General features: G+C 34.9%; 3 protein-coding genes and 1 long non-coding RNA gene across 12 annotated transcripts; 2 read left to right on the plus strand and 2 right to left on the minus strand.

The window, feature by feature from the left end:
- Positions 1–3,016: 3,016 nt before the first annotated feature.
- LOC126823828 (uncharacterized) lies at positions 3,017–15,981 on the plus strand. Its single transcript, XR_007681332.2, has 4 exons — positions 3,017–3,115; positions 12,014–12,223; positions 14,336–14,503; positions 15,553–15,981. It is a non-coding gene; the product is annotated as an uncharacterized LOC126823828 (long non-coding RNA).
- Positions 15,982–20,324: 4,343 nt separating this feature from the next.
- LOC126823548 (macrophage migration inhibitory factor) lies at positions 20,325–24,846 on the minus strand. The gene is made up of 3 exons (XM_050552447.1): positions 24,681–24,846; positions 21,558–21,730; positions 20,325–20,493 (listed from the first exon to the last, which is right to left on the minus strand). Exons 1-3 carry the CDS (start codon positions 24,786–24,788, stop codon positions 20,409–20,411), a joined length of 366 nt encoding a protein of 121 aa, XP_050408404.1. The 5' UTR covers positions 24,789–24,846; the 3' UTR covers positions 20,325–20,408.
- Positions 24,847–24,905: 59 nt separating this feature from the next.
- On the plus strand, positions 24,906–31,617 carry LOC126823569 (transmembrane protein 134). 2 transcript variants are annotated; one of them, XM_050552478.2, is made up of 7 exons: positions 24,906–25,140; positions 26,379–26,434; positions 26,754–26,861; positions 27,702–27,778; positions 28,427–28,471; positions 29,139–29,192; positions 30,241–31,617. In XM_050552478.2, the coding sequence occupies exons 1-7, from the start codon at positions 24,943–24,945 to the stop codon at positions 30,318–30,320; spliced, it is 618 nt and encodes a 205-aa protein (XP_050408435.1). In that variant the 5' UTR covers positions 24,906–24,942; the 3' UTR covers positions 30,321–31,617. The 2 variants fall into 2 exon arrangements, with proteins under 2 accessions (XP_050408435.1, XP_050408436.1); XM_050552479.2 differs by having other exon boundaries at positions 26,757–26,861.
- A 7,632-nt stretch (positions 31,618–39,249) lies between these two features.
- Positions 39,250–59,766, minus strand: LOC126823885 (TRAF-type zinc finger domain-containing protein 1). 8 transcript variants are annotated; one of them, XM_050552937.2, is made up of 12 exons: positions 59,700–59,766; positions 58,488–58,581; positions 53,160–53,352; positions 52,428–52,860; positions 50,753–50,935; positions 48,359–48,426; positions 46,659–46,816; positions 45,575–45,731; positions 44,706–45,168; positions 44,280–44,385; positions 42,815–42,956; positions 39,250–40,963 (listed from the first exon to the last, which is right to left on the minus strand). In XM_050552937.2, exons 2-12 carry the CDS (start codon positions 58,517–58,519, stop codon positions 40,937–40,939), a joined length of 1,962 nt encoding a protein of 653 aa, XP_050408894.1. In that variant the 5' UTR covers positions 58,520–58,581; positions 59,700–59,766; the 3' UTR covers positions 39,250–40,936. The 8 variants fall into 8 exon arrangements, with proteins under 8 accessions (XP_050408894.1, XP_050408893.1, XP_050408895.1 ...); XM_050552936.1 differs by having other exon boundaries at positions 59,704–59,752; XM_050552938.2 differs by having other exon boundaries at positions 59,696–59,714.
- Between the last annotated feature and the right edge of the window lie 6,300 nt (positions 59,767–66,066).

Consider the following 66,066-nt stretch of genomic DNA (forward strand, 5'->3'; position numbering starts at 1 on the left):
AAACTAATATCTAAACATGTCTCTGATTTACTGTGTTTTTTATGTACATTTCCAGATCTCTTAAAAAGTACCTTTATAATTCAATATATTGAATGACCAAATAGGTACTGAACAAAAAAGCTAACGAGAAACTACTTTTAAACCTTTAAGGTCAATTTTGAACCAAATGATTTCTGTACACAAAAACACACTTTGCCCCCCCCCCCCAACCTCCTCGGGCACCCACCCTGGCCCCTATCCCTACACAATGGGAATCTTATAAACATAGTTAGAGATGTTTCATCAAGCTTTAAGAAAATCATCATTTATATCGACGTGAACTCATTTCCTGCCAATTTACCCCCCCCCCCCCCGCCACACACGCAAATCTGTAACCACCCACCCCACCTCGCCACAAATCAAAACAGTTGTCCAATGGCATCATAAACACTTATTTAGAGATAGACAGTACTAGAAATTTATGTTTTATCAATATATAACATGGTCATCATTTATGTCAACATAATCACATTTTTCCCCCAATTGTAGACATTGGACCCTCCATATCTGGAAAACGCCCCCTCAAACGCCTGATCACCACCCAGATTCGGAATCTATGCAAACAAAAAGGGCTAGAAAAACTTGGTCTCATAAATTCACAGCTCGGGTGGCGATTCGCCCCTCCCCCCCTTCAGCCACCGGACTAGTTCGGATACGTTTCGATACGATCAACATGTTTGCTACCCTCAATATAAGATATGATAGGATCAACACAACTACTCCACGATTAAAACCACGATTCCAATCGTAGCACGAATCGTGATAGTGGGGGCCTAGCTTTAGCAACGACCACGGCAATCTGACAATCAATAAGGTTTCGGCGACCGTTATTATTTATTGAATTAAACATTGATTTGTGTGCCGGTTGTCCATAAATTAGCTGCCATGGCAGAAATAAGTTCCAAAGTTTATGTTACACGGTTTCGCTGCAGACTTGACACACCTGGAATTAAATTACCCAAGGACAACCGCGTATACTCGATTTGTCAAACGTCGATTTGTTAGTTTAGTTAAGTATTTTGCATTTGATATTTATTTTTTTAATAGATTTTGTATAGTTGTTTTGGGTTATGGACGTGGAATATCACGGAACAACAATTTGACTTTTTACAGTTGCAATGGGCGAATGAACATTACTAATATGTAATTTATACAAATGTTGAACTGACAAATGTATTTTTCAAGCATTCGATAGATAGTGTTCCATATCCTCCTCCATACAAACACTGCGAACATATTATCATCTATTGACGTCTACTGTGAATTCAAGAAATTCATAGAAGATGATTTTCTTCTATAGCAATGACATATGAGACTCCTCTTTTGTTAGTATGACAAAAAACAATCAGAACGTGAATATCAATGGGACTAATATACATGTACAGGTTTCTAATAAATAATGCAGTAATAACTGCTCAACGGAAGCAAAGGAAAAGTACAAAAAACTGATTCAAAATAGATTCCTAAGGGCAATGCACCTTCAATTGATAATTTTACTGAACAACCGCGTTCCACTTTGTTATCAGCTTTAAAACTTGAAGTGTACAGTCATAGCTTAATATATCTAGGCTATGTTTGACTGAAGTAACCTTCTTAATAATTATTATATAATCGATATATATTCTAATTGCCCATCTACTCAGGGGCGGATCCAGAGGGGGGTTTGTGGGGTCGACCCCCCCCCCCCCCTAAGCTACATAAATTTTTTTGTAAATCAACACTTTTTATGAGAAAAGTTTCTCGGCCGTGTGCTTTATCCTTTATCGTCAGATGTTGAACAGGATGGGCACGCAAAGGCACGAGATAATGATATAGACATCATGAAATATCACAATTCATGATTTGCATCCATGAAATTGAATCACAATGTCATTGTATTAATTCATAATAAAAAATTGACGTCAAACGATGTGTTGAATTTCTCTGTTTAAAAAGCTCAATGTGTATGTATATACGCCAAAATGACGATAGAGACCATGCGGGGGGGGGGGGGGGGTATACATTGTCTCAGGAACCTGGCAAACCCCCACCTGCAAAAATTCCTGGATCCGCAACTGCTACTCTTAGCTTGTATATACGGAAATTAATATGCTGAGGAAAACATACGGTGTTATTTTGATTTTAAACGTTTTACTAGAATATTTAATTACCGTATTATCCTAAACGTTGATATGGTAATCTTTCCCTTTCATAAATCTTTTAAATTTGTCTTAGAGCATAGGAGGAGGTTAAACCCGATTTCATTTGTCTTAGAGCAAACATAAAATATTTTAATGCGTTTATTGATTACGTTGGATCATTGCTAAATATGAACTGGTTATAAGTATTGAAATGACCATAGATTTGAATTTTACATATTTACAGACTTTCGACTAATATTCGTCTGCTTCTTAATTACCATATTGCATTTTATGTATTTCGTGTTAAATCATTTAAACTGGGTCATTTCAGGCCTAACATGATTCAATTTTATTTTAATAATTCGCTTACTCGTAGGGGTCTTTTGAAGTGGGAGGAAACTGGGGAACCCGGAGAAAACTCACGAGGTTGGACAGACGACCCTTATACTCAGCGACACACCTTATGATTTAAAATGCACGCGTTAGACCATTCGACTATCCAACCTTCGAGCGCACATTGGTGTAATATGTGTATTTCATTTCGATATAAAAAAAAAATATGGGAATTAATTTTATCATGTATTGAGCCCCGCCATTAGTAAAATAGCCCATACGCTCGACCGGCACTAGAATATAATGGGAACGACCCCTTTAGCATTGAAAAATATTTGTGAAGGGTCCCCATTGCCATCGATCCATTAATAAAGACAGACCGAACTCTTAAATTAGTTGTGTAATTAATAAACCATGTGTTGATATAACTTGGCAACGTCGGTAAGATGTCCATAACATTGATTCGAGACTAAGCCGTGCAGAGTTCTTATCAACGCTTCGTATAACCAGCATGTGGTATGAAGCATAACATCAATTTTATACAGGGTGCTATAACTCTATTTGAACCATATCAACGATGAAATTGTTTAATTGGATTTGTTTATTTCATGCAATTATTTCAGGTAGGAATCAAACATATTTTACTCATCGATTGATCAAGAAGTATGCTAAAAATATCTAAAACCCTTATAAAAAAAAGTAGCCTAAATGTACTTATATTATGATATGAATATCATATTTCCGATATCTGAATGAACAGCTAGGAAAAAGATAGGTTGCCAGGCAACAAAACATACGCCCACAGCAGCTAAATCGTCCGAGCGGTCGTCAAGGGTTGTCGCATATTTATTCCTTTGTAGGTAATTTGGGGGCCTTTACAAGACAGTTCCATACAGATCAGATTATAAATTTTGTCGTTTGAGGGTTTACAAGGTTCTACAAACTGAAACAAGGGTCTCAACTCTGGAAGTAATCTACAGAAATTGTTGAAATTTGACAGGCTTTTTCGTTTTACTAATTTAAATAATGCATATAAATTTCATACAGATCACATTTGTCATTCAAACGTTCGCAATCGCCATAACTCTAGAAATTATTGACGGAAATTGCTGAAATTCAATAGATGCAAATAAATTTCATACATATCGGATGATAACTATTATCAACCGAGCATTAACAAGGTTTAACAAAGTGAAACAAGAGCAATAACTCTAGAAGTAATTATTGTAAATTGCTGAAATTCAATAGGCTTTTTCGTTTCACTAAATTAAATAATGCATATAAATTTCAGAAAGATCGGATGATAACTTTTGACGTTAGAGCGTTCACAAGGATCAATAACGTGAAACAAGGGCCATAACTCTAGAATTATAAACGGAAATTGCTGAAATTCAATAGGCTTCTTCGTTTCAGCAATCTAAATAATGCATATAAATTTCAGAAAGATCGGATGATAACTTTTGACGTGAAAGCGTTCACAAGGATCAATAAAGTGAAACAAGGGCCATAACTCTAGACGTAATAAACGGAAATAGCCGAAATTCAATAGGCTTCTTCGTTTCACTAATTTAAATAATGCATGTAAATTTCAGAAAGATCGGATGATAACTTTTGGCGTTAGAGCGTTCACAAGAAATTGTGGACGACGGACGGACGGACGGACAGACGGACGGACGGGGGCGACGGCAATATACGTCCACTGACAAACATTGCCATCAATCTAACTGAAAATTACTTTTGCTATTCTTAAAGCTAAAGAAATAATTTGTTACCTCTTTAGAGAACAATTATCAGTTATCATCCCAGAAGTAAACAAATATCACCATAAGCTCGTGAGGTTCATGAGCTTATGATGATGTTCGTTTACTTCTATCAGTTCGAAGATTCTCGCTATATTCTGTGATGTGCGTCAACAGAACTGTCAAATACGTGTACTGTATGTATATTATAATTTGCATTATTTTCATCACGGAGAATAAAAGGTTTTTGTTTTTGACATTGAAGAGAATTCTCAAATTCATCTAATGATAGTGCTCTTAGGTCATTCTGTTATCTAATTGTATCAGGAAATCAAAAATTTGCCTTCATCTGCTTTGGTCTGAAATGCTAGGAAAATGGGTTTGCGGTTGTCAATTTTTAAAATTTTCCTGGGGGGAGAACCCCCCCCCCCCGACCCCCTCGGACGCTCGCGCGAATTCGGCGCCCTCGTGACGTGCCTTCGGCACGTACTTGTGTGGGCCTTGATCAATGACCTGACAGGTGGGCCCTCGGCCCACCAGTCCGGCACTGTACTGAATTCACAACATACCATAATAAAATTGTAATAAATTCCCTAATATTCCAGAATACAAGTTGATAGTACTGAATTCACAACATGTCAGAATAAAAGTTGATATAAATATAAATATAAAGTATGATTAAGTAAATGAAATTGTTTTCTGCACCTGCAGTCGCGCTAATATAAAGATGGGAATACACAGTGTGATGTAAGTGGATTTCTTCCAGGTCAACGTCGTATTCCAACTGCCATACATTATTGTATCATTATTGTTATGATACAATAACAAGCTGAATGATTAAATTTACTTTTAAAGGAGAATATTGCTGCCAGTCATTATCACATATGTGATAGAACTAATTAAACACGTTCCAAATATAATTTTAACTCAGAGATCATTGCTACGATAGCTGAGTTATACAGGATTCCTGAATCGGAAGTGACGAACGCCAAAGGAAAACACGAGACATACCTCTATATAACTGGCTGAAGTGCCGACTGATAACAGATACATGGGCGAATTTCTGCTCACTAATAATTCCTTCGAAGACTAAAAGTTGTTGTATGAGACTGTGAGAGGATATCTAACAATTTATAAAAATAATTGACTGCCAGTAGATAAGAGAACACGAAAGAAAAACAGAAAAAAAGTCCGTGCATTACCATGTTTTTATAAGGTAGGGGAAAGCGGGGTTAGTCCGACCCCATTCATATCTCGCGCCCACTCGGCCAAACCTCAGCAGATTCCAGTACCCTACATCTAGCCTCGGCTGTATGACGAAGTCTGCCATTGGAACTACTTTCAAGTTCCTGATTACCAACGCCGTTGCCCATGACGACGCATTTAAAGAATGTTTTACCATACAAAGATTTCAAAGTCTGAAGCTGTTTTTCTTTTAAGTTTATCCTATTTCCTTTAGACACGGACCAGTTTGAACTGAAAAGTCTACATACGCTTCGAACGACGCAGTTTTGAGAACTTCTTTCTAAAAGCGGCAAGTTTTCCTAATAATACCCCCGTCAGACCGGGGTAGCGTCCTTACTTCGCTGCTACGGCGATGGGAAATAGTTTTAGAGCGCGTTAAGATCGCCATAAGCGTAGTGGAAACGCCAGCTATCGTGCTGTAGTCACCATGGTCGCCAATGACCGCCGAGTCACCGCGTTTATTTTGAGCATGTTCAAAGCAAACGCCAAGGTTCTGTGATCTGAACTGTAAAACTATGAGAATACGACTTTTCTTTCAAGTTTGTAGTTTTTGGGGACATTTTCGCGCGTTGTGTTCACGTTTGCCGGCGACCTTGCGCATTTTCTGGTCGCCGTACGGTCGCAGCAGCGCAGTAAGGACGCCACCCCGGTCTGACGGGGGCATAAGTAAACCGGTGCTGTATCGCAATTGTAAAGGCGTAGGTACATATCACTTACTGTCATACAGCCGAGGCTTGATGTTCGCCCATTCGGACATGGTGACTTTGAGATAAAATTACTTGGATACGCCTGTCAATAAAACTATTTAATGTATGCCGTAAATTAGCCAACTCCACTGTCTGTAATCTAGTATGGTCTGCGGCAGTGGTTCTCAAACTTTTTGTGCCAACGGCACACCTTGCAACACATGAAAAAACAGCGACACACCTGACTTAATATATATGAAAAATATTTGATTTTTTTGCAAAATAAAAAACATGGCAAATCATAGACGACATACAACTGTAGCCACAGACTAGTCATAGACACATAGTATGGCTCAAACTAAACGGCACACATAGGAAGATCTCACGGCACACCTGTGTGCCGCGGCACACTGGTTGGGAATCACTGGTCTACGGTAACGTAGCTTCAAAAGTTATCGAGATATGTTGGTTTCATTACAAATGGTGCGAACTAGCCCCACACTCCCCTGTAGAATGAATATAAACAAGGGAATGTACGGACTATTTCTATTTTTCTCGTGTTCTCTTATCTAATGACATTCAATTACTGTATTGAAATGTCAGCTATCCTCTTACAGTCCCATATAACAACTTTTGGTCTTCGAAGGAATTATTAGTGAGTAGAAATTCGCCCATGATCTGTTATCAGTCAGCACTTCAGCCAGTTATATAGAGGTATGTCCCGTGTTTTCCTTTGGCGTTCGTCACTTCCGATTCGCGAATCCTGTATTACTCAGCTATCGTAGCAGTGATCTCTCTGTTAAAATTATATTTGGAATGTATTTAACCAGTTCTATCACATATGTGATAATGACTGGCACCAATATTGTCCTTTAAATCAAATAACTGCTTTGGTTAATGAAGACGCCATACTGTATTATTTAAAAATGTATTGCTCGTGTTTTTCAACGGATTTAAAGACGATTGGCGGTTAATGATTTAATTAAAAAATGGATAATCGAGACTTCGTTTACTATCGTAACAACGGTAGCACTGACAATCGAGATCCCGCTGTTCTCCAACAGTCGTAACGTCGCTCAGAATAAAGTATTTTGACTGAAATTTTCAAGATATTCCCTTTTCATTATCTAGTTTTTATCTATTATAGCGAGATCTGATAGTTTTTATATCTAAATTTTAAATAATGCATTTTTAACTTTCTACTTTTCTGCACTGATGGGTAAATGAAGACACGGCATATCATTTAAAATTGTAAAGGTATATGGGCAGATTTCTAGCTAGAAAACACAGGGTTATTATTATTATTATTTTTTTTTTTTTTTACAGAAGTGCGTCATGATAGTTAATTTAAAGTATCGAGGGCTCCGAACCAGAAGTGAATATCTCCAAAAATATGATTTAGAATTTTGTTTCTTTGTTTGTTATGGACTTATACTTTGATATCATAATAAAATTGGAATATTTCGGCCATAAAAGTGTAAAATATTCAAATTAAATGAAGTATATTCAATTCTGGCAAGAAAAGTATTGAATGTTCTTGGTTGATATCCAGTTGGTGAATATTGGTTTGTAAATCAATTGAATGGTTTTATTTATGTAACAAAGCTCTATTCACAAAATCAGCTGAAACAACGTGATATCATTATGTTCAAGTATCAACTTTTGTTAGGCATGTCCAGCCAGAAGTGAGTATCTGCCATATAACCATTTCTGACATGAGTATTTTAGTGCTAGAAGTGACCATGTGCCAGGTATCCACTTCTGATCGACACGGTGTAATGATGGTGAGCGTTAATCAAAAACAGAGAGTGAATTTTATTTATTTTGATTAACTGTATAGGGCATAAACACTTTTGTCTCGAAAGATAACTCAAAAGAAATCGAAAGTAAACAAAACCTCAAAATTAGAAAAATGGTTACGAACACTCGATATAATCCAGAATCTATATTATATTGTTCTTTTATGCATTGATAGTTATAGAAAAAGGAGCATTGTTTTCAGTATTTTTTGACACTAGTCTAATATGTATAATTTATTAGGTACAATATAAAGGATATCTATATAAAGGAGCATTGTTTTCAGTATTTTTTGACACTTGTCTAATATGTATAATTTATTAGGTACAATATAAAGGATATCTACGGTGGCCCATATACGACTTTTAAATATTTTTTAGTTTTGGGTTTAATTGTTTTTTAGTTTTAGGTTTGTTTTTTTTTTTAGTTCTCACCTAGGTGATCAGTTATCACCTAGGTGAAAAGGTTATCACCAAGGTGGAAACGTTTTCACTTGGGGGGGAACTCACGTGTTACTAATAGGTCTCGTTTTCATGTCTACAAACAGGACGGTTCCAAAGAAGAGCGCAAATTAACTACACGGAAAGTGACCACGAGTATGGGAGAGAGAGAAATGTGGTTTAACGTACACATGACACAAACTAGGTCATTTCGGGACTAACATATGGATTATTTTTTTTATTTCAGTAATTCGCTTGCGCGTAGGGGTCTTTAGCAGTGGGAGGAAACCAGAGGACCCGGAGAAAACCCACGAGGTTGCACAGGCGACCCTACTCCTTGTCACGTACAACCCGGGAATCGAAACCCCGCCAGTTGACTAAATGACAGACCGTATGATACAGCGTGCGCGTGCTAACCATTAGGCCCCCCCCCCCCCACACGGGTATGACTACATTCTGAAAAACAAGAAAAGTATGTCATTCAGCAAAAGTGACGGATCCTGCTCGAAAACAAAAGACATTTGAAATAAAGAAATACATAAAACATTTTAATTGATTAATGTTTTATTACGCAATGTTTTATTCGCCTAGGTGAGAACTAAAAAAACAAACCTAAAACTAAAAAACAAAATATTTAAAAAGTCGTATATGGGCCACCGTAGATATCATATTTTAGTCAATTTTACTCCAGACTACTACTATGAAAAATTGAGAGTTGTTTTTTTTCCTTTTTTAAAGGCACAAAGAAAGTAGATGGGATGTAACGGTCACGTCGAATAGATACAGTAGATTTGTAGTATTATTAATTTAGTTTAATAAAGGTGGAATCGAAGACGAAAATAAAGTTATATAGTGGCTCCGTAGAATCGTGCACTTAGGGGGCTCCATATTTCTCTATTCTGCGTAACCCTTTCGGCCATCTAGTTATTACAGGGTAATGTGCGCTGTCACTCGGCATAAACGCCGTTTATGGATCGAAAAATTAAAAAAACTGGACGGCTTTTGCATTTTTTCGGACAACTATCAATATCGCTAAACTTACTAAAATTGTTTATTTCAACATACATATGCAAGAGCTAAATCTGCCTATTGCAGGTCTTTATTTAGGCCTGAAATGTAAACTCAATTATTAATTAGATAATTATTTAACTTATCCAGACCATAATCAACTCTCAGCAAATTCCCTTTACATTATCTAGTTTTAACTATTATAGTGAGAACTGCCAGCTCTTTATCTAATCTCCCATAATATATCATTAACATTTGATATAACAAAATAAAACTGTGAATAGTGGAAAACATCGTGGCTTGGATTCGATAAAGAGTCCCATCAAAAGATAGTCGGCATTGGTTTGATGCTATTGTCTGCAAGGGGTGTCGGAGGCAAAGGACATTTTCAATAAATCATACTTCTGTAAACACTGTAAAAGCATTCTTGGACTGGCATTTCTTTCAGAGATTCGACTTTCGCGACATAGAAAAGATTTGTTATCATTAAGGGGATATTGCCAGACTATAGATGTGTTTGATGGTGCAATTTACCATGGAGATAATAACTGACCTTGTCAGATTTAAATGATTCAAATATATCACGGTACATATTATTATTAGGTTAATTCTTGAACTAGGTATATTTTTATACGCCCACATTTTCATGTGGACGTATTATGCCGTCGCCCCTGTCCGTCCGCACGTCCGTCCGTCCACAATTTGTTTGTGGACACTCTACAGGTCACAATTCTTATCCGATTTTGACGAAACTTGAAATATAGGTTTATCTCCAAAAGATCTCGGTTCCTTTCGATATTGGCATGTATCGGATCGAAACTTCATGGATTATGGCCCCTGTTTGTACGAAAAATCACGTTTTTAGCTTGTGGACACTATAGAGGTCACAATTTTCATCCGATTTTGTTGAAACTTGAAATCTAAGTTGATAATCCAAAGATCTCGGTTCCTTTCGATATTCGCGCATATCGGACCGTAACTTCCTGAATTATGGCCCCTGATTGTACCAAAAATCGTGTTTTTAGCTTGTGGACCCTATAGAGGTCATAATTTTTATCCGATTTAAAAAACCGTTCAATTATATCACCGTTACACCCAAAGGTTGGCTGAGTTCGAATTTCGTGAAAATCGGCCCGAAATTGACAGATAAAATGGCCGCCGTTCGTTCTCAAATAGCGTAAAAATATGGTATATCAATGTTGTGGACACTATAGAGGTCACAATTTTTATCCGATTTTGTTGAAACTTTAAATCTAAGTTGATAATCCAAAGATCTCGGTTCCTTTCGATATTAGCGCATATCGGACCGTAACTTCCTGAATTATGGCCCCTGATTGTACGAAAAATCGCGTTTTTAGCTTGTGGACCCTATAGAGGTTATAATTTTTATCAGATTTAAAAAACGTTTTATTATATCACCGTTACACCCTAAGGACGACTGAGTTCGAATTTCGTGAAAATCGGCCCAAAAATGACAGACAAAATGGCTGCCGTTCTTTCTCAAATAGCGTAAAAATATGGTATATCAAGGTTGTGGACCCTATAGAGGTCACAATTTTTATCCGATTTTGTTGAAACTTGAAATGTAAGTTTATAACCCAAAGATCTCGGTTCCTTTCGATATTCACGCATATCGAATTGTAATTTCCTGAATTATGGCCCTTGATTGTAGGAAAAATCACTTTCTTGTTAGCTTGTTCTCTATCCATCTCTCGAAAATGTGGGCGTATCCTGCCTGGCAGCCGCTGGTATTCCTATGTTATTCTTGAACCAGGTATATTTTATTCTTATGTTATTCTTGAACCAGGTATATTTTATTCCTATGTTAATTCCTGATCTATGTATATTTTATTCCTATGTTAGTTTTTGAGCTATGTATCTATTATTCGTATGTTAATTCCTGAACTATGTATATTTTATTCCTTTGTTAATTCTTGAGCTATGCAAATTATTCCTATATTAATTCTTGAAATATGTGTATATTATTCCTATGTTATTTCGTTGCTAAATATGCCCTCTTTCAAACGTTATTGACAACATATTTTTAAATTGTAAACTAACCCCAACACCCACCTTTGAAATTAATAAGTACAATATACTATAATTATTGACCATCGTTGCCGCCATCTTGGTATTCACGTCGATTGTACTTGAATTGGCGAGAACAAGAACAACAAGATGGATAGCGCCTTGGGAACTAGTCTCTAGTTCCTGGCCAAGTATGTTGCAGATCACGGAGACTATATATTTAGTTGGTATATACAACTGTTATCTCGAATAAAAAAAGCAAGGTGTCTGTAGCACATAGACAAATAGCACACGAGAATGGGCTCGGTACGAAACCGATGATAACTTGTAAATACATAGTTCCAAGGGCGTGGCCAGCAATTTGACCATGGTGGAGACAAAGTCATGTTTGGCATGAGGTCTGGGGGATTACCCGAGAATTTTATAAAAATTAGAAGAAAGAAGCCATGCATCTGCAAGCAGGGGATGGTCCGAACCCCATGCACACCTCACATCTATTGAAATCAATAGTTACATTGTTAACAACTCACGGTTATTTAATTCAACAATGACGTCTTTTACCGATCTCTTTATTTCAGGTTCCTGTTATTGGATAGCATACAGTAATAATAAATGTTATTGGATTAGTGAGGTACAGTCGAATTTCACTACAGCTGAAAATTCCTGTGATTCTATGAATAGTTCATTACTCGCTATAGAAACCCTTACAGAATTTCAGTATATATGCGATCAAATAAACGATTTCTTAACATCTGATTTCTGGGTCGGTCTGTATAAAATCAACACAGGTTTGTATATATTTATTGTATTTTTTTGTATAATTTAAACCACTATAATGCAGGAATTCCAAAAGTATGTATATTATGTTTGCGTGCAGGTCCGGGTCAAACTCACCAGTGGGCATCCAAATTTATAGAAAGGTTGACATGTTTCTGGGCGTTATCTTATTGTACATGGGCCCTTATGGGGGTCGATTGGTCAGAGATCCGATTCTTAAGAATATGATCGTAATTCGTGTGTATCACATCCACCCATGTGCATGTCCACTGTTTGTTATTGGATCTTGATATAATGTCCCACGATTATCTCTCACAAGCCACGACTCTCAAACGATACAATTGTCTGGCATGATTTTTGAAAATGTTGAAACTGTAGGATACGAATGTTGCCAATGTCATTGTCGCGCACGCTGCAACATCTTGGGATGCCTTAAGCCCAGCGTACAGGGGGCAATTATATTTTTGTTTTTTGCCAGTTGTCTGTACCCGCACACGGAGAAGTCCAAAGCCCCTCGTTCTTTTATGGTGTTTGAAAGACTATAATTTTATAGTCTCGTGTGTGATAAAACGCAGATGTAAATCAGAGCGTGTTGCACCGGCTTCGGTTATATGGTGGGATTCGATTGTTTTTTTTTTTCTTGTTCCTAATAAACAATACGAAATGAAATGAAATAGGGTTTAACGTCCTACTGTTCTGCTCCGACTTGGCTAAGGAAGACGGGCATATGTCATACAGTGTGCTATGTGGGAAATATCGAATTCCAACTGTCAATGGATCTTTTACGTGCACGCCAATGTATATAGGGGACCTCGCTTTTTGTACCATCCGAACGACTAGACAGCTGTCCTGCACCACTGACAAGGGGAAACCACGTCGGAAAATACTGATGAACTTTCTCGGCCAATGTAGGGATCGAACACGCGACCTCCAGGCTAGCGAGCCAGCTTCTTACCCACTTAGCCACCGTGGCTCCCGACAAATTATACGTCAAAATGCAAAGAAACAGCTCCAAATAACTTGCCCGGATAATTTACATGAACTTGTCTGGTTAATTTATTTGGGAGTTATTGTCAATCACGTAAATATTCAAGGAAGCCCAGTGTCCATTTGTATAAGCGGCTTGATAATGAAGGCGACCAAGTGGTATTTGAGGACTTTTTGCCAACCATATATGGAAACTAGAAGTTAGTATTTCTTCGATAACGTACCACTATGGTGTGATTGGTATCATGTCGTAGTGTCGTTGTGCTGCCCGTCACAAGGCGACAACCCGACATCATGACATCCTAACCCGACACCACGACAACCCGACATCACGACATTTTAACCCGACAATACGACATTTTCATCCGACACCACGACATCAACAATGTCGTAATGTCGCGTAAAAATGTCGTATTGTCGGGTTAAAATGTGATGTCGTTATGTCGGGTTATCGACCATATTCCTCTCAATACTATGATTATGTACACTGATCCTGGTGTTGGTCAAGAAAGTTCCCCGGGATTTTGCAGCGTAGTTTCTCCCTGTCGGTAGTGCAGGACAAAGGGTCTGGCAAAGGACGGTGTCTAGCATTGTAGATGGGACAAAAAAAAACAAGCTCCTATGTACACATTGGCGTGCACCTAAAAGAATCCTTTACAGTTGAAATTCGATGAAGAAATGCCACGGTCCATCGAAAATTTCCGTCATAATATGATGTTCTGATCCCTATTTTTGACTACTGAAGTCATTTAATTTCACTAGGCGTTTCACTTCACTTTCCTCAATGTACCTACATTTAGATTCCTTGTAGCACATGACTGAGCATGAAACACACCTAGCTGACCTTAGTGTTAGTCGATGCTTACGGATAGCCACCAAATCAGATATTATGTTCGTTTGTTTGACGTGTCTGTGACAGTCTGTGTACTACACTGTGTCATGTCCGTAGGTTTGTCTTGTCTAATTGTGTGGTGTAGGCCCCTTGCACTTACTATTAAGTAGCGAAAAAAAATGACATGTCACCATTATCACCATGCCACACAGTGTGGATTTTCAAGAAGTACTAATGATGTTTGAGGCATATTACGAACCCGCGGGAAGTTACTAGAATTGTAATGTATTATTGTTATTTTCAGCATATGAATGGAAGGCTGGAACATCACCTGCAACTAGTATGTGGTTAATCGATGAACCTAACCACACCGGAAATTGTGTACGCTTGAAACCATTAGAAGGTGAACACAAGCTGGCAGACCATGAGTGCACCTTCGCATATCGTCACATCTGTGAAAAAGACATACCAGGTATACCGCATAACCATGAATATATTTATGTTGAATAAACGCATCAAAAATATAAATTTACCTCGAATAGCCACTTCCATCTCCCTTTATACCATCTCGACATTAGAGCTTCTTTCGCGATTTTTTAAATAACCCGTCCAATTTGAATTACAGTATATTTAGTTGTATAGGTTACCGGCAAGGGAGAGTGTCTAGTTTTATGGGTAGGCCGAAAAAAATAGGTCATGTGTACATGCTGGTTTGTATGTAAAAGAACGATTGACAGCTGGAATTTAAAATGAGATTGGACAGCCAATTAAGTCTCTGGACAAGCCTTCAAAAATGATTTCGCGGAATTTTGATTGGCAGGTTCTTTTGCTGTCGACAGATCACAACCTGGGCCCTGTTTCTCGAAAACTTAACTAATGATAAAATCCAAATTTTAGTAAATACTTCAATTTTGATTGGCTAAGCACTAAAATCAATGTAATATTATCCAATCAAATTACTAAAATTTGGATTTTATCTTAGTTAAAATTTCGTGAAACAGGCCCCAGGATATTACAGGGAGTGCATTATAAAGAAATGTTTTGATTAGATTGACCTGTGATGTATTTTGGATGTTCTAAATTGTAGCATAAAGTACCGGACTATCAATAAAAACCACCCTCAAAAATATTATATATACCTGTAGCAGGAATTTCAATTTTACGTACTTATACAAACAGGTTGTGAGAGGTCACCGCACACCGCTTCGGTATTTACAAATTTCGTCCATTTGATTTCTGCAATGTCCGCTATTCAGACAAAGAGTTATCTGCTAAAAGATATGCCTATATTTGGCTATAACTAATGATGAGAGTCACGGAAAATGTAGGGTATACTTAATTGTACCACTTGTGATATCAGAAAGTGGGACTGTATCGACAACGACGATTCGTCGGGTCCTATGCGTACATATATAGCTATACTTACTATTTAGAACGCCTTTACTACTTTATTTTAACTATCATAGCAGTGGTATCGGTAGTATGATTAATTGTAAAATATATTTCTATGTTATCTTTCAGGGCCCGTATTGACAACTTTAACACATAAAAGTTCGGCTTTATCTGCCAACCAGTGCCCATTTGAAAACTATGCAAACACTGGTATAATAAAATGTGCTAAGTTGTGTTATAAGAACTATTTATGTACAACGTTTGGGATACAGAAGACGACGAAGGCTTGCTGGTTGTATAGTCTTAAACTAACGTGCAGTGTGAACCTACCCTCAGTCAATGTGTTTTATAGACTAAACAGATGCGGGTAAACTTCATAAACATATTATTTCAGACGCACACAAACGTTATGTTTTATTTTTATTGGGGCGTATAGTTGTGAAGAAACGTGTTGTATGAACTGGCAATGATTGAACTTAAAACGTGTTTTGCAGACAAAGCAGATGAGGACATATTATTTCCAACATGAACAATCGCAAACTAATCGGCTGTAAATATATTCGCTTGCGCCCCCCCCCCCCCCCCCCCCCCTACGAGCCCATTCAACGAATTTCTGGATTCACGCTTCAATACACTGACTGTGTAGTAGTTTTTGGTTACCGTGCATCTGATTTAAGGAGAAGTGGAAGAGCAGTCGTAGAGCCACTAATTGCAATTTATTTACGCCGCCCATCAGTTAGAGGTAGCAGATAACGAACCGGTACAGTCACTGATCGTAATTTGGTGGATTATCTTATATTAATATCGGACCAGAAATGGTTCGCTCCCATTTTGGAATTTTCTGCAAATGTGAGGAGTATTTATTTTCAAAGTGGCTATTGTTACGACGAGTCTGAGCCAAGTTTAGAACGAATTCCAAAATGGCTGCCAATCTCCCCGACACCAGCTTTGAAAAAGGAGCAGTATTTTCAACAGTTTTCAGAACTAAAGGCAGCAATTCAGAGATGGGAGGAGTTGGGATTAGGACTATTTTTACGACTATTCAGTTTTTAACTTCGCCGATGGAGGGCTGTGAAAGCATCGTTGTAACAATAGCCTGAGGACTATTTTTACGACTCGTCGTAACAATAGCCACTGACATTTATTTTTATTGTATTGTTAATGATTTCTAAATAAAATGTTAAATATTCAGTTTGAGTACATTTTAATATAATTTGTTTTTTATAATTTTCACCCAAGTCAATTTTAATATAATTTGTTTTTTATAATTTTCACCCAAGTCAACTTTAATATAATTTGATTTTTATAATTTTCACCCAAAAATTTCCACTCAGCGCGTGACGTCATCTCAATTAGCCTCGTTTCCAAAACACTAATGACCTAGTTTGTGTCCGGCAGTTTCGATCAGATTTTCAAAAAATTCAAACTCAATCATCATTAGGGCGTAATGGTGATATATTCAAACATTTTTGGTTTTTTTTAAATCGGATACAAATTGTGACCCCTAGAGGGACCACAAGCTAAAAACGAGATTTGTCGTACAATCAAGGGTCGTAATTCAGAAAGTTAAGATCCGATAAGCGCGAATATCGAAAGAAACCAGATGATAATTGTGACCTCTAGAGTGTCCACACGCTAAAAAAAAGTGACTTTTCGTACAATCAGGGGCCATAATTCACGAAGTTTCAATCCGATACATGCCAATATCGAAAGGAACCTAGATCTTTTGGGGATAACCCTATATTTCAAGTCTCGTCAAAATCGAATAATAATTGTGACCTGTATAGTGTCCACAAACAAATTATGGATGGACGTCCGGACGGACAGGGGTGACGAGAATATACGTCCATATGAAAATGTGGGCGTATAAAAATATCTATTTGATAAAAGGTAAAACATAATACATTGCAATCTGCTAATTACAGTATGAGAACTATATAAGATAAAACATAATACATTACAATGGAAACGAGGCTAATTGAGATGACGTCACGCGCTGGGTGGAAATTCTTGGGTGAAAATTATAAAAATCAAATTATATTAAAATTGACTTGGGTGAAAATTATAAAAACAAATTATATTAAAATTGACTTGGGTGAAATTTATTAAAAAAAACCCAAATTATATTAAAATTGACTTGGGTGAAAATTATATAAAAAAAATTATATTAAAATTGACTTGGGTGAAAATTATAAAAAACAAATTATATTATTTTTCATGTCCCTTATCAGCCACCGTAAAAGCAAATTTGACGGCGCTGTTTAATTTATACTAAGCTTTTAGATACGTCGGTTGTAAGGACGGGGCAATTTTTTTGTGTGTTTCATTTGAGCACCCGTTTTCGTCAACATTGTTTATTTAACTGGGCTAATGGTGACAGAAACTGTCAGTGAGTTTGTCTAAGAAAGTTGGATCTTGCAAAATACTTAGCCCAGTTCTCGTTGTTTAACCACTTCAATATAGATGTATTAAACAGAACACCTTTGATTGAACTCAAATGGCCTCTATAATATTACAACATGACCCCTTGCAATTCGTTTAATAAGGAGCAAGTGGCAAATCCTGGCCCCGCCACTGCTAGTATATCAGTTTGCTCAAAGCGACATTATCAAACTAAAAACATTTCTAACCCGGGTATAGCTATGAACAGGATGTAGCATTGGTGGTAAGATTTCGTACCCCCACTCCCTCTAAAATTCTGCATCTACAATCAATGTATGCGTTTCCCGTTTGTGCTTAAACGATAGTTTGCCAAACTACAGATTGAAGGACGACAATATTTCAGAATACTAAGGGAAACAACTGCAATATGTTTATGTTTATTGAATATAAAGTAGCTAAGTCTCTAACTCAACATCATCCAAAGTCTTCGACATTGAAAACACGAATTATTTGTCGATTTAAATAAACATTGAAAAGATGGGCTTCTGATATCCAAAATTTAAGACAAAATAAACAGTTTATCATTGGTACACGAATGGTGTACCATAATGCGTTTCAGTGCCGTTTGTAACAAGGGACTCGAAGATGGCAGAATGGTTAGCGAGTGCGTATTGTATCATAATGTCTGTCATTGAGTCAACTGGCGTGGTTGTGATTCCCCGGTTGTACTGACAAGGAGTGGGATCGCCTTCCAACCTCATGGGTTTTCTCTAGGTCCCCAGGTTTCCTTCCACTGCTAAAGGGAGACCCCTACGCGCAAGTGAATTATTAATATAAAATTGAACCGTGTGTTTGTCCCGAAATGACATAGTTTGTGTCGAGTGGACGTTAAACCCCATTTCTCTCTCTGTTCTTGCCGGGCCCTCCGTCCTGCACCACTGACAAGGGGAAACCACGCCAGAAAATCCCGATAAACTTTCTCGGCCTATGCAGGGGTCGAACACCCGACCTCCAGGCTACCAAGCCCTTGTCTGACCCCCTTAGCCACCGTGGATATCGATCGTACGGGCTCGATGACTGTTAGTGGGGCTGAATCAGAACTGCCCGAAAAAAATTAGGGTTACAGACAGCGGCGCCAGTCTTCTGCGAGGGGCGAAAGAGTTTACCGTGTAGACCCCCCCCCACCCCAAGATAATTGGACGGCCGCAAAGGCATTTTCCTGCTATTCCAGCCCGTGAATACAGCAACAGCAATTTAGGTGACTGACTCGAATTCCAACCAACCAATCAAGCATTTAAAGTCCACGGACTATCGGACTCGGGAGAAAATTTTGAAATTTAACTGTCGCCTTTCCTGCTATACCAACCCGTAAATACAGCAACTTTAATGTGGTCCGATAGCCTACCTTGTAGGTGGCTGACCTGAATTCCAAACAACGAATCAATCGTCGCGGGGTTTGGGAGTCTCGCCCTTCCGGAGAAAATTTTGAAAATATAACCGCCGCAAATGCGTTTTTCTGCTATTCAAGCCCGTGAGTTAAGCAGCTTCAAAGTTACCAATGGTTTTGTAACCGAAATCCCACACTAAGCCGACCTGAATTTCAACCATCGATCGATGCCCGAAAAATATCGCACAAAGTATAGAGTAAAAATGTATTAATCCATAGTCAATTCAGTACAAATTCGTGGTATTCAATTAAAAGAAAAGTAAAATTAGTGTTTTATTAGATTTCGGGCACCTATTTTGCCAACTAGATGCTCATGATTCGCTATAGAAATACATATCCGATTTTGATCTTTGGTATAACGCATTTTGGAATAGCTCGCGAGCTGCCGAACACAATGAACTCCAACTTGTCGTCGTTCATTTTGAGCCGACTCAAAAGGATGCACTGCTTCATCTCGATGATTGTTGCTGGCAAATCCAAGATGGTTTGCCTCTCGCACGCATGATCACCAGCTTTAAAACAGTCGTAGATGTTGTGTTCATCAGTATAGATTATTACCCAAAAATACTGTAAAGTGCTGGTCGGAGTAGCATGTAAAAACGATAGATCTGTTTATGCTGCCCTGGGGACGGAATGACTGTATTCACTGGATCTGAATATGTATCTCCAATCTTGACTTTGAAACTGTTATCACCCAGATTATAAGAGTGGCTTCTTTTTGCCGCTGTTTCGCGCATGCCAACGCAATTTTCCAAGACACCAAGAAGCAACTGGTGATTGATGATGTCAAAAGCTACACTTAAGTCAATCGCAACGAAAAGAGATAAAAGCTGATGTCTCATGTTATCAATGAAAATCTTCAACGCCAAAGTCTCGGTGCTGTAATTAGCACGATACCCACTCTGATAGGACAGAGGGGATGCTGATTCATGTTTTGGGTAAAACTGACCATGGACGCCTTCTCGACCAATTTTGACAAGAATGACCGGTTGCTCACTGGGCGATAATTCTTTTTGATAAGGTCAAGATTTTGTTGCCTCGATTATTCTCAAAATGGAATTTAAAACATAACTGATCGATACATATATATATTTCTAGAACATGGTTTTAGTACAAAATCAAAAATAAATGTTTGTTTTATACATCAGTAAATCCATCACTTTTTTCCTAGAAGTTCGTCAAACGTAGTGCCAGAAAAACCCAGTTCTGCTCTTGGTATATCTGTGAAGCGAATGTAGACTCTGAAAAAATGAGAGTACAAAAAGCATAAAGAACTGGATAACTGACAAGTACATTGAAGAGAAACTAGTAATGATATACATATTATTCGACACTTACATTACATTAAGAACAATTGTTAGACAAATTTTAAAATCACTTGAAGTCAGAACAAGGTTCTGTTTGGTCAGATTTCCAATTTTCAGGGTATCCCAAAACAATACCATCTGTCGATACGCGTGAGAAAGAAGCTGGGTTCCACATCCATTCTATATTAGTCTAATCATTTTGGGATTGACATATTATGATACATTTTATTATTTAAATAATTAGCTTGTGGGTCTGAGGCTATGGAATAAAGAACCCTCAAATGTAGTCAGGTAGGCGATCCCACTACTTATCACGTATAAACCAGGGATCATGACAAATAACTGATCTACAGTTAAACCAATGGGACATCCAACTCTATTGTTTGGTGCGCAACTAAGTTTTGTATATAAAACTAAAGTTGTATAGAGGTCGGAAATGCGTTTTCCTTAAGATCCAATGGAGCCACCCTCTTGCGTTCACAAGATTTTCGGCAAAGTTGGATAACGCTGAATATCGACAGGGTTCGTCCTCTCATGACCTTAATGCTGCACACCAAATTTGAAAAGAATCCATAGAAAACTACAGCCTCTATCGCGTAACTCCGAGGACAGAAAGTCACAGAACGCTAAAAATGGATATGAGGTTCGACCTCTCATGCCACATATAAAATATGAAAAGAACCCGTCGGAAACTGGGCATAACTCCGGAATGAAAATCGATAGAGTTTTTCCTCTTATGACCACGATGCTTCGCATCAAATTTGAAAACAATCAGACAAAAACTCTAGACTTTATCGCGTTCACATGCCAATTATTGTTGACGAACAGACCGATAGACAGGGTGACGACAACGTCCACGCATAGATGTGGGCGTATAAAAGTTCTTGAAGAGCTTTGACCCGAAGAGTGATCACAATAAATTGTGAGCGGAATCTCGACAATGACAACGATATAAGTCCACATTAAACGTGGAAGTCTATAAACTATAGACAATATACCTGTTTTGTTTTAAGCCCAGTTGTTTTTCTAAAAACTCTCCAATCGTCTTTGCCAAAACCTTATTTTCTTCAATGCCTAATCTACCAATACTGCCGAGTTCGGCCGTACCACATGGATCGTTTGACCCTCCAAATATCATCTGAGCATCCGGTTCAACACGTACTGTTACATACTATAATATAACCAAAATGAAGTGAAATGAGAACGGGGGAAGCAAATCAAACTGTACACGTTTTCTAGGGACATTTCCGCAAAAATTATCACGGCAAACTTGACTTTAAAATAAAACACGTTACATATTACTTTAAAACAGTTAGTGACATTCTGATTTCTATACTACCCAAACGGTGTCAGGATTTTTCAATCTGGTTTCCCTTGTTGGTGTAGCTGGAAAGCGAGAGAAAAAGTATATAGTCGTTCGAATGGGACAAAAACGGGGTTCTTAAGAGTAATCCTTACTGACAATTGGAATTTGATGACAAGTAGGTGGATACCTCGTCCCGGGTTTTCGGAGGAAAAAAGTTAATATTTGTGGCTCATTAAGTCGCATCGATGTCATCCTTATCAGTGATTGTAGCGGCCTAGCGATTATTCACTGCTGATCAGTGTGTGGAAAATGTAGTATTGCAGGAAAGCTATAAAACGGATAAATAAATGAGGAATGATTTAGAATAGTGTGAACAGTGTTAATCCCGAAAGACGTCTCTATTGTAGTGCAGACAAGGATCGTCCCCAACCTCAACAAATAACAGATAGAAAAGCCAAAGTGCCCTCCCCCGCTCACATTTCCCTGTCTTTATTCGCGCCTGCATAAACTGACTGCTGTGTCATGATGACTGGCCTGTATTGACTAGTTACCGAGCTATCTCTTTACACCCCGACAAAGAATGACCCATTTTATTATTTATCTTCTTATGGGCGCCTGAATAGTATGCGTTTATTTCTCACTAATTTAACCAATGCACCAGGTCATGTTTGCCTGTTGATTGATGTAGGTTACAATTGAACTTTGTATTTCTGATTACAGATGATCATATAAAATATCAGAGGCGGAGTTTATCAGGTATACTCTATAGTCTAAAGAAAATATCCAGGCATGTTCATTTAATATGTCAGACATCACCTTAATTCTATCGAGCAGAGTGCTAGTGGAAGCAGTGTCAGCTTTCGACCCGGGGGCGGGGAGAAATTAAGACCCTGAAACAGGGGCGGATTGGGGCCGGGAGCCGGCCCGGGCTCCCGTGTCGGAGCGGCCACTTGGGAAATTTTAAAAAATGAACCCCAAATATGCGATTTGGTGGCATATCTGATTATAATCACTGTCAAATAATATATCTCATAAATGGATTAATTTAGGCCAAAACCCCGACCTGCAAGTAATTTACAACCATCACCCTGTGAAATTATCATATCGTCATATTATTAATTATCGTATTATCATTGTATCGTCAAGAGTCAAGAGAATTTAACTGGTTAAAAAATGGGACTAGTTGAGAATATTTTGACCATTTGATTAGTTAGGAATATTGAATAAGTAGGAATATTTTCATTGAAAAATGTCCCATTTTTGTTGTCGGGAGCGCTAGTTGATTCCTCCTATGATGGTAGGCCACGAGACAAATTGGTACAGAGTGACGAAAGTGAAATTCGTGAAAGCTGCTTTTTGAATTTTGGATTTTTTGTTTCAGGTAAATTATTTTACCTTGACTCCGAACTTATGAACATTTGACACACTACATAGCATTAGTTCAGATAATGAATATTCGAGTATAAGGCCAGTCCCGACATCCCAATTCTGTATTTTCATCTCTGAAAATAACGAGTTAATAAAAATATCAAGGAATGTTTAACACCAGCCTCAGGAAATCGTCTCGCCCTCATATTCAGCCAGGAGACCAGCTATCATCAAATTTTGCTGAGGCCTTAAAATTTAATTTTTTTCGGAGTTACGAACCATCGTCAGACGTTTCTTGCGTATCCCCACAAACAGGGTGCAGGTGACTTGATAATTAGTAAATTTGCGGGCGACAGTGTCGGGTGAATCCGATAAAATTTTCGGATGGAATTCGGAATCCCCATTGCAGGATTCCGAATTCCGGCCCACACCCAGCGCACCCGGCCCAGAAAGTCTATTATACCAGCCCATTCCAGACTCCAGTGATGGCGTGGCGGCCCGTTATAGCCACCGGCCACATACAACATGATCATCATCGCTGCATGGCCGGTCAAATCCCCCCCCCCCCACACATTTAATGTTCAGCAGAAAAAGTTTTTTTAGACGAATTTGACAAAATTATTTTTTTCATTTTTTGTTCGACCGGCCCAATCCGCCCCTGCCCTGAAACAAGGCTTGTAAGAAAGCGGATACACCGAATTCCAACTGTGAGGGGATCTCTTACGTGAACTCCAATGTGCATATGGGATCTCGGTTTTTTCGTCCCATCTGTACAACTATACGCTGTCCCTCCGTCACTGACAAGCAATCCCGATGAACTTGCTCGGCCATCACCGGGACAGTACACGGGACCTCCAGGTTAGCGATCCAACTTCTTATACTCACTGGGACGTTAAACCCCATTTCATTTCTTTTTCTTATGCCCCCGCCAGACCGGGGTGGCGTCCTTAGTGCACTGCTGCAACCGTACGGCGACCAGAAAATGCACAAGGTCGCCGGCAAACGTTAATCAGAGCGATAAAATGTCCCAAGAAATTACAAACTTGAAAAACTCTACGTTCTCACAGTTTTCCGTGTCAGCAGAACCTTATTGGCGTTTGCTTTGAACATAGCCTACTCGGCGATCATTTGCGACCATGGAGACCACGCACAACAGGGTAACTGGCGTCTCCACCACGGTTAAAATTATGGCGATCTTGACGCATTCTGCGACCATTTTCTGTCGCCGTAATACAGCACAGTAATGACGCCACCCCTGTCTCATGGTGCAGAAAAGCAAAACATTCAATTAAACCCCAATTTCATTTGTTTTTCGTCAATCAGCGGTTCCACTTTGTATCTAAACCAACTGATACCTTAATAATAAAAATTAGCCCCTGTCTGTAAGAATCTTACTATAATTATGTTTCGGGTAAAATTCTAGACGCCTTTAATTTGCTCTACTTACCGATTCGGGCTTCCCAAGGGCCGTTGCAATCAGCGTTGACGCTTGAGTTAGAAAATCTGCAGGTATTTTTCCTTTAGACAGGTTTGTGATCAAATAAAAACTCGGCATGATGATAAGCGTGTGTTCGTGTGGCTTCTGTTAACTGAAAGTAGAATGAGAAGGTCCCTTAAAACAATAAACATTTTTAGTTATCTCCCTTTAGGTTTAATAGAGGATGTAAGCGACTATTATTTCAGAATCATAATATTTTGCAAAATGCAAAATGACAAATGCAGATTACAGCATCGATGATGCCTTTGATTCTGATGAAGAGGATAAAATAAAACTTTATGGGGCTACATCTGATTCTTCTTCAGCCAGGGGCCCAAAGATAAGGCCAAAAGAGATACCAAATTTTCCAGACGGCATTGAAGATGTAAATGGTAGTGGTGGTGGAAGCATTCCACTTCAAGAATTTCAGGTTGAATAAAAACTACCCCATTCTAATAAATATATTTATTAATTTTTTTTAAAAAATAATGTTCTTTATTTATTTAGAAGTTATAAAAAAAAATTAACATTTGTAATAGGTGTGTATTGAATAGAATATATTTTTTATCATCTTGTTAAAAACAGGCTATACTATAGGACTATAGCTGTGTAGGCCTATGACGGATGTATTGTAAAATTTAAAAATATAAATTATTAAATTAATCTTATTGTTGTTGATAATGACGGATGTGCTCATGAGCAGGCCTGTAGCCAGAGTCGGGACCATTGGGGGGCAAGCAAACAAGGGACTACTGAACTTGATGATCTTTAAATTAATTAATCACGGTTGTTGAGACTGTTAATAAAAGATTAATACTGCTAGTTGTCTTTTGTTTTGTTTAATCGGTGACTTTTGAACTTGACAGTAACTCACCAAAACTGTTTAATGATATTTCTTTGCACATCCTACAATAACATCATGATTATCGGTAAATCGGCTTTAATTATCCCTCTTTGATCGTTGCCATTAAATTCATCAGTTACTTATTTTATATTTAGTATACAAATATACTATACATATAAAGAAATAAAACGTTATTTGCGTAAACATTCAACATTGGAAATTGCCGTTCCTTCATTAAGAGGCCTATACAGTGTTTGTTCCACATGCTGTACTTGATGACGAACGGTAAATTTCATCTGCATGTTATTTTTATAAAATAAATTTATTTGACGATTGTGTTTAACCTTTCCTTTCAAGTTAATCCAATGTCCGGAATGTCGCCTACACGAGACCGAAATGTCACCTTTCCAAGGCTATATTTGAGTCTGAAAGTCTGAAATGTCCCGTAATCGGGGAGACAACACCCTTTACAGACCACAGAACTGAGGGTAGCAAGAAACATATTATATTATTTTTTTGTAGACACAGAGGATACTCAATTGTCAGACTAGAACGTCCTGAATTAACAGAATTGCAATTGACATAGCTTTCTTGTCAGTCCTGACAGTAGAAATTGTTTGAGTAGAGTCGTGAACCAATTAAACAAATCTATTTCAGCTGTCATGGTTGGTTGAAATATTTACTTATTCAGTCAACACCTCCACCTTTTCACTCAATCGTCACTACTTTTGAGATTGAGAGAATTCAATTCCGGAATGTTCAATCGCTAAGTATCCCCAATCCTGCCATATATGCAGTCTCTTGGATATATTTGTATTTTTCAGATTCATCATGGTCAAAATGCACCACTTATCAAGAAAGAAGATAGAAAATCAAAACAGTATGTTCTTAATCATTTATATTTCATATGCTAGAAATTTACCATGGCAGCTACATCTACTGTTCCATAGAGAAAAGTGATATTACTAAGGCTTGAATTTTACAAGGTACAATTTTATGGATACACAATTACTGAATTGTTTATCCAGGAAATTACACCTTGTAACTCTTAATTGATATGTTCCGAATTTTAAAAGTGGATTATGGAAATCTTTGTTTGGGTATCTACCATCACATCTTATTGTTATCTTTTAATCCAAGTATAGCCATTTAGAATAGTTTGTTCATCAAAGACCCTATACTGTATGTTTTATTTCTAGTAGTAGTTTTTATCCTGGTCTACATGGTGCTACATCCAGTCATTCATTAGCTACAACATGGTCAAGTGAAACTATTGTCTCAACAAAGTCTTTTGGAAGCTATGACAGGTAAAAGTGACAAACTTTTTTATTCTTTCAAAATTGAAAAATAAAAGAAATGGGGTTTAATGTCTAATGAAGACGGGCATATGCCATACAGTATGCTATAAAGGAAATTTTGCCCGGACAGCGGCGCTATGCCCTACTCTTATATCAAATTCCAACTGCCATATGTTCTTTTACTTGCACACCCATGTGTGCACAGGACCTCTATTTTTAATTCCATCCAAATGACTATATGTTGTGTCTTGCCAGACCCTCGTCCTACACCACTGACAAGGCACAACCACGCCGGAAAATCCTGATGAGCTTTCTCAGCAAATACTGGGATCGAACCTCCAGGTTAGCGGGCCAACATCTGACTCAGCCACTGTGGAATAGAATAAACCTTTATTGCATCAAAACATCTTTAGACAACAGCATAGAATATACAAAAGTGTAAAATAAATGTACAAAAATCATGCACAAATTCAAATTTATAGCACTCACATAACCATGGGTAAACCCCTCCTATAATTATAAGATTCATGATATTTAAATATTTTAAACTATTTAATATATGTTAGTATCAGACACCGGTGTTGCTGCTTCCTTTTCAAAATTTTGTATTTCTAACCCAGTTACTATAGTCACTGTACTGATGTATGACTACTAAAATAGACTAATAAATAATTGAGTTTTTTCAAGACTAATCCCGATAGTGACAAAAATATGTCATTTGGGAAGTATTTGAATCAAAATGGATTCACACTTTAAGAACTTTTGCAATGGATGGCTCAACGTTAAGATTTTGTCCTAAAGTTTCCCCCCACCCTCTTTGTTCACATTATTATTTATGATTATTTTCAGTTGGTTACGACACCCTAAAGTACGAGAAAATTGGCGGTTAGTCGTGGGTTCTATAGCTTTAACCATTATAGGTATAGGTAAGTATAATAATATCTCTTAATGTAAGTACATGTAGTGACAGGTGTCATGGACAAGGCCGGGTATGCATAATCTTTTTATAGCTCAGGATACTACTTCTTTGATTATATATTTTTTATGTATTATTCACTGTTTAAATGTGCATGGTATTAATGGATACGTTGAATTATAAAACATAAACATTTAAGAAAGGTAATTTTGTTTTCATAGCTAACAACTTGAAGCATAGAAAGTTTTCCCAATAGCCCATGCTGACATCTGTCAAACTAAGACTAAGAGGCAAAATGATACTGACTATATAATAGGTAGAAGACTCAGTTATCTAAAATATTAATAGACAGTGCACTAATTGCTCAACAGAATATCACATATAAAGCTTGGTCCACGGAAAGACATTCCTCACTTTGAATGGACGAAACCCGAATTTTTGGACCAAACCCAACCCTAACACGTGGTGCGTGTCAGTGTTGCTAAAAATAAACCATCCTCTCGTTTATCAACACGAGATTTAGTCAATTCACCACGGCCGGTGTTGTGAGGAATGTCTCCTTGTGCAAAATTTCACAGATAATTGAAAATGTCAAAGTTAGTGGCATAAATGATATCGATCATAAGATATTTAAATTTGATTTATTTTAATTTTTCAGCCCTTATAATATCTGGAGTAGGAATATTAGCTTCTTCCAACAGAGGTAAATTTAGTTAATATTAGTTGTTGAATAAGTTTTATTTATTTGTAACAAACATTCTATATTTTTCCAGGTGATATAGAACATTAATTGATAGCAGATTGGCATGAAACCACAAATAAAATGTTTTGTTTTTTTTTCTTCTCATTGTTCATATATTATTCTGTTAAAACTCCAAAATGAACAATTGGATCCTTTGTGTATTCTAAGTCATACCTGAAAATGTCTTGATATAGCTCATACAGTACTCAGTACAGCACAGCCCAGGAATAAATTCTATTGTGATATTACCAAGGGATTGAAGTGTGAAGAAAGTCCTGCCATAACACTAGGCTTTTTTTTAGATACTTACCTGTAGCCATCAATTATGTTTAGAAATCCCAAATATTGTTTTACTCTCAATTAATCATCATTAATGTGGGGTGGGTGACTGAAAGGGTTTACAGGTGCACTTTAGATCATAAGATATGTCATTGATTCCAGTGGTGTGGTTCTGATTCCACACTTGTATGTGACAGGGAGTTAGCCCGCCTGTCCAACCTTGTGGGTTTTTTCCGGTTTCCCCCCAAAGCTGGAGACCCGAAGTGGATCATGTGTTAGCAGAATTAAAGTGGCAATGATAAATCTGATTTGATTAAAAAATTTAATGTTCATAATATTTTAATTTCAGGTATCCATTGCCTTGTTTTCTTTGTAATAGGATTGATCTGTTTTATACCTGGTGGTAAGTTTCTTCTAAATATATTATCTCTAGACCTGGCATCAGATGTCAAAGTTTTTCAAATGTTTTACCAAATATCTGTGCAATGCCTTTCATGTGTCCTACCAATTTGTACACTAGGCCTGTTTAATTTCATTCCGACAAAATAGTTGGACACACTTCCATTATAGCTCCATGGGCATTACTTTTGAGTGGAGACCAGGCTTAAAAAATTGTGGAGGTTCAAGGATTTCCAATAATTACTGCCAGAGTTATGGCCCTTGATTACTACGAAAAATATTGCAGATGCTCTACAGGCATAGTGATCATTCGATTGACTTTAGATTGATACGCAGAGTTTAAGGTCTTGAGATGAACAAGTATATTGATTTTCAATGAATTTTGATAACTTGAACAGCTAACTCCATCAACTAGAAGTCAAACAAATTCTAATGATTTTCTGATAATTACTTTTAAACATACATTATGCAAGAGCTAAATCTTCCTATTGCAGGTCTTTCTTTAGGCCTGAAATGTTATCTAAATTATTAATTAGACATTAATTAACCTATCCAGACCATAATTAACTCTCGATGCCATCGCTAGCCTGCGATATTTAGTGCATTGGAATACATTTTTTGAAAAATAATTAAACGTAAAAATGGATAATCAAGACTTTGTTTTTATCGTACCGATTTTAGTAATGATGATTGAGGCTAGCCTAAACTTCAAAAGCTAATATCTCGGTTCAGAGTGGAGCAGTTTAACTGAAATTTTCAGCATATTCTGTTTACGTTATCTATTTTTTTTAACTATTATAGCGAGAACTGTCAACTCTTTATCTAATCTCCAATAGTTCTCCTTTAAGTAATTATCAGAAAATCATTAAAATGAGTTGTTACGGTACTCTTAATCAGATTTTAGTGTATTATAAATGTTTCATTACCTACAAAGAAAAAATATCCTTGACTAATGGTGGGTTGAGTTTCTTTCTGGCATGACCACTACACAGTGCCATGTTGGATACAAACTATATCAATCTTAATTACAACATTTTCTTCTTTTTTTCCAGTATATCATTTGGTAATAATCTGTTTTGCTGTACAAGGACGGCCTGGTTATAGTTTTTATAATCTACCTACGTTTAAGTGAAACCATTGTTAAATGTGATTATGACAGTGAAAATGTCAGTCCCAGTATACAGTGGTATGTGAAAGAAAGATGCGTGTTGATTGATATTTTATAGTTTGTTATGATTTCTTACAGAATCTCATTGCATTCATTGAAGAACTTTTTCTTCAGGATATATTTAGCAAGGGTTTAATGAATAATTATTTCCTTGACAATTGTTAGGGCTTATGATTTTCAAATACTTTGATATAATTTTGAAACTGAATTCCATGGGAACACATTTTTGAAAACAATAACAATTGGTGAAAACATAAAAATATCAGTCAAGAGTTCTTGTCAGATGTTTTTGTATCTCTCGTTTAACACTATTCACTAACAATTGACAATCAACAGATCATTTATTAGGCAAACTGCATGCATTGTATTTTTCGGCCATGATGGTCTCATTCTGTCGTTGAGTGGAATATTTACCCTACTTTACAACAAACATACAATTGCATTCTTCCGATAAAGTTTCATAAATTTCAATGTTTATAAATGAAATAGTTATCTAGATTTTGTTAGTTAATCATTTTAATCGATGTCAGTAACTGCATAATATTATATATGTCAAAAACAGAAACTATACTTTTCTGAAATGGACCCCACCCCCAAATATTTATCTTTTTCCTAAAATAGAAAAAAAACCAGTCTTTAATTGTATATACTAGAATATTTTACTTTCCATGTTTTTAGGGATAGTTAGTCTTTATCTAAAGAATTTAGCACATATCATTTTTGATGTTTTTATTTCTGTTTTCTTTACTCAAAATTTCAAAGATATGAAAATAAATTCCCGTGATAGCAAAAAGTTAAAGGTCAAAGATATTGAAAACATATCAAAGCCCCCCTCAAAAGAGTTTAGAAAATGGTCAAGAAAGATTCCAATCTTTGTTTTTTTTAGGCAACTATGCATGTAAGTGAGTGTATGAATAATATCAAGGATTTCTACCATAGGTTCAATAATATACATTCTTTTTGTTAATCAGACTAATTTGTTATCGACCTGGCCTTACAAAAATGATAAAAAGTAGGAACTTATTATGCTGCAATAGAACAGAAAACCCCAGAACCACATTTTGTTTTAGATTTACTTTACATGGAAATTAGGAAAGCAATGTACAGTTTTGTTACTTATTATAAATTCAAGAAAAACTGTTGGTGGGTGCTTGATGGAGTCAAGCGATTGTTATATCAAATACACTACTTTAATGTTTTTAACTGCATATTGATATAATTTTGGCTTTAAAAACTAAAATTATGTTTTATTTTATTGTTGTACTGCATATATTAGTGTATCTTTTATATAGATTACATAGTGGACTACATATGAGATATATATATATATATATATATATATATATATATATATATATATATATATATATATATATATATATATATATATATATATATATATGTCATACTTATACAGAACTGTAATATCATATGTAGTCCACTATATGTCATACTTATATAGAACTGTAATATCATATGTAGTCCACTATATGTCATACTTATATAGAACTGTAATATCATATGTAGTCCACTATGTAATCTATATAAAAGATACACTATTATATGCAGTACATATATATATCCATATATATATATCCATAGCTATGTCAGAATATACATATAGTATATTTAATTGCAGCATATGCATGACTGAGAATATAGATAGTGGTCTAAATATGATATTACTATTTCATTTGTGTGTAACATATCCATGGCTTTAGTCAAAATAGAGATAGTGGCCAACATTTGATATTAAAACTGTTTTTAGTTGCATCATATTCATGACTTAGTCAAACTACATATAAATAATTGATTACATATGATATTTGAGTAAATCAAATTATGCGCGGCTAAGTCGGAAATCCTAAATATACAATGTATCTTTTTTTTTTAATTGTTTTACAGGAATTCCTGCGTCTTTACATTTCTGTTTAAATTGTTATTTGTTAAAATAGTTTATGTACGCCTGTTTCTTCTTTACTGTAGTTTAGTAATGTTTTTGTAATGATATTATTGAGATCATCTCAACCTAAAGTGGTAATTTTTATTTTATTGATGTATATATTACTTTGAAGGAATGCGATAATGAAACGTAACATATCAAAATTATCTTGATAATTGTGGAAGTACTACAACGTAATCTGCTCTTGGTATATAGTGCTGATTTATTAGACTTACAGGGATATTCTGTGGTCTCTGATAGAACAAAAAGTCTTTAAAAATTGGACTGCTTTACATCCTTAAAATTTGTGGACCTTAGTATGATGGCTTATTTATTCATGCAGTACTCTCTATTCTGTTAACACAGTTTTCTCGATTCTGTTAACACAGTTTTCTCTATTCTGTTAACACAGTACACAGTTCTATTATTCATTTCACTGTTCACAAAGCACATTTAGCATCAAGTAAGTAATGAAGCCCCTACCCACACACCCCCTCCCCAAAAATAATCCATGGAAACTAACTAAAATATTTATACTTATCCATCCTTGGATGCATTGTATTCCCTAACATGGAGGTCTATGGGCACAGAGTTTGGCCTGGAACTCCACAATTCAGCAGTAATAAGAACTAATTTCCATGATCATGTTTTGAGATCATGTTTCTAGGGCAACCACATTTTTCATCACTCATGGAGTATCATTAAAAGATCAGTGGCTATAACCCTACTTCAGAAAGTGTGGTTAATTTTGGGGGCTATTTTTATAGCAGTAATAAGTTTAAGCTCTGGTACTAAAGTGTTAATGTTGTGGTACTTTTCAAGTGTGAAGATAATATTTATATGTATGAATATATTTTAAATGTATTTCTCGCTTAACCTAAAAAGGACACCTTTACTTTAATGTATGAACAGATATTTTTAAAAATCAATTTAAAGCATGTGAACCATGACGTTTTTATTGTAATTACACATTCCTGACTTAAAATATGACTTGTAACATGATTGGAATGCTATTTTGAAGTTGGAAACTTGCAAAAGACATTACAAGATTCAAAGGAAACATTTTAGCAATCTTTATTATCCTAATAAAAAATAGTTGCTTAGCTTGGTGTAAGCGCTAATGTTTAATTATCATTAAATACTCACAAAAACAATCTAGTCACCACATCAGTCATTCCTAGTTATTTTAGGCCATATAAGAAAAATACTCTGGTTCTCAGATACTTCCTCATCACTTAAAAAAAGATGAATGACCAGTTTTTATTTTAAAAAATGAAAACAGTCTTATTAATTACCACACATATATGTTTTGTTTTTCTGATTACCAGATGTAACTATGTAAAAAATTCAAATGAATCTGTAAATGTACAGTAGGCTCAATTATCAATTATACAACCTTGATACATGTTATTTAAAATCATAATTTGTACTGAATAGTCATACAATCAACGTGATGAGATAAATGAGTGCCTCATAAAGCAGTGATTTTGAGAGGTTATTTAGCCCTGTAGATATTTTGAAAAAATAAAAACAAAAAAGGTAAAAACTTCCACCTCACATCTGATTTTTAGAAAGAGTTGTTTGAGTACCAGAATATATTTTTTGTATGGACATATCATCATCATTGTTAGTAAAACTGATACACATATGTTATAAATGTGTTACTAAATATAGTACATGTATATCAAATACAAATAATATAGAGAATTTTTATATATAAGCAAAAAAACATACATTTAGATGTGTCAAAACAAAAACAGAATGAAGTAGACATGCTAAGGTTTTAAAACTTTGATTACCCACAAAAAAACCCCACAAAAAGCAGCAGGAATTTAATGATGAATGTTTCAACTATTGTGTAAAGAAAAACAGTTGTTGTCATAGTTCTTATTACAATTGATCTATACTTAGTAACTCATTTATTGCTTATTTAATTGGAGGACTTTCAATTTATTGGCCAAAATTCCTTCAAACGAAAGTATCATTTTATCTCAGGGTCATTTTGTTCCACATATCTGTTTTAATTAAGCATTTCATTAAGAATTATATTTGAAATCATCACTATTATGATATGTTATTATGTATTTTTCGTGTATATTTAGTTATCCTAAGAAATGTTATAATGTATATTTAGTTATCATAAGGAATGTTAGTCTATTTTTAGGTATCATATAAGGAATGATATTTGTTGTGTTCACCAGAATCAAATCAGAAAACCATATTTAACCGAATGATTACTCTGTGTAGTGATCCCCCCTTTTACAATATAAAATTGTCATTCAAATATATGTGCACAGTTTGTAAAATGCAATCACATTATAGCTTTTTTTAGTTATGTTCGCTTGTAGCAAACAATATGAAATAGTAATAATGTCAAATTATGTTAAGTTATCAATTTTCCCAAAAAATGAAATAAAATCCAAAATTGTGAGTACAGTGCAGGTAGGCATGGATGGATCTCAGTGATACTAGTAGGATAGACAGTAAGTAATCTTCCAAAATAATCAATATATAGTAATCCACAAGCAACATGCTTGACAAGACTGTATACAATGTAATTGATTTTGTCAAGGATGCTTTCCGCATGGAACAGGTTACATAAAGTAAACAATGAATATGCTCGTGTATTTGTTATAGTATGTGTCCTTATATGTTTGAATTTGTTGAATCCATATTGACTTGTAAACTTAAGCTTTACAAAATAAATGTTTGTTGTGACTCATGTTATTGGAATTTGTGGAGTGAAAGATGTTATTTTTATTTTTTAATTTTGCAAAGTTATATATTTATATGTATACCTCCAATACCATTTATTTTGCTTTATTACTTTATGTAACCAGTTTATAAGTCATTTATCATTTAAAACATTTGTAATATTTATATAGGCAGTACAGTTACATCCTCTGGGGTATTCAAATTAGAATGCAGGCCAATCTGTCGCTTAGACATAAATGTTTTAAGATTTATAACCTGGCATATACATTATATTTGATAGCCTATAGTGGTTTTCAAAGAGTTCATCATTGCTTTACTCCACGTAAACCATTGGTGGTTAGTACAGAATTATTCTTAACATGACATTAAGTAAAATTAATTAGGTTTATTTTAATTTTTGTTTTGTTTTGTTGAAAGTGGTAGTGACTCTTTCATTTGCAAATTACATGTATGTTAGTATTAGTAGAACATGTTTTCATGTTTATTCACAGATCATGGTTACCTAATTTTCTTTACATCAAGTGCAGCCAAAAAACTTCTTTCTAACTGGTATTAGAAAATTTTTGTCATTAGAGATACATTATGGGAGATTAGATAAAGTGTTGGGAGTTCTCACTATAATAGTTAAAAAATAAGATGATGAAAAGGGGACATGCTGAAACTTTCAGTCAAATTACTTCACTCGGAGCCAAGAAAACTTCATTTTAAAAATACTGTAGCCTTGATTGTCATTGTTGCCATGATAATAAAGAAAGTCTTGATTATCCATTGATGCGGTTAATCATCATTGGGCGTTGAACAGCTGATTGGATTCAAATCTAATGAAAATTGGACACATAAGATGGCATCGAGAGTTGATATCATTGTCTAATTTCAGGCCTAAAGAAAAACCTGCAATAAGCAGATTTCAGCTCTTGCATAGTGCATGTTTAAGCGCAGCCAAAAAATATCATTCTAACTGGTGTTAGAAAACACTCATTCAGTTTCAGTTCACTAGTTCTTTTTATTTTTATTACTTACATATTTAATATGTTATATTGCACCTATGATCATATAAAGTTTTACTATTTACCAAGGTCATTCAATGCTACCATTTATTGGAGTACAATTTTCCTTGGTAGCAAGTTATTAAGCAGATGATAAAAAATTTATATTGAAACTTGCTGTCCTCCTCACTCATTACCACAAATTATCAGTCCTTGTAATATGCACAGGTTGATAGTATAGATTTTAAAAAGCAAAAATGAATTTTTGGACAGGATTTTACAATTTACAATTTAAAAAATCTGTACAAACCAAAGATAGGTTTTTGTTAATACAAAGTTGCAATTTATAGGATTTCGCTTTGGTGAAAAATTTGAATATATGTGTGTTCGATTGAAATAAATCTGAAGAAATCTGAATTCGATTTTAGTTTGGCTTTTGCTAATTTTATGTCTAGTCAAATTTGAATTCTAGTTCCGTATACTTTACTAGTCCTGGTTGAAATATTTCAGCACTGATGTGCATATTCTTGAATGTAAATTAAGGAATCCAGATTTGGATAGTGATGAGTCAAACAATCCTTTAATGAAATCCAGATTATCAGCAATCAAACATGTGGTTAAGGAATGATGGTGTTCATACATAAAGAGCAGTAATGTAAACCGCAAAGTAAATTAAAGGAGCTGTCCAGATATATTTTATTCTAGTCTTGTACAACTGTCTGAATCTGTGGCACTTTTAGAAGAAATACACACTTTAATTTTCCACTCTGGAATTTGTTAGGGGTTTTTCTATACAATTCAGCATTTCTCTTAAACCCATTTTTCTCAGCGGGTACACTTTGAAATCTAGGACTACTCCTTTAAGATTTTTTGGGATAAAGTAACAAGTATTAACCTTGGAGTTTAGTTAATATAATTATATGGTGTTAGCCATAGACAATCTATATGTTTATATAAATATCTACAGTGAAATATATGTAAGTTGAGTTTTAATAAATCACCTTTTTTTAATGATAATTGTTATTTTGTTGGGTTTTTTTTGTTCTGACAACTGAAATGTTTTTAGGATCTTCAGTTGTCACAAATAAAAATAAAATGAAATTTAACATCCTACTTTGCAGCACCAACCGGTCTTATGAAGAAAACTATTAACCAGTTTCTGGTTATGGCTAATAACACATCTGGTCAACAACCATAAGTTGTCATTATTTCTATAATCTGGAAATTGATCATCTCAAACATGTCTTTACAAACTTCAACGGCTATCCAGAGAATTTTGTAACAAACACCATCAATAAGACCCTGCCAGCGAGTGCACCTAAACTGAAAAATGACTGCCCCAGTCAGAAACTTCCTTCCTTTCAACGCAAAGTCTCCTACCAAATCAAAAGGCTACTAATGCAACAACCAGAAATAGATTTAACTTTCACAAAAAGCAACAACACCAAAGATATATTAAGAACTAATGGAAAACTAAATCCAACACAAACACTACAACCAAAGGGATATGTTTATCAAAAAGAGTGGAATTTTGGGAATTCGTACATTGGGGAGACCAAACGCCCATTAAATATAAAGATAGATCGATGACCACAAGTCGAAAGTAACAACCAGCAACTGTAGCTGAACACTTGAACTCCAACCCCTGCCACAGAGTCCAAATGTTAAAGCACTATGCAATAATACTAGCAATAGAAGGACAGGGTGTTGTAATTATTGAAACCTGATCAAATCATTGTAAATACTCCACAACAAGTTCTCCATTAATCAGTTTGTGTTAATTTCGGGTAAAGTGGTCTTTATGCATATTGGATGTTGTTATTAGCATTAAACTTTTATAATTACATTACCTTAATTAAGCTAGGTTCCCTTCAAGGTAATTAGAAGAGTGTGTTGTGTACATGTATATATTGTCTTGTTATATTTTCATATTTTATCATTGCTTGACAATCACTAGAGAAGCCAAGCCTAGTCAAACAGTAATAAGCAGTAATTGTATTCCATAAAATTATGATCTGTATATTACAATTTCTAGTTTTAGGTATATGACACATCTTATCAGATTAACCAGTTTTCACAATTTCTGGTTTTAGCTAATAACACATCTAGTCAACATCAACCAGTTGTCACAATTTCTTCTTTTAGCTAATAACACACATTGTCAACCACAACCAGTTGGAAATGAAATGAAATGTGGTTTAACGTCCTACTGTTCTAATGGAGATGGGCATACGCCATAAAGTGTGCTAGGAGGGGAATTTTGCCTGGACAGTGGGACTATGACCTACTCTTATAACGAATTCCAACGAATTATAACGAAGGGATCTTTTATGTGCATGCCAATGTGTACATAGGACCTTGGTTTTTCATCCCATCCAAATGACTAGACAGCTGTCCTTGTCAGGCCATCCATCCTGCACCACTGACAAGGGGAAACCAAGTCGAAAAATCCCGTTAAACTTTCTCCGCCAACACCGAGATCGAACCCATGACCTCCTGGCTAGCGAGCCAGCGTCTTACTCACTGAGCCTCCATCACTCCACAAGCAGTTGGGATTTATAATCATCCAAAGAAGTAGTTCCATACTACATAATTACCCCTTTTCAGGAGGCCATAAATCACAGAGAAATCTTATTTACTATGCGATTTATGTTCATGCATAATTAGGATTCATTAAAATATCCCCCCCCCCCTCCCCACAAAAAAAAAAATTGTACCCTTAAACAGATTTATTCATGTGTTGTGTTCTTACTTTTTAGTTGTGTACTCAGGCATATGATGTTCAGGTTACAAGATATCATCCATGTCATGGGACTATGATGTATATATATATAGTCATGTGCATAACAGAGATGAGGGTGAGTCAGCACATACTTGCCATCATTCCAGTGGTCTTGATTAGGTTTTTAGTTTTATTACTTGTTCCCAGGAGTAACACCTTTGGATTACAGTAAGAATGGTTCTGAACAGTCCCATGATTATGCATTTATCCGTGGAGATGGAGGTGGTGACTTGACTTTCTCGCCCTCCCATTTCCACCATATGCTGGACTACCCTCTAAACAGGACAGGCTCTTCTGGTAAGTATCCTAGGAAACATTTGACTGTGAAATCACCTTTGTTGGAAGTGAACACGATACCGATACCCCTCGATAGTTCTGAACATGTTATATATCCTGTTATAACCTTGTAATGAAATGAAGATATAATTTTATATTAGACTGAACACTTATGGGACAAATATAAGAACATTTATACCAAATGAAAGAATAATTTTTATTTGCACATAATGTATTTGTACTGCACGAAACATAATATTTGGCTGTTAACCACAGTAATTTAAGAAAATTTATAAAAATGGATGTCTTTAAATTACATTTATAAAATATATTACAAGTTCCATTAAGATTACTCTTTTCTGGCTTAGTAATAAGGTTATCCAACAAGGCCCATAACTTTGTAAATTATAACCAAAATACTTAATTTTCAACAAGCCAAATACATCTATATGACAAGTATTATGTCCTCTTATGATTGGACCTTCTCATATACTGTCATTGTAGGAGTTAATTTTGCCACCGCAGTAGCAACCTCTGTGGTTCTTCTAGGCACGGTATATGATCAGGGTTAATAATTTAGACAAGCAATAATATTGAATTTTGAATACACAATTTGCGAAATATATGACATGAACATAAAATAAATTTTACTAATCGATATGTTAAAACCTTATTTTTTTTTTAACACAACAAAATTGGTAACTTAATATGTACACATACATAATATTTTAAATAATAATTAATAATATTTACAAATAAACAACTTATTTGTCTATGCACAATTGTATACGTTAAAAAGATGTGGAAAACAGATTGATCATTTGCATTATTAAAATATTAAACAAATACAAACAGTTGCAGATAGCAAGAGATTATTTCTATTTGGATACAATCTGTTTCAATCAGTTCAATGCCTACCTTTCAAATGATAATCTGTAAAAATGTGGGCTTTATCAATTAATTCTTTGTTGAAATATTGCCATTTGAAAAGCTATCTGGAAAGAAGGTGACTAGCATAAAAAGAAAAATGTTACAACAGGGTAATAGATAAATTAACCTGAAAAGGCATAATAGAAGATTGAAATAATTGATAATGGTTGCCCCTGGTTTCTTTACATTTAAAAACATTTTTTTTAGAAAATCTCAACAACCCTGTCAATCGTGATTTATTCATTAAGAAAGAAAAAACATGAACACAGCCTGACTATAATAAGATAAATTTAGAGGATAACACCCACAATGTAAACAAAAATATATACACTATTGCATTTGGCATAAATAATCACATTAACATACATAATGCCATTTTCTTCTTGATCATTTTAGTTAAAGCTCCAGTGCTTCAGAAGACTAAAAGTCAAATTCCATATTCAATTTGAACAAATATAAGGGCTTAAAAGTGTTTTCTACGGATAGTAATCTAATTCAAAACCTAGTACTAGATGATGCTCATTGGTAGAAACAAGTTATTTTCCAGTAGTTGAAAAATGTTCTGAGACAGTCTGGAATATTGTGTTTTTAAGTGATTTCATTCGTATCAACTAAATTTTCATTCTTCGCAGTGCCTTCATAGGGTGAGTCCATTTGTCTAATTCATTCACAAATTTCTTTATTATGCTCGACTTCCATTCTATTCTACTTTTGTTACAGATGAAATACTCCACTCGGGGTCACTTAAGCTTCTGTCATTGACATTGTTGGAGATATAAAATGAGATTATATATAAATCATTCCATTAAATCTTAGAATATCAGAATAATATTGAGACTAAACTAGAGACCCTCAAATGTAAAATTAGCAACAAGAAAAATACAGTTAATAATAAATACAAAATTCAACAGTAACACCACATAGAAAAACATTCCATTTAATGCTATCATCATCTTCTATTCTGGCTTTTCGATTTCTGAAATGATGAATAAAGAAATATAAATTCAAAATCCATGCCATTCAATTTGATAAATAATATAAACAATAAACGTACAGTTTAAACATTAAAGGGGTATTAGGTAGATTAAATAAGACCTGACAGTTCTCGCTATAATAGTTCAAATATAGATAATGAAAACAGAATATGCTAAAAATTTCAGTCAGATTGCTTCACTCTGAACTTAGATATTAGCGTTTCAATTTTAAGCTAACCTTGATAGTCATTACTATCATTGTTACCATAATAAACAAAGTCTTGATTATCAATTTTTACGATTATTTCATCGACAACAAAGCATATTCTAATCCACTACATAAAGCAGGCTAACAATAGCACTGAAAGTCAAGTATGGTCTTGATTAATTTATGTCTTAGATAATTAATAATTTAGATAACATTCAAGTATTAAAGAAAGACCTGCAATGGGCCAATTTAGCTCTTGCATAACGCATCTTTAACCTGTGAATGTCGAGGATCATCAAAATGACACTGATAATTATCGTTATTTACAATCTAATATCGAGTTACTCACTGTGCCAATCTGTAGCATGCCAAGGGCACGTAACCTTTCATTTTGGGTAAGCCGACGCATATCAAAATTTGTTTTCTGGTCACTAAAACAATTAAACTGATGTTTCCACCCTGGAATTCAATGCCACAATGACTGTAACATTCAAAGTCAGAGTCGTGCAAATCTTGGGTTGGACCCCCATGATGATCCCAAGCATCACCTGCATTCCATGCGGTAGCTATTGGTGCGTTTGGGCGTCACATGTAACTGGAAATGTTTCTTCTGTTAGGTTCTATAGTGACTTTTTTCGTAGTCATTTGCATATTTTAGTATTATGCCCCCAAAATCAAATATCCCCTACTTTTTTTCAATAGTATATTATAGCAAGAACGTCCTGCTCTTTATCTAAATCTTACATAATGCATCTTTAATGGCATACATTTACATTATCAACAAGCGGTTGCCATGCAAGCAAGATACGCCAACATTTTGCAAGAGATGGACAGAGAACGAGATAAAAAAATGTGATTTTTCATACAGGTTATGGTCTGATATGCTTGAATATCACAACAAACCACATATATTTTAAGTTTCATCGAAATCAGGTAAAAATTGTGACCTCTAGAGGGTCCATAACCTTGGTATTACATACTTTTAGACTATTTGCATATGATGAGCGATCATTTTGTCGGGCAGTTTTGGTCTGATTTTCAGAGAATTCAAACTCAACCATGATCAGGGTGTAACAGTGATAAATTTGAATGGTTTTTAAAATCGGATAAAAATAGAGATCTATAATCGAGGGTCCACAAGATAAAAATTTGATTTTTCGTACAATCGGGGGTCATAACCCAGGAAGTTACGGTCCAAAAGGAACCAAGATCTTTGGGTTATTAACATACATTTAAAGTTTCATCAAAATCAGATAAAAATTGTGACCTCTAGTGTCTCTAGAACGTCCAAAAGCTAAAAATGTGATTTATTGTACAATCAGGGGCCATAATCCATGAAGTTATGGTCTGATACATGACAATATCGAAAAGAACTGAGATCTTTTGGATATAAACCTACATTTCAAGTTTCATCAAAAACGGATAAAAATTGTGACCTGTAAAATGTTCACATACAAAATGTGAACAAGGGACGGACAAACAGGAACCACGACCATATACGTCCATATGAAAATGTGGGCATACAAAAATCTAATCAAAAATATATAGTATCAACTGTTCAGTGAAACCAACCAGGCAAGAAAACCAGTGCCTTCATTAACAACACCACTGCTGGATCTTGTTGGTGCTTTGTGAATATGCTTACCGTCGTGGTTTTAGATTTTGGCTGAGAAGCACCAGCTTTATGGTCAGCATTTAATAGATGAGTAGATCTTTGTCTAGTTTGGACTGAACTCTCACCATTGCTTTCTCTATTGTCATCAACAAAATTCCTTGTATTAGTAGATCTAAGATAATAAATTACATGTCATAATTCTATATAGTTTATATTACAAATGTCTGTGTGGGAGTTTGGTGTTTATCTTGTGGGTTTCTGGTAACTGTCCAGACATCAGATCACACAGTGGTATAAAATGGGGGAGAGCAAGGAGAGAGACTGATTTCCCTGATTTTTCAAAAGTGGCACCTTCTCAAGAGTTTTGTAAATCATTAATTAAAATATTTTTATTTTATTATATGGATTTGGAAACAATTTCTGGACTCACCCACATTTTGCAAGAGATAGATAGTGAACAAACTAAAAACAAAAGCGATTTTTTGTACAATCAGGGGCCATAATCATAGAAGTTATGGTCTGAAATGTGCAAATATCGAAAGGGACTGAAATCTTTGGGATATAAAGATATATTTTAAGTTTCATCAAAATCAGATAAAAATGGGCAAATATCGAAAGGAACCAAGATCTTTGGGTTATAAACACGTATTTCAAGTTTCAACAAACTCGGATCAAAATTGTGACCTCTAGAAGGTCCACAACCTTGATAAACCATATTTTTACACTATTTCCATACGAGGGGCGGCCATTTTGTCTGGCAGTTTTAGTCTGATTTTAACAAAATTCGAACTCAACCAACATTGCGGTATAACGGTGATATATTCGAACGTTTTTTTTAAATTGGATAATAATTGTGACCTCTAGAGGGACCACAAGCTAAATACATGATTTTTCGTACAATCAGAGGCCATAATTCATGAAGTTACGATCCGATCTGCGCGAATATCGAAAAGAACCAAGATCTTGGGTTATAAACATGCATATCAAGTTTCATCAAAATCAGATGGAAAATTGTGACCTCTAGAGTATCCACAAGTTAAATCAAAAGGAACCAAGATCTTTGGGAAATAGACCTATATTTCAAGTTTGATCAAAATCGGATAAAAATTATTACCTGTAGAGTGTCCACAACCAAATTGTGGACAGACGGATATTTGACGGACAGGGGCTACAGCATAATAAGTCCACATGAAAATGTGGGCGTATAAAAAGGCATGCTCTCAATCCCTCGAAAAGATATCAGTTGAGTACATTCCGGATGACAAGGTACAATGTATGCAGCAACTAAATAAGTCTAAATAATTTACCAGTGGAAACGACAGATATTATGATCTAAAGGACATGCGTTGGACCATTTGCCCTGCCCTTGCAATCACAGCCCCTTCATATATACGCCTTAGAATTTATAATCAGGAAAATATTATCCCAATAAAATTCATAACTACCTTATCAGAAAACAAGAGCCAAATTGAATGCATAAAATATTAAATATTACCTTTTATTAGGAGTTTTCCTTGAAGCTTCTTTATCTTTTTTCTCTATTTCCTGATAAACCTTTTTAGCAGATACAGAGGTTTTATTCCTTCTCTCTCCTTGAGCACCTACAACACAAAATTACTATGAATTACATATGAATTTATTTTTGAAATTTAAATTATATTCAATGTACATCTACATCTACTATATATCATAGACAGTACATCATATTTGTTTCAAGTGCATAATTTCTCGATTTGTTCAATGTTCATTCAAAGCATCTAAAATGTCAATATAATAGAAATGCCATGAAATACAGTCAACCACTTCTCTTACATGAACAAGTTATTTCTATATTTGTCATGGTTCATTGTGAAGATAAAAAAGAGAAAAAGTTAGGCCTTTATTCAAAACAATTTTGTGATTTCTAGATTAAAGTACTTACCTGCTCCCCCACTTGCACCGGATTCCAAATTTCTTGTACCAACATTTCTACTGGATAATCCAAAAGGCTGGTCTGGATCATCTTTTAATAAGTTTTCTAATGTTTTTTGTGGTTCAGATGTTTTATGTTTAGAAACAGACGTCCGTCTAACTTCTGGTGTTGCATTCATTCTTTTATTGCTACTGGACATTAGATATGATTGATGTGAATGTCCATTAGAGGGTTTATTCATATCGTAGTTAAAACGAGAAAATTGTTCACTAAGTTCGTTGTTATTTTGTAAAGTTTCGTAATCACCGAGATCAGATGGTGCCCCCTGGCGTCTTCTAGATCTGGAGCTATTAAAGTTGTCGTTTCCTAGATAATTAGCGGTATGTGATGTGTTTTTTCTTAGTTTAGGTTTATAGGTACTAACAGGTGTTTGAACTCTAGGTGTAACGGTTGTATTAGCATCACATATGGACTGAAAAATACAAAAATATAATAACTATGCATGTAAATTGTAAATCAAAATATTTCATAAATTTAATCTTCAATTTATGGGCAGCTATAATTTAAAAATCTGCAGTTAGGAATAGAGAAAGAAAAATTATAAATCATCCAACCTAAATTATACAAAAGTCAAAGTTAATCCTACAAGGAGAGTCACATTCAAATGCTGCCGACTTATTTCCTTTCTTATACAAATCTGGAAGTGTTGAAAAGATATAGTATATATGCCTGGTTCTAACCTAGTTACGTGTATGACAGTTGCCATGACAATAGAGAAACTTATAAAAACATATCAAAATCAATCATTTTACTAAAAAGAAAATCATGAGAAAGACTGGACAGGCAGTTGATTACAGTGTTGAATATTATGTACCTACCTGATGAATAACCAACATTTCTGAAGGAAACAGATCAGTACAGAATTCACATGGTAACATAACATCATCACCATAAACATCATCATCGTAAACATTAGCATTAATTATAGTATTCTCAACGCTCTCTACTTCTGGTTCATGTATTACTGGAGATTGCCTGTAAAAAAATACAGGATATTGTTTAGCAAAAGATAAACCAGTAAATCTACACAAAGAGACTTTTAAAATCACTTATAGTGTAGAAGATTCAACAATCCTAAAATTTTATAATTAGAAACCAAATTTGAATACTGATCATTCTCTAAGACAGGTGAGAGCCTAAATACTAGGCTAAAGCATGCTATTGTAAACATAATTTTAATTGAAAATACTGCTAACTTTTCGGGTACCACTAGATGACCTAATTAACAGCAACTTGATTAAAATCAGTTGTTTTTCTTTATTTTCTATATTCTGTTTTTATAGTTTACTTGATTAAATTTTACTTAACAAGTACCAATAGTGCTGGGTATTACCACTGCAGTCATGATGTGATACGTATTGCGATTCATGTGCTACAATACGATTCATAACCAGGTCAATATTTACAAAGAAAACAACAGGATAAATGAATAATTGATATTTTTAGTATTGCTGATGTCAAAGAAATAGAAGTGTTTTATATCACAATATTGATGTGAATCAAAATAAGGACCAAAATAATTCAAGGGTGTTTTTTTTTGTAATTAAGAGTGATAGGTTACTTACTAAAGTCACAAAAAAACATAAAAAATGATCCGCAATACATTGATTCAGAGTCTCGCGATTTGATACTCAAATCGTGAGAAATTTAATCATGATACATCGATTCAACAAGTTTAACGTCCACTCAACACAAACTAGGTCATTTTGGGACTAACTTATGGTTCAATTTTATTTCAATAATTCGCTTGCATGCAGTGGTCTTTAGCAGTGGGATGAAACCGAAGGACCCAGAAAACCCCCACGTTCAAGCGGTAATCAAAACCATACCACTTGATTCAATGACACCTTCTGATCCAACGCGCACGTGTTAACCATTCGGCCAACTATAAGTCTAACATACCATTGTTCTGTGTCGTGTAAGTTGTTAATAACAGGTATAAAAGCTGTAGATCGATGAACTTCAGTTGGAACTTCATTGTTTCTACTTTCTGAAGAATGAGTAGTTATAGCAGGATTTATACTAGACCATTCGCCAGATATCATCATTTCACATCCACTCTATAATAAATAAATATACCATCATTTCACAACCACTCTAATAATAAATATATACCATCATTTCAAAACTACTCTATAATAAATATACCATCATTTCACAACCACTCTAATAATAAGATATACCATCATATTACATCCACTCTATAATGAATAAATATACCATCATTTCGCAACCACTCTAATAATAAATATATACCATCTTATCACATCCACTCAACAGGGCTAGAAATGTTTGTAAAATTTTATATGTCACCTGGTGACATTTCAGGATTTAATATCATTTTATTAGATAAAATAACATTAACAATTTAACACACTCTAACAATATGAATGCCAACAAATATAACTGTAACAGTGTAGGTCAGTTGAATTTTTACCACTGATAAATTTCATGTCTTATAAAAATTATTTTCACTTGTTGGCAACACCATGGATAAAAAAAAACAGTTTTATTTATTGTACACCAAAAAAAATAAATATAAAAAAATACAGACATAACATCCAGTCCCAAATAAACAGAACAGAATCTTGTATACTGTTCAGTAGTCTGGTTAATTAAATATATTATTCCACACATAGTTGTAGGAATGACAGTCGAAGAGTGAGTGACAAGGATTAGACCTGCATTACAAACACAACTTATTTCATAAGCTTTATAAATTTCAGGAGCAATACTAGTTGAGCAAGTCTAGTGATTAAAAATAGAAACATGAAAACCATTCTCAGAGATTGTAAAACATTGACAGCAAAATAAAACAATCTTTTTTTTTCTGAGATTGTAAAAAAATCTATAGAAATTTTCCTTGGTTTTCAAAGACAAGTAGATTTCCTTTTCAAAATTAACTGGATTCGACAAGCAAACAACTTGTGGATAAATCAACACTGTTACAACTATATTAAGAGTACTGGGCTAGTACTGGCTACCTTGACATCTTTAAATAAAGTCAGGTGTAAAACATAAACTTTAAGTTTCCCACAATATACATTGTAACTGGACTCGGATGGTCTTCAATAGAGAGCTATTCTAACTAAACAGGGTAACTGGTATTTACAGAGTGAACCATCCACAAATCACATACCAATTGAAATGGGGGTTAACGTCCTACTGTTCTGCTCCAACTAGGCTGATGAAGACAGGCATCAGGGTGCTATGAGGGAAATTTTGCCCGGACAGCGGCAATGTGGCCTACTCTTATTTTGAATCCTAAATGTCAAGGGTTCTTTAACGTGCACGCTAATATGTACACTGCACCTCAGTTTTTTATACCATCCAAACGACTATACGTTTTTCCTTGCCAGGCCCTCCATAATAAACCAATGACAAGGGGGAACCATGCTGGAAAATCCTAATGAACTTTCTCGGCCAACACAGGGATCGAACACAGTACCTCCAGGTTAGAGAACCAACGTTTCTACTCACTGAGCCACAATGGTTCCCAAATCACATACCAGGCTTGAAGAGAAAGCCAGAAATCGGACCATATGATTTATTGCCATTAAATATAAATGATGAGAGTATTGATAATAATCTTATTAACCAACCTGATGTTGAATAATATCAGTAGGAGGGAATAGATCACCACAAAATTCACATGGTAACTGATCTTCAGCTAAAATCAAAATTTTATCAAGATTTTAAATATATGTAAAAATATACTGTTCTCAATTTAGTAGGGGAGAAAGAAAACAGATGGAGGTTTGTCAGGCCACATATATGCCCAACTCAAGCAAAGCTGGCTATACAAATTCTAAAATCATTGTCAATAACTACCACACAGTAAGTGGTAACAAATATATTATAAACTCTGTGCTATGCTTTAAAAGTAAAAATATAAAACCGCCACAGTTTATTAAGTAAGTTATAATCATGGTTAAAGATGCATTATGTAAGATTTAGATAAAGAGCTGGACGTTCTTGCTATTATAGTTCAAACTTAAATATATAAATGAAGATAGGTTGCCAGGCAACGAAACATACACCCACAGCAGCTAAATCGTCCGGGCAGTCAACAAATGTTGTCGCATATTTTTACTTCTTTCGGTAATGAAACATTTATAATACACTCATGAAGTAATTATCAGAAAACCATAAGAATTTGTTTGGTTTTTAATATCATGGATTTAGGTGTTCAAGTCATAAAAATTCATTGAAAATCAATATACTTGTTCGTCTCAAGCTCTTAAACTCTGTGGCCATAACTCTGGCAGTAGGCCTAATTATCGAAAATCGCTGAAAATGAATAGACTTCTTTGTCTTGACCTTAAACACTGTGTATAAATTTAAATTCAATCAGATATTAACTTTAGCCTCTAGAGCATCCACAAGATTTTTCAAAGTGATCAAGGGCCATAACTCTGGCAGTAATTATCTGAAATCGTTAAAAATCCATAGGATTCATCGTCTCATGACCTTAAACACTGTGTATAAATTTAAAGTCAATCGAATATTAACTTTGACCTGTAGAGCGTCCACAAGATTTTTTGAAGTGATCAAGGGCCATAACTCTGGCAGTAATTATCGGAAATCGCTTAAAATCACTAGACTTCTTCGTCTCATGACCTTAAACACTGTGTATCAATCTGAAGTCAATCGGATATTAACTTTGGCCTGTAGAGCATCCACAAGATTTTTCAAAGTGATCAAGGGCCATAACTCTGGCAGTAATTATTGGAAATCGCTGAAAATCAATAGGCTTCTTCGCTTCATGACCTTAAACACTGTGTATAAATTTAAAGTCAATCGGATATTAACTTTGGCCTTTAGAGCGTCCACAAGATTTTTTGAAGTGATCAAGGGCCATAACTCTGGCAGTAATTATCGGAAATAGCTGAAAATCAATAGGCTTCTTCGTATCATGACCTTAAACACTGTGTATAAATTTAACGTCAATTGGATATTAACTTTGACCTCTAGAGCGTTCACAAGATTTTTTGAAGTGATAAAGGGCCATAACTCTGGCAGTAATTATCGAAAATCGCTGAAAATCAATAGGCTTCTTCGCTTCATGACCTTAAACACTGTGTATAATTTAAAGTCAATCGGATATTAACTTTAGCCTCTAGAGCGTCAACAAGATTTTTTGAAGTGATCAAGGGCCATAACTCTGGCAGTAATTATCGGAAATCGCTGAAAATCAATAGGCTTCTTCGCTTCATGACTTTAAACACTGTGTATAAATTTAAAGTCAATCGGATATTAACTTTAGCCTCTAGAGCGTCCACAAGATTTTTTGAAGTAATCAAGGGCCATAACTCTGGGAGTAATTATCTGAAATCACTGAAAATCAATAGGATTCTTCGTTTCATGGCCTTAAACACTGTATATAAATTTAAAGTCAATCGGATATTAACTTTAGCCTCTAGAGCGTCCACAAGCAATTGTGGACGCCGGACCGACGGACGGACGGGGGCGATAACAATATACGACCACATTTCAATGTGGGCGTATAAAAAATGAATATATTGAAAATTTCATTCAAATTACTTTATTCTGAGCGAAGTTATGACTGATTGAAGATATAGCATAGATCGTTTATTATTGTAGCAATGGTACTTGACAACCAAGACTAAGCCTTGATTGTCAATTTTATCATCAAATTTTTAAATCTCACGGATGTTTAAATCCATTTATATCTCGGCGATCCAATGGTCTACAGAGTTGATTATTGGCTTGTTATGTTAATAAACATCTAAATAATGATTTGAAGCCAAAAAAAGAAAGACGTGCAATAGACAGATTTAGCTCTTACATAATGCATCTTAATACAAACTACATGTTCGTAATCTTCAATTTTCTGGGTATTTTGATACACACCGTTCAAAAAAATTTGGTTCAAGGGTTAGGAAATGAAAAATACTACATGTATAATAATATCTATTCTAAAAACTATATTCTAGAACTACTACAGCATGCCATGACAATATTAAGTCACTGACCATAATATCGGTTGATATTAGAATTACTTCCAGACTCTTCTGTGCCTGATAGTACTGGTGGATTACTTTGTTTCTGAATGGTTTCCACATACTGGGTAAGATCATCTGTAGGGGTTTGTGAGGCACTAAGTAACTGTGACAGCATACTGTCATAATTTGTATTAGGAGGACTATTTGACAACTCTAAATATAAATAATAAAAAAAATTTCAAAGTTTGAATTTTTAAAAATGAGTTCTCATTAGGTAAAGGTTGTGAGAACATGGAGAGAATTAAGCGTCCAGTAGACTCAGTGATCAAACAGTGGAAAACGATGTTGGCAGAGGATAATCCAAGAATTTACTTAGGCTTTGATATTTATGGTAAAGGGACAGCAACTAACGACAAATACAAGCTGAAATGGACTCGATCAATTCAAGTTATAAAAATAAATTATCATGGCAAAGGGAAGTTGTTTTCCGCCAGTTCCGATTAAAATGTTTTGAGAGAGAGAGAGAAATGTGGTTTAACATCCACTCGACACAAATTAGATAATTCCCGGACTAACATATAGTTCAATTTTATTTCAATAATTCACTTGTGCATAGGGGGTCTTTAGCAGTGGGAGGAAACCGGAGTACCCGGACAAAACCCCCGCGGTTGGGCAGGTGACCCTACTCCCTGTCACATACAACCGGGGAATTGAAACCATGTCAGCTAACTCAATGACAGACCCTATGATACAACACGCATGCTCTAACCATTCGGCCATCCAACGCCCCCATGTTATGAGAGTGATTTGAAGCAAACTCTTGATAGATAAATTAGTATGAATATGTTTTTAGTGCAAATATATAATCAACAAAAATTGTTAGCTATGTGAACTTTCTAAAATATTGGATGAGACATCAGGTGTTCAAGAATGAGAAAGCACATACTGCATAGGGTATAACATACACCGCTACTTAAAACTCATTGGAGCGAAGATGTGAGTAAGAAATATGCCAAGTTTTAGTTTTCAAAAAATCAATTCACTTTATTGTATCATATTTAGTCTTAATACCAGATGTCAACTATTGGATAACTATTGATTTACTACTCTAACTAACAAATTTTTTTTTTTTATTAAATTTCAAACTATAATAAAGATCAGTTAGAATATTAAAACACTGCACTTTACAAAATAAAACATGTACAGCAAAGCTTAGTATACACAAGGCAAATATTATACACTTTCAAACAGTCTCTGGTGATGAAAACATAAATAGATTGGAGCTTATAGCATGGAAAATCTGTTACATAAAATAATTAAGTTCAGGATAATTATTATGTAAAAAGTCTATCACTATCTTCATATTACTAAAAACGTTATAGTCAAACGAAATGAAATGAAATGGGGTTTAACGTCCTACTGTTTTGCTCCGAAACGTTATAATCAAATTCAGGGGCAAATAACTCACTTCTCAATCGGTTTGTAAATATACTAAAGGCTGCTGCTTTACCGTATTCTTCATAAGATTAGGCACACTAGTTTTTACCAAATACTGAAAATTTAATTCTATCTTGATCCATGCCATCAATGGATAAACAGACAAATTAATTCTACAGAGCACTATGCCTTAGGAGACTATTTTATTCAGCACACAATAATTTAGCAAACAAATGAACTAATATATGTATGTAATACTTATACAAACCATTCTGTCTGTTGACTTCAGATTTTCTGTTTGTTGTATTTTTACGTGTTCTATCAGACGTATTATTTCTTAATCTGTCTCCACGTCTGCCAAAACTTGAAGCACCCACAAATTGGTTATCTGAACCAATCTGTACGAAAGATGGCACCTCAGCATCATCTAAGAATCTATGAATTTCATCGAAAGAGAAAGGATCGTTAAAGTCTGTCATGCGAGTAAGATAGGCGGGTGCCGCAGGCGGAGGTTTAGGTGTTGGGTATTGACATCCACTTTCTAAATGTAGAGTAAAATCTTTAATCATGATGTACTGATCACATGATGCACACGGTTCTGTCCTTGTTCCGCAGTAACTTTCGTGATCTGGTAAATCACACTGAGGCATCTGTAGTTCACAGAAGGCACAATTTTTAGGCTTGCTCATACATTCGCTTTCCTAAAATTTTGCAAATAGAAAAAAAGATAGCTGCATATATCATAGTTTAAATTTACACAGAAAAATAAAATGAAAGATTCAATGAAAACATAACTGACAGCACTTGCTGCAGTGTTAGAATTCCCAGTTTTCTTCCATCAAAATTTTCGTTGATAAAAATAATTTTAGATTGCATATTATGTCAATCCCTTAACAAAACATGTTCTGCTAACTACATTAATGTAACATTCCCAATTACAGCATGGGATGATAATTAAGTTTAAAAATTTGGTACATTAAGTTTAAATTAATTCACCTACCTTATGATGCTCTAATTTATTTTTTTCTACTTTCATTTTACAGAGATCACAACCAATCTCTGCATGAAAACTTTCAAAATGTTCTTCTTCTTCTGATCTTGGAACAGGCTCATTACATTTCTTACATAAAATAATATGTCTCTTACAGTGCATTTCATGCATAACAAAGTTGGTGGAAGCAATATTTTTCTTGCTGAAAAAGACAACAAAGGTACAGTATAAAAATTAAATTTTAAGTTCTGAATGAATTAAAAAAAAACCCAAACAAATAGGCCCTACTAAGCATTACAACCCAAGATAGTAGTAGCTCTGATCAAATCTCTTCTAACTTTGCCACATACACAGCCGTTGTTGTTTGTATTTTAGAGGAGAGCTGAAAAAAGCTCCTCTTAATGAACAAATTGAAAAAATTGCTCCTCTAAAAAAGCTCTCCCAGTTTCGCAGGGCTCTATAAAAGTTGAGTGTGCCTGCGCACACACTTGGAAATGTGCCTGCAGGGTCATACTGAAACACAGGGATGTAGCCAGGATTTGGTGAGTGGTGTAAAAATATATTTGGCAAGCGGAGCGAGGCAAAAATTTTTTGGGAGGGGGGCGTGGTCTTTTATGAAAATTAAACCCTTCTTGGTGTATTTTCAGAGCATCTGCTGCCTTTCGTATTTGGTTCAGTGCAAATCAAATTTCCATTTATATATTCAAATTTTACCAAATTCACTTAATTCTCATCAATGATACAGGGACCTAAAAACTTTTTGACACCACCCGACCGAACATAAAATTTTCCCGCCCCACTCTGTTTCTCTGGATAGATAAGTTGAGGACCTTTCGGTATTTGTTGTTTTGTTGGGTTTTTTTCAAATATTACTTTATTACTTTGAGATTAAAAATTAAAACGATTCTTAAGTTGAGGACCTTTCGGTATTTGTTGTTTTGTTGGTTTTTTTTCAAATATTACTTTATTACTTTGAGATTAAAAATTAAAACGATTCTTAAAACGGTGTTTGTGTTTTATAATTTTATTTGAGTACAACGAATTATGACAACAGGTAGATATTGATAATTAAAACATGTTGTATTATTTGACTTGTTTGTAAAGTTGTTGTACGTGTCTCACGAATATTATTATTATTACGATGGAATGAGAATCAGGTCAGGCAGAAACTGAGAAAGCTCTCATCGTCCTCCTAGTCCTACTCTCGGGCCGTAGCAAATCCACGGTCAACACAGGTAAGAAATAAAATAAGAAACATCGTGAAAATTTGCAGGCACGTGTTGGACAATTGCGACATTCAAACCTTTAACATTGGAGTGCCGTAAATTGGACTGGGTGACCTATTTACGGCAATATAAAGACCGTAGAATAATTGTAAAATGAATATACCTAGGCCTACACATCTTCTAAGTATAAATAAACAAAATACCAATACATCTTTCTTTAAACTAATTTGGGATGATAGGGTCTACTACGGCACACAAAATTAAATTATGCCGTGACAGACATGGTTTGCGTACGTCGGCTTTTACCATGGCTTTGCCGTTTAATTGCCGTGGTAAATTTCGAGCGCCAAGTTTTTTAAAGCAAATGTGCCTGCGCACGCCGTGCGCATGTGCACGGAAATATCGATGCCTGCAGTTTCGATAAGAAGAATGATTTAGAAATTAAGGAGAGTTATGAGAGTGATTAGTTGTGTGTATGGGAAATGGCTCTGAAGATTTATTAAGGGTTGCAAACAGTGGGAAACTTTCCGGAATTTTAAAATCTATTTTTAGAACTGAAAAATAATAAAATTATAATTATTTACTGGAATTTCCTTTTTCTTTTTTACTTTCATCTATATAAACTATAAAACTTATTTGGTCAGGTACAAAACTCGGAAAACTCGGATAGTTCGGAAAATATTTTCCGACTTTTCCCCTCTCCGAGTTTTATGAATTGGCTCGATTGAAAACACAAAACTCGGAAAACTCGGAAAAAATTGTCCGAGTTTTTGTTTCAAACTGAAAAGTCGGAAAATATTTTCCGAGTTTTCTATTCAAACAAAAAAGTCGGACAATTTTTTCCGACCTTTCCGAGTTTTGTGTTTTCAATCGAGTCAAATCATAAAGCTCGGAAAGAGAAAAAGTTGGAAAATTATCAAAAATATTATTTTTTTTAAATTGCCGAAAGTAGTTGTAGTAATACATCTATTTAATAAGTTGGACATAATCTGTAACTTTTCAGTTATATTTTAACCAAAATAATGCAATATGGCAGTTATAATAGAATATCCGAGTTTTCCGAGTTTTGTATTTTGGCCTATACGAAAACACAAAACTCAGAAAACTTGGAAAGTGGTCAAAAGGTATCAAAATAAAATATTTTTCATTGGATATGGTGTGTAAGGGTTGTAATATGTACAAAGGAACTCAACTCGCCTTTACGGAGATAACTTGGGTGAGATCGAAAACTTGGACATCCAAAAGATGAAATGATTTATACGAGGTGTGTATATAATTTCGATTTGACACATGGCCCAGAGGCCGAACCTGCCCCGTTCTCCCATACTATATACGTCGTGTCGAGAATAGGCCTACCTAACTTTTAGAAATAAAATTAGCGAAAGGAGTAACACATCTATTTAATAAGTTGGACATGATCTATAACCTTTTCAGTTAGATTTTAACCAAAATACTGCAATATGGCAGTTATAATTAAATATCTGAGTTTTCTGAGTTTTGTATTTTCGTATAGGCCAAAATACAAAACTCGGAAAACTCGGATATTTAATTATAACTGCCATATTGCATTATTTTGGTTAAAATCTAACTGATAAGGTTATAGATCATGTCCAAATTATTAAATAGATGTGTTACTATCACTTAATTAACCAATTTAGATATTCTCGACACGTAGTAGGCCTACTGCCTGTGATGTCTGTCTCGATGCAACAAAAACTTGAGTGGGCTACACTAAATAACAAGTTATTCCCGTTAAGGAGACATCCGCTGTATAATAATCATAATTATCCAATGAAAAATATTTTATTTTGATATCTTTTTGCCACTTTCCGAGTTTTCCGAGTTTTGTATTTTCGTATAGGCCAAAATACAAAACTTGGAAAACTCGGATATTTAATTATAACTGCCATAGTTATAGTTTTGTGTTTTCAATCAAGCCAATTCATAAAACTCGGAGAGGGGAAAAGTCGGAAAATATTTTCCGAGTTTTCCGAGCTTTCCGAGTTTTGTACCTGACCAACTTATTTAACCATGTTAGTTGTGTTCTAAATGGTAAAACTAACGAGATAAATTTATGTAAATTCTGCTCTCAAAGGTATACAAAAAAATGCCAGTGTTGGGAATTTTCAAATCTATTTTTAGAACTGGAAAGTACTAAAATTATAATTAGTTACTTGAATTTCATATTTTCTCTTTCATTTTCATCTAAATAAACTATTAAAGAACAATATTGGTGCCAGTCATTGTCACATATGTGATAGAACCAATCTGATTAACATACAGATCTATATTTCGTTTCGTTTTTTTATACTTTCGATGGCCTACACTACATGAAGATCTGACAAGTTATAGCGATAGGTCACGTCAGGGGTCAAAAGACCGACTTATGACCTATGACGTCAGACATTTGATTAACCAATCAGCATAGATGTTACTAGTGGATTACCCACAGTTCCGTGAAAAACACGCTTAAAGCTTGCCGTAACAGACCGTTTCATTGGCCTATCCCTGACACCATTCAGAACACGAGTTAAATAACAACTCTTCCAGATCCAAGTGTAGTAAAGACAAGTGAAACGAAATTTTGAACTATAAAAACGAAACGAAATAGGATCTGTGTTTTAACCAGATTGGTGTTAGAGCTGGTTAAACACATTCCAAATATAATTTTAACAGAGAGATCATTGCTACGATAGCTGAGTGATACAGGTTTCCTGAATCGAAAGTGACGAACGCCAAAGGAAAACATGGGTCATCTCTCTGTATAACTGACTGATGTGACGAGTGATAACGGATATACGGGTGAATTTCTGCTCACTAATAATTCCTTCGAAGACCAAAAGTTGTTGTGTGAGATTGTGAGACGATATCTGACAATTCATAAAAAGAATTGACTGCCACTAGATAAGAGAACACAAAAGAAAAACAGAAAAAGTCTGTGCATTACCATGTTTTTATAAGGTATATAATGAACATAAACAAGGGAACGTGCAGACTATTTCTATTTTTCTCGTGTTCTCTTATCTAATGACATTCAATTACTTTATTGAATTGTCAGGTATCCTCTTACAGTCATCCCATATAACATGATATTCATGAGGATTAATCTGAACCTGAAATCTCCCTTTTATCCACCGATGATGATGTAGATAATGATTTTGAAGATGATGAAATGGCAGAATTACCTAACTTTGAGCATTAATTATAGAATGTGTAACCTGTGTATGAACAATTTAACAGAACTATCTCATTATTAGTTATTAGATTTTAGTATATATGACATATCAGATAATATGTTTTGTATCTTTTAGTTATTAAAATATTACTGTCACTTGCAACTCATTAATAGTGACACAGGTTTCAATTTATGACACCAAATTGAAAATTCCCAAAATTCCCGGGAAATTTACCCTGTTTGAAAATTCCAGGGAATTTTGCAACCTACTGAAGAACAATAACAGTATGTTAGGTGGTCATTCCTGGATTCATAAATGGTAATAAACCCCCAATGACTTTGTAAAGGAGAGCCATTTTCAATTTTAAGGAGAGCGAGAAAAACCTCCCCTCGGTCGACATTCAGGTGAGCGGCAGGCGCTTGAGAGCGATCGCTCGTCTTAAAAAACAATGACTGCATACATGTAACTGACAGATGCCAATATGAGTTTTCTTTAATGTTACAAAAAGTAAGAATACATATAGGAACATTCCAGAATTAAATCGTATCAAAGCAACAATGGAATCGAAACTTTAAACAAAATCAATTACTCTTGTTTCAATCTTTTATACATCACAATTCTACTCATAATGGTAGCAGTACTATGACTGAGGTTAACAGAACTGTGACAAAATCCATTTTTGTGTTATTAGATTACAATTCTGTCAATTCTCAACATTCCGTATTCACACTCAAATACTCCTAACTTATGTGCAGTACAATTTTCACATGTAACATGTAGGTGAAAGAGATATATACTTTAATATGTTCAAAAAGTTTGACAAGCACCATGTTGCTCAACAACACTATCATATCACATGGATACAAAAACAATCCCAATTAATCTTATCTTGATTTTGCCATTATAAAATATCTCTTTCAAAAAGAATTAATTACCAATTATTGCAATACTGTTCATCTTCAGACATCTTAGGTTTTTTTTTCACCTTGTTCTAGTATATAACTGCTACCTCCTTGTTCTTTAAACACTCTGAAAAATCAAACATAAGCATGGGTAAACTAGTTGTTCGCAAATTAGTGGTGATCTAGGCCTACTTCGAGGTTGTATTAGAATCTGTCCATCAATTTGCGTTAAAGTAGCTACATCTCTAACTCAATATCATCCAAAGTCTTGGACATTGAAAACATGTACTATTTGTCAATTTAAATCAACATTGATGTTGTGATCTTACCAGGAAAAGATGGGCTTCTGATATCCAACATTTAAGACACAATAAACATTTTACCATTGGTACACGAATCGTGTACCATAATGCATTTCAGTGCTATTTGTAACAAGAGACCCGAAGAATGAGGCTAGACACATTCCACAAGTCATGTCAAACGGTGACCACATTTTCTCATCTGGAGAGTACCGGTATGCGCAATAAATGCTATCAGACTGGACTGGAATAACCAGACGCTATAAATTAGCATTCGATTGAGACTTCTGGCGTAGTTCGCCAAACATAACTGATTAGAAATTAGATTAAAAACAGAAACGATTGAATGTTAATCAGTTTATATACATTCGTATTACATCATTATGTTGCGACCCATTTGTCACTTGTGTCAATTTCTAGCTCCTTTAACAACATACATTATCGGTACTTTACCCGAGGTTATATTACACCGATGTTCATTTTATAGCCTGAATGAGTGATGAACAGATCTAGCCCTAAATTATAGGAAAAATTCAGTTTACTAATATTTGCTTGAATATGATCGACTACACTAGATCTCGATGTCGGGTAGTCATCCCATGATTTCTTAATTTCAAATTGAAAGACACCTTGGTATATTTCAGCAATATTGCTTGATTTGTCCACCATCTAAAATTACAAAATTTTCTTTACCAGTATGCAAATAAGTCATACCAGAATTAAACAAAATTGACAAGTCATTATTATATCCTGTCTACTTTCAGTTTCGGAAAATTCCCCTAAAAAATTTCTTTAACTTTTTGGACAAATATTCTTAACAAATTACAACAAAAATACAGTAATTTTGTTTATCATTATTAATATTTGTTTCGGAAAGAGTTTAATAATCTAGGTTATAGATCTCCAAGAAGAGTAGGCCTACCAACAAATAAAACTAAATACCAACAAACATTTAATATTGACATGACAGCCAGCATAACTTCCTGTTAATCAGGAGATATCAACCAATTTCATATAAAACAATTCTATTGGTTGATATTTCACTATTAGTCTAAGCTTGCTATTGATTGGTACCGACTAAAGAAGAACAGATAACTGATTTGTACTTCCTGTGGAATTCACGTGTATTCAGAATTTTAAGATTTTATTTTTTATTCAAAATAAATAGCAAAAAATCAAACAGCTTGTATGGCATCCCCAAACTTGAATGATGCCCAGTTAAAACTGGTGACAGACTTAGAGCTGGAGATGATGGCTGATATGTATAATAGGTATAAAAACAACAAAAATAGTTTTGCGTGGACTACTTTCGGTTTAGCATTGACATTGGTGAAAAATCTTTAGGTTAGGTTGTATAAAGTCTGATCTGAACCTAAAATAAATTGATCAAATTCATGATTTTTTAGCTAAAATTACTAATTATGTATCAATGGAGTCCCTGTGTTATTTATATAAGTGCATTGATTAAACTTTTATAACTGGTCAATGTCAATCTCAGACTCAATGAATGAATGATGTAATTTGAATTTATTGTCCGTCCCTAGTTAGTAACTGTCCATCCGGCTGTCACACTTTTTGGGACACAATAACTCTCCTTCTAATTGAGATAGAATGTTCAAACTTGGTGTTTATAGGTGAATACCTTGATGGATTTCGATGAATACGATTGACTAAGTTCGATCATGAGCATGTTCTGCTTAGGGTAAGCAGATCAGAGCGATAGGTAATTTGATTGGTCATGGTTTTGGAACACAATAACTCTCCTTCTAGTTCTAATTGAGGTACAATGTTCAAACTTGGTGTAGGCGTTCATTAGGTGAATGTCTGGATGGAGTTCGACAATATAAGCCATTTGATTGGCTGATGCTTTGGAACACGATCACTTTAATTCTAATTAAGTGAGAGTGACAAAACTTAGTGTATAGTTTCATTACATCAATACCTTGACTAAGTTCGATAATGAGCATTTTCTGCTTAGGGTAAGCAGAGTGATAAGCAATTTGATTGGTTGAGACTTTGGAACACAATAACTCTCCTTCTAATTGAGGTACAATGTTTAGACTTGGTGTAGTCGTTCATTAGGTGAATGCCTTGATGGAGTTCGACGATGTGGATTTTCTGCTTAGGGTAAGCAGAGATAAGCCATTTGATTGGTTGATGCTTTTGAATAACTTCATTTCTAATTAAGTGAGAGTGATGATTCGATAATGTGCATTTTCTGCTTAGGGTAAGCAGAGCGATAAGCAATTTGATTGCTTGAGACTTTGGAACACAATAACTCTCCTTTTAATTGTGGTACAATGTTCAAACTTGGTGTAGGCATTCATTAGGTGAATGCCTTGATGGAGTTCGATGATGAACATTGTCTGCTTACGGTAGGCAGAGATAAGCAATCTGATTGGTTGATGCTTTGGGACACGATAACTTTAAGTCTAATTAAGTGAGAGTAATGAAACAGTGTCTAGTTTCATTACATCAATACCTTGACTAAGTTTGATAATGAGCATTTTCTGGTTAGGGTAAGCAGAGTGATAAGCAGTTTGATTGGTGGAGACTTTGGAACACAATAACTCTCCTTCTAATTGAGATAGAATGTTCTCATTAGGTGAATGTCTTGACCGAGTTCATTGATTAACATTTCCCACTAAAACTAATCAGAGCTAAGCAATTTGATTGGTGGATGCTTTGGGATAACTTTGATTCTAACTGATGGAGAGTGATGAAATTTAGTGTATAGTTTCACTAATGGGTACTTCAAATTTTTGACTGAGTTTGATCATGAATATTTTATACTTAGACTAAGTATAGATAATCAGTTTGATTGCTCAATATTGAATATTCCGGAATTATCTTCTGTCTAACCCAAAAATAGTGACAATCTAGTGAAAATGGGGATTTGGGGCTAGAACACATGCACCAACTGCATGAGAAAATGTTTCAACCAACCATGACAGCTGAAGGATATTAGTTGAGTTTGTTATGTATCGATTCGGGGGGTTGGATGGCCGAATGGGTAGCATGCGCGCGCTGTATCATACGGTCTTTCATTAAGTCAACTGGCGGGGTTTCGATTCCCCGGTTGTAGGGTCGCCTGTCCAACCTCGTGGGTTTTCTCTGGGTCCTCCGGTTTCCTCCCACTGCTCAAGACCCCTATACGCGCAAGCGAATTATTGAAATAAAATTGAACCATGTGTTAGTCCCGAAATGACCTAGTTTGTGTCGAGTGGACGTTAAACCCCATTTCTCTCTCTCTCTCATGTATCGATTCTACTCACACCAACAACATTGTCGGGACTGAGAGGGCTGAATTCCTTGTCACTTGATTGCAATTCTGTCAATTCTGAATGTTCTGGACTGACAGTCGCGCATCCCCTTAATGATATCTATAAACATTGATCTTCGGTAAGTTAAAGGAGTCCAGCCTCACTGGCTCCAGAGTCTACCACATATATGGTACTTCTCAAAATAAAGGAGATATCTCAGATGTATCAGTGAGTAAAACTGATTAATTTTGGAAACCAACTTATTGACTTACTAGCAATAGAAAGTTACATTTAGTGACATCTTTCCACTATACTTTTGTTTTTGCAGCCGAGGTGGCTCAGTGAGTAAGATGTTGGCTTACTAAACTGGAGGTCCCGTCTTTCGCTCCCGATGTTGGCCAAGAACATTCATCAGGATTTTCCGGTGGGGTTCACCCATGTTATTAGCGTGCACGTGAAAGAACTATTTACAGTTGGAATTCGAAATATGAGTAGGCCATAGTGCCGCTATCTAGGCAAATTTCCCTTATAGCACACTGTATGATGTAAGACGATCTTCCTTAGCCCAGTCAGTGCAGAACAGTAAGACATTAAACCCCATTTCAATTCATTTCATTTTTGTTTTTTTCCATCGGACAGTAAATAGTATTTGCTGGTTATTGCTGTGTTCTAATTTGGCAAAGTTTACAAACTCTACTGAATGGTCGTGTTTATCAGATCACTCAATGAAACACTGATTAGTTTGAGAACTGGTTCAACGCCACCTACATGTAGATAGATCTAAATCATAATAGTTATTTTTGTATATTTCAGAATGACTAATGCTTGTCAGAAGAAATGTATACCACCAAAGTATAAAGATCCAGAATTATCAAAAGGAGAAGCTGTTTGTCTAGATCGATGTGTCGCAAAATATTTAGAAATTCACGATAGAATTGGCAAAAAATTAACAAACTTATCTCAACAAGATGAAGCAACAATGAAAACTATGCAGCAAGCTCAAGGACCATCTTAGTAATAATTTTGTAAATTTAGGTTGTTGAATATCATTTATATAGTTGCAGTCAGCTGAGTATCATATAAAAGTGACCATTTAAGATATTATTAATTATAGAAATAATACATTACACATTGCACATCATAATTTTACAAAGATAATTTGTTAATCATTTTAAACAATGATGTTTGTCATAAAACACAAGACCTTCAACAAGTATAAGTTAACTTCTTTATTTGAAATCGTGACATGTTCGCATAGATTAAGTACTATAATTAATTAAAAATTATCAGCATAATAACTCATTTTACAAAAAGTGAATATATTGGAGTTCATTTTAAACTTTCGTATTTTTACATTTTACAGTAGGCCATTATTAGTTTCAAAATGTAAAAATGCATTATAATTTTTTGACAGGCAAAATTTAGCCGTATTATTTTAGATATGTTTTTAGGATATTGAATTCTAATATAATTGTAATATTGATAATTGTAAAAAGATGTTTAGAATATGAATCACTATGTAGATTTGTGTGAGTTTATATAAAACTTATTCTTTCCTAATTTTATTCAATTTAATTAATGTCTCATTTTCAGATATTTAACAAAAATTAAAATACTGAATCTTTTCAGTCTGTTATCAATATGATTTTGATTAGTCTGTCATCTAATTAATCACCTTTGATTATTGTGTTGGGTTGGGTTGAGGGTGGGGGATGGGGGGATGTTTGACAATGCCACTGACTTATGGTATAACTACTCTGTACTTTATTTTATGAGAGAGAACAAGAGAAAGTATAATGTGACTGGTGATAGAACACATTTTACACTGCAGGGTACAAACAAAAATTGTCTGTTCTGTATATGAAGTGTTCTTCTAAGGATTTATTAGCGGAAACATACATGTAGCATAGTTATTGTTCGTATATATGAAGCAAATGTTTTATAGTGCATGAAGTTTGATTTGATGTGAAAATGTGCAAGTATATATTAGAGTAAGATAGATTATATGAAATTAATGGTCAGTATGTATAACAATGTAATAAATCCACAATAGATTATTTTGTTATTTATATTTGGAGGAAACCATTTCACCATAGAAATAGATACTGTTTGATTTAAAATAATGTTCTATCCAAAGATATATCTAACGTAATGTACCAACCAGGCTAATGAAGACAGGCATTTTTTTACGCCCATATGGAAGTGTTGTTGTATATTGCCTCTGTACCTCTGTCTGTCCGTACATTGTCCCCAATTTCTTGTGAATGCTCTACAGACTACATTTATCATGTGATTATTTCAAAATTGATATATGTTGTTTACATCCGTGAGATGAAGAATCGTATTTAATTTCAATAATTTCAGTAAAGTTCTTCTGGAGTTATGGCCCTTGTTTCACTTTGTTGAAAGTTATCATCCGATCTGTATGAAATTTATATGCGTCACTTTAATCAGTGAAACGAAAAAGACTATTGATTTTCAGCAAATTCTGTTAATTATGTCTTGAGTTATGGCCCTTGTTTCACTTTGTTGAATCCTATTTAATTTCTTGTTTCACTTTGTTGAATCCTATTTAATTTCAATAATTTCCGTAAAGTTCTCCTGGAGTTATGGCCCTTGTTTCACTTTGTTGAAAGTTATCATCCGATCTGTATGAAATTGATATGCGTCACTTTAATCAGTAAAACGAAGAATCCTATTCCGTCAATTACTTTTAGAGTTATGGCCATTGTTTCACTTTCTTGGACCTTATGAAAGCCCTTACGACAAAAGTTATCATCGGATCTGTATGACATTTGTATACATCATTTAAATTAGTAAAACAAAGTTTTCTATTGAATTTAGTTATTTCAATTCTAGAACTTCTAGAGTTTTGGCCCTTGTTCCACTTTGATAGACCTTGTGAAAGCTTGAACAACAAAAGTTATCCGATCTGTATGAAATTTATATATGTCATTTAAATTAGTGAAACAGTGAAGCTAATTGAATTTCAGCTATTTCTGTTAATTACTTCCTGAGTAACATGTATGGCCCTTGTTTCACTTTTGTGGACCTTATGAACACTTGAATGACAAAAGTTATGATTCTATCTGTATGAAATTTATATGCATTATTTGAATTAGTAAAATGAAAAAGCCTGTTGAATATCTACAATTTCTGTAAATTACTTCCAGAGTTAACAGGCCCTTGTTTTAAATTGTAGAACCTTGTGAACCCTCAAAGAACGAAAATTATGATCTGTATGAAATTGTCTTAAAAATGCCACCCATTATCCCACACAAGAATAAATATGCGCAACCCTTGTCGGATGTCTGGACAATTTAGCTGCTGTTGGCCTATGTTTTGTTGCCTGGCAACCTATCTTTGCCTACTCTTCATCGAAATCTGTAGCACTACCCTGCTACACATCTATTGTTTTGGCCTGATCATCTAGTGGTTTTATTGGATACTATTGTAACATACTTTTGGACGATACACATATCATATACATGTATGTACTGGAATGACAATAGATTTTTCTACATGTTTTATGTCAAAGCAGTATAAAAACAGTCTACATTACAATACCTAATTAACATGTCTTTCTCTCAACCCCACTCCTATAAAATAAACCAGACCACTACATCCTGGCTCTCTCAGAATAAAATGGTCATCTGATTATTCAAGCCCTGGTTTTGCTCTTTTATAGGTGCCAAATCCCTAATTGCTTATGTCATTGACTGATCACAGTATTAAATTCCCAAAAAGGAATGGACATAAACGATACCTTGCATACCGGTGGGGATTATTATCCAATTTTGTCAACAAAATATGATATGTTTATGACCATGAAAATTGTAAATGACCAACATGTTTATTAATTGTTAGATCATTAATTTTTATGTATCATACATGTATAGCATACATTAATTTTTATATATGCTATATTTCTTGATTATGAGGTCACAATATTGTTACAGTATTGTTAGAAATCCAAACTATCAAACGTTCTTTTATGTGCCCGCCCATGAGTACACAAGTGGGCCTCTTTTTATACGCCCACATTGAAAT

This window comes from Patella vulgata, chromosome 6 (assembly GCF_932274485.2).
Source record: "Patella vulgata chromosome 6, xgPatVulg1.2, whole genome shotgun sequence".
Classification (NCBI taxonomy): Eukaryota; Metazoa; Mollusca; class Gastropoda; family Patellidae; genus Patella; species Patella vulgata.

Excerpts from the sequence above, each read along its gene's own strand:
- LOC126823569 (XM_050552478.2), top strand. The coding sequence starts at position 24,943 with ATGACAAATGCAGATTACAGCATCGATGATGCCTTTGATTCTGATGAA. Across the intron at positions 26,435-26,753 it reads GAAGATAGAAAATCAAAACA|TAGTAGTTTTTATCCTGGTC; the intron begins GTATGTTCTTAA and ends TTTTATTTCTAG. Across the intron at positions 26,862-27,701 it reads TCTTTTGGAAGCTATGACAG|TTGGTTACGACACCCTAAAG; the intron begins GTAAAAGTGACA and ends GATTATTTTCAG.
- LOC126823548 (XM_050552447.1), bottom strand. The coding sequence starts at position 24,788 with ATGCCGAGTTTTTATTTGATCACAAACCTGTCTAAAGGAAAAATACCT. Across the intron at positions 21,731-24,680 it reads CCCTTGGGAAGCCCGAATCG|TATGTAACAGTACGTGTTGA; the intron begins GTAAGTAGAGCA and ends GTTATATTATAG. Across the intron at positions 20,494-21,557 it reads CTGGGCTTAAAACAAAACAG|AGTCTACATTCGCTTCACAG; the intron begins GTATATTGTCTA and ends TCATTTTTTCAG.
- LOC126823885 (XM_050552934.2), bottom strand. The coding sequence starts at position 58,010 with ATGCAGTCATTGTTTTTTAAGACGAGCGATCGCTCTCAAGCGCCTGCC. Across the intron at positions 50,936-52,427 it reads TGAAGTCAACAGACAGAATG|AGTTGTCAAATAGTCCTCCT; the intron begins GTTTGTATAAGT and ends ATTTATATTTAG. Across the intron at positions 42,957-44,279 it reads AGGAAAACTCCTAATAAAAG|ATCTACTAATACAAGGAATT; the intron begins GTAATATTTAAT and ends TTATTATCTTAG.